Source organism: Chanodichthys erythropterus, chromosome 14 (assembly GCF_024489055.1).
Source record: "Chanodichthys erythropterus isolate Z2021 chromosome 14, ASM2448905v1, whole genome shotgun sequence".
Lineage (NCBI taxonomy): Eukaryota > Metazoa > Chordata > Actinopteri > Cypriniformes > Xenocyprididae > Chanodichthys > Chanodichthys erythropterus.
The window spans coordinates 7,217,292-7,289,380 of NC_090234.1; positions in this window are offsets into that span (position 1 = coordinate 7,217,292).

Consider the following 72,089-nt stretch of genomic DNA (forward strand, 5'->3'; position numbering starts at 1 on the left):
GACGGCACGCGGCGGGCGAGCAGCTCGCTGCATTAGCATGGTTGGGAGTGTGGAATGGGGTCCTGGTGGGTTTGGGGTCCCTGTGCAGATGCTCCGGCCCACTTGTTCATTACAACTGCATTTCATCAGCTTGATGATGTCCACATGTCAATTGAGCGGGAGGATTTTACACACAAAAGAGCCTGTGGGAGCAGGACTACAGCAACTAATCAGCTGATTATCATAACTCAGACTCCTACTGAGACAAGGGAGAGAGAGAGAGAGAGATAGAGAGAGAGGAGATGAGGACAGTCAGATGGATACCCTCCGCCTTTTTATGAGTTAGGCAAAGCAGGAGCTGAAATTTACAGCACAAGTGCAGCACGACTCAAAAGCACAGCTTTTAAAAGTCCCGTACAGTAGATATCATTTGCATTTAGCACATTTTTGGTATGTGTTGTGACAGTGTAAAGTCATATACAATACAAATGTCAGATCAGCAGTGCTCAACTTTGCTTGCATGCATAGTTTTCTTACCTGTGCTGACACACTACTGTTCAAAAGTGATTTGATTAAAGAGACAGTAAAAACACACTAAAGTGAAAGTTATGGTGTTTTTTGTTTGTTTGTTTGTTTGTTTTTTATTGGTGTGGTTTAGATTTTTTTTTTTTTTTTTTTTGGTTAGATTTTGGTTTGGCTTGGTTTGGTTTTTTTGTTTGTTTTTTATTGGGGGGTTTTGTTTTGTTTTTTTGTTTTGTATATTGGTTGAGTTTTGTTTATTTTGTTGTTTTCTGTTTGCTTTCTATTGGTTTTGTTTTATTTTTTGTTTTGTATTGGGTTTGTTTAGGATTTTATTTTTATTTTTTTATTACTGATTTTTATTATTGTTTTTTTTTATTCAGTTTTTTTTTTTTTGAGGGGGGGGGGGGGGTATATTGTTTTGGTTTTAATTTTTATATTTATTTTTTTATTGATTTTGTTTTGTTTGTATTGTTTTTTTTTTTTTTTGATTGTTTTAATCATTTTTAACCAAATCTTAAATCTCTATTCATTCTCTGAATCACCCATTTGTTTTGCTAAGCCTTATTTATAGCATTTTATATGCCCTAAATATACACAATTAAATTATATTTCCACAGCTTCTGACCTACACTACTGTTCAAAAATAATTTGATTAAAGACACAGTAAAAATACCACTATTGTGGAATGTTATAGCCATTTAACAGTTTTCTATGTAAATACATTTTAAAATGTAATTCATTCCTGTGATCAAAGCTGAATTTTCAGCATCATTACTCCAGTCTTCAGTGTCACATGATCCTTCAGAAATCATTCTATGCTGATTTGATGATCAAGAAACAATGTTGAAAAAAGTTTCATATTGCTGTGGAAACCATGATACTTTTTTGTATCTTTGAATAATAAGTTCAGAAGAACCACATTGATTTTATTTATAAAGGTCTTTACTGTATCTATCCTTGCTGAATAGCATTAATTTTGCACAGTAGTGTATTAGTCAACTTGTGTCAGAACATATTGAAGGAAACAGAATTAATATTTTTATTAAATGAACCACAATTTGCTTCTTGCTAGTGGCCAGTTTTATCAGTGGGAGGGTCATTCTCATCATAGAGAGCATTTTATTGGACAAAATTAGCATACGCCATTGAATCCATGATGAATATTCACTTTCTTGAAAGAGAAAGACTGTATTGTTAGTTTTCTCAAATTTTAGGAGGACACGCGCATATAGGTGACATCAGAGCTAATGGACATTGACTAAAAGCAACAATACTGATTTCTTGGGACTTTAATTTTGATAATTTTTAAATTAAGAGCTTACATATATTTCAGTAGCTCAAACAGCAGAGCAACGCCAAGGTCATGGGTTCAATTCCCAAGGAATGTATTGTAGCTGCAATACAGCTGCAGTTTAACTGCTGTTGAACTTCAATGTACTGCAGCTGTACTGTGATTATACTTCATTATATTGCAGTATACTGCAATAATATACTACTTAATTATACTGCAGTTATACTACTTAATTTTACTGCAGTTGTACTTCAATATACTGCAGTTCTTTGTTGTAAGGGAAGGTCTTGGTTGTTCTGTACACTGTGCAATATTTTAGTAGTAAAAATTCTGATTGGACTGTATATTTAATTTGTTGTTACTCTAACAATTATGCAACTTAATAATCAAAGATACAAAAACATAATATTTTTGGAAGCGTTCACATCATTTGCAATGACATTTTTAAAATAAAATCAGAAGGGTTTGTAATACAGTCATAAGGGTGTATTAAAATGTTTATATATATATATATATATATATATATATATATATATATATATATATATATATATATATATATATATATATATATATATATATATATATATATATATATATATCACCAGAATTAGCTAAATGATTTGTCTTGGGACCCTGTTTGTAATTTATTATATACATTTATAATAATATCATATGAATCAATATGGTGTCCTCTGTCTCATGCCCTGACCAGAATACAAGACACTTAAAGAGAGATTTCCCCCTTAATTAGTATGTCATAAATGTTCAGACGGCCTTTCGGAAAATCAAATGTTTGACCTGGTATTTATATGCATTGTGTGTGTATGATTTAGTCAGTCTGGGATTCCTCATGGCATAATTCATGTAGAATCACCGCATTCCTCTTTCCAAGCAGGCAAAGGGCACGTCTGTCTGAACTCTATTCTGTCTCTCTCTCTCACACACACACACACACACACAAGCCAGAGATTCCTCTATACACTCTCACACGTGAACATAAGCCACACAACACCCCCACACATGCTACACAACACAAGCCAAGTCATCTGAGAGTCGCAGGGCCAATTATAAAATCTGCAATCTGCATTGTTCCTGGAGCCGCTGGATCAATGCACCGCAGGCATGTGCACATCACCGCTTCTAATGATGCCTTTCTGGGGCACAGACTCGCACACTGCATAGTAATCCACAGCTAATTAACTCTATAATGCTCAAGCAAGCTTTCTCAACTCTGCGGTCCCAGCGAGAGCACAACACTCATATTTGTTTCAGTGTTCAGGTCCATTCTTACCACTCACATAATTACACACAGATGATCAGCCAGGAAGACCATCACTATATTGGGATTTACAATATGAGGTCAATTAATTACTTGATCAGAAACTCACTATTATTGATTTGTGACTGTAGATTCAAGCTCATTACTGGAATGTGGAGAAACTTTTTTTCCCATCTGGCTTCTGAAGGCTTAAAATCACATGTAAAATGTTTTGTTTGCCACTTTTATTGATAATGACAGACTTTTGAAAAACTTTCCACTGATGCTAGTGTGTTGTGAGCAACTATGCAGTTGCTAGGGTGTATCTACCACATCAAAATTGCCCACCCAAGTCTTTATTCTGGTCATATTTTTTTTTTTTTTTTTTTTTTTTTTTCCACAAATTTTATGGTGAACAACACCTGGGAAGAGACGAAGCCAACCTATAGATATGTACAGGTGCTGCTCATATAATTAGAATATCATCAAAAAGTACATACAGACTGATATATTTCAAATGTTTATTTTTTAATTTTGATGATTATAACTGACAACTAAGGAAAATCCCAAATTCAGTATCTCAGAAAATTAGAATATTGTGAAAAGGTTCAATATTGAAGACACCTGGTGCCACACTCTAATCAGTTAATTAACTCAAAACACCTGCAAAGGCCTTTAAATGGTCTCTCAGTCTAGTTCTGTAGGCTTCACAATCATGGAGAAGACTGCTGACTTGACAGTTGTCCAAAAGACGACCATTGACACCTTGCACAAGGAGGGCAAGATACAAAAGGTCATTGCAAAAGAGGCTGGCTGTTCACAGAGCTCATTCATAGAGAGGCGATGTAGAAAAAATTGTATTAGCAATAGGGATAACCGCACCCTGGAGAAGATTGTGAAACAAAACCCATTCAAAAATGTGGGGGAGATTCACAAAGAGTGGACTGCAGCTGGAGTCAGTGCTTCAAGAACCACTACGCACAGACGTACGCAAGACATGGGTTTCAGCTGTCGCATTCCTTGTGTCAAGCCACTCTTGAACAACAGACAGCGTCAGAAGCGTCTAAAGACAAAAAGGACTGGACTGCTGCTGAGTGGTCCAAAGTTATGTTCTCTGATGAAAGTAAATTTTGCATTTTCTTTGGAAATCAGGGTCCCAGAGTCTGGAGGAAGAGAGGAGAGGCACACAATCCACGTTGCTTGAGGTCCAGTGTAAAGTTTCCACAGTCAGTGATGGTTTGGGGTGCCATGTCATCTGCTGGGATTGGTCCACTGTGTTTTCTGAGGTCCAAGGTCAATGCAGCCGTATACCAGGAATTTTTAGAGCACTTAATGCTTCCTGCTGCTGAACAACTTTATGGAGATGCAGATTTCATTTTGCAGCAGGACTTGGCACCTGCACACAGTGCCAAAGCTACCAGTACCTGGTTTAAGGACCATGGTATCCCTGTTCTTAATTGGCCAGAAAACTCACCTGACCTTAACCCCATAGAAAGTGGTGAAGTATTGTGAAGAGGAAGATGTGATATGCCAGACCCAACAATGCAGAAGAGCTGAAGGCCACTATCAGAGCAACCTGGCTCTCATAACACCTGAGCAGTGCCACAGACTGATCGACTCCATGCCACGCCACATTGCTGCAGTAATTCAGGCAAAAGGAGCCCCAACTAAGTATTGAGTGCTGTACATGCTCATTCTTTTCATGTTCATACTTTTCAGTTGGCCAAGATTTCTAAAAATCCTTTCTTTGTATTGGTCTTAAGTAATTTTCTGAGATACTGAATTTGGGATTTTCCTTAGTTGTCAGTTAAAATCATCAAAATTAAAAGAAATAAACATTTGAAATATATCAGTCTGTATGTAATGAATGAATATAATATACAAGTTTCACTTTTTGAATGGAATTAGTGAAATAAATCAACTTTTTGATGATATTCTAATTATATGACCAGCACCTGTATATGTACGCTGCAAAACCCGATAAGTTACGGTAACTCAAACCATTTGAGGAAACCGATTGCCTTAAACCATTTACGTTTTGAAACCGATAAGTATGAGTACTGTAAACTCAGATACATTAAGTTAAATTCACTTATATTTTAGTGTTGGATTAGTCAATCATTAGAGTAAACTTAAAGATTTTAAGTTTATTCCACTCATTCAGTTTGAATTCAGGTAACTAAGTCTTAACAACTAAATAGCTACTTAAATGTTTTAAGTTCATCAAACTCAAAGTAATAAAGTTACAGAAGAATAAGCAAAAACAAATTTTGGTACAAAGCAATGATGACAGAACAGGCATCAACCCATCCGCCATCTTGGAACAGTCAACACTTCAGATGCTGTCATCACTCAGTAAAAATCAACGAGTTTTCCAAGATGCCACAACATTGCACAGCCTCTGGTTGTATAAACCACAGATATTTAAATTCCCAAAGAAATGGAATAACCTTTCACAGGTAAGAATGTTGGTTTGTGATTTTTTGTGTATTAACTCAATATTACAGGTTTTAGAACTATGGTAACTTTTTTAATGTTGTGAATTGAATTGTCCACCTGATGATAACCAAGTCTAATCCACCAATGCCCACCAAGTCTAATGGCTTAGAAAAGTAACATGACAACTCTTCTTTAAAAGCAAAAAAATATTATGAAATAATTTACTCATTTACTTGTGTAGTTTCAAACCTGTATGGACAAAAAAGAAAATAATTTTTGTCCATCCATACAATGAAAGTTAGTGTGGTTCCATGTTATTTTATTTTGACCATATCAAAACAGTTCATTCTTCAAAGTAACTTATTTTATGAACTATCCCTTTTTCATCCAAAAATCTTAATTTACTTACCCTTGTGTTGTTCCAAACCCGGCAACATCTTTCATTCATCTTCAAAACATGAATGAAGATATTTTGAATATTCTCTGATCATAATTATCTATCTATTGAAAGTCCATCAAATCAAACAAACCTCGGTGGTTCTCACACTTCAAGAAAACACCTTTGAGCTTCCGTGTTTACTATATTTGATGTGCTCTATGCATGTGTGCTGATCAATGTTTATATCTGTATAAAGGACTAAATTAAATCTGTTCATCATATAAAGCAATCATGCCTCTTCAGAAGACTTGGATTAAACTGCTTGATTCATATGGATTACTTTTACAATGTGTTTATGAACTTTCAATGGATTAACAAAAATAATGAGAGAATATTAAAATATCTTCATGTGTTTAGAAGATAAATGAAAGTCTTATGGGCTTGGAATGATTTAATGATGACAGAAATTTTATTTTCTGGTGAACTGTCCCTTTAAAGGGATAGTTCACCCAAAAATGAAAATGTGATGTTTATCTGCTTACCCCCAGGACATCCAAGATGTAGGTGACTTTGTTTCTTCAGTAGAACACAAATGATGATTTTTAACTCCAACCGTTGCCGTCTGTCAGTCGTATAATGCATGTCTATGGGAACACAATCTATAAGAGTAAAAAAAAACATGCACAGACAAATCCAAATGAAACCCTGCGGCTCGTGACGACACATTGATGTCCTAAGACACGAAACGATCGGTTTGATTGAACAGTATTTATATAATTTTTTACCTCTAATACACCACTATGTCCAACTGCCTTGAGCATCTGGTGTGTGAGGTGTGAATGCACTCTGATGCCGAAAGTGATCTCTCAGCGTTTTCAGACCTCACCAACCGGATGCTCAAGGCAGTTGGACATAGTGGTGTATTAGAGGTAAAAAATTATAAATACTGTTCGGTTTCTCATACAAACAGATCATTTTGTGTCTTAGGACACCAATGTGTCGTCACGAGCTGCAGGGTTTAATTTGGATTTGTCTGTGCATGTTTGTTTTTTTTACTCTTATAGATGGAGTTCCCATTGACATGCATTATATGACTGACAGACGGCAACGGTTGGAGTTAAAAATCATCATTTGTGTTCTACTGAAGAAACAAAGTCACCTACATCTTGGATGCGCTGGGGGTAAGCAGATAAACATTTTTGGGTGAACTACTGTATCACTTTAAGACTCACTATGCCACACATAAAGCCAGATATTTTTTAACAGTACACAGTTGTTAAACATGTTGTGTATGTAACTGAGTCACAACATTCTGTACAAAGTTACAGTTGTTGTATATTTGAGTGTCCTGGTGTAACCGCACATTTGTTTCCTTGGATGTGCCTGAATCCATGGGGATTCACACACACTTCTTCTCACCTGGGAAGTATTAGACTAGTGTGAGTCTCACAGGTGCAGGAATGCTCACCTCTGCAAAGCCTAAATCATTATCTTACCCCCTTAAAGAAAAGGTTGGGGTTTTGAAACAATGGAGCCTTCAAACCCAGTCATAATCAGAGAGTTTGTGGCTTTTTTTGGTTCAGTGGGAATCATATGTCTTTTTTACCTTTTCTTTTTGATAATTCTCCTGTTCTGTGTGTTTCTGGAGATCTGCCATACCTCAGCAGCTGAATTTGGTAAGTGTGCCCTCCCAGCTAACGTCTCTCGTGTTTAACGTGCGTCCGATTGGTCTTTGTCTGGCTTTCGGAGAGGTTAATACCTGTCCGCTACCTGACAGCACATCTACCTGAGGCGAGCTCTCACATACTGGCCTGACAGAATGATGGACTGCCAAACAACACTTTCTCTTCTTCTCCTTTAGTTTCCTCGCTTCCTGCTGGCCATACATTCAGAGAGAGTGAGTGAATGATGTTTTTGCCTCTGTCAGTTCTTCTGTCTTTACGTTCTTTTATTCCTTCTTCTCACGAGAATATCTCCAGCTGGGAGAGCTGATAAAGGATCTTTCAAGAGTAATGGGCAGAGTGCAAATTAAAGTGGGGTTGGGGGCGTCTGACCCGCTATTAAGGTTTGAACTTCAAGGATCTCAAAAGAAAAGGTTTTAAAGGGATCTAATGGAGTAATTCTACATATTACATGAGCAGTGTTGGGGAAAGTTACTATTAAAATTAATGCATTACAATATTGCATTACTCCCTGAAAAAGTGACTAATTGCATTACTTAGTTACTTTTATGGAAAGCAATGTTATACGTTACTTTTGCGTTACTTTTTTTTTCATCTGGGCTGGGCTTGCTTGTTTGTTTTTTAATAACCAAAAAAAAAAAAAAAAAAACGTATATTTTTGGCAAATGTAAAGGCCCTTTCACAGCAAAAGTGAAATGATTAAGCCTCAGGCTGAAGGAAAAGCAAATAGAGGGCGCAGCTCAAACAAACCTTTCAGCTGTGCTGCCATTCTGGATTTAGGGCTGGGCGATATATCGAATGCTTTTGTCACGCGCATTTCGTCAGTAAAGCTGGTTCCCTGATTACCGCTAAATCGCCATCACCTGCTTTCAAATGGAGCGGCATTTAATAGACAGAATCGTAGTTCACTGACAAACTACGCAATATCACGTTCATTATCGAAGGCGATTCATCTGCGATTTAGCGGTAATCAGGGAACCGGCTTTACTGACAAAATGCATGTGACAATCTCATGCGATATATCGCCCAGCCCTATCTGGATTTAAGAATAGTTTTTGCTTTTTTAGTATGGTTGAATTGGATCATCAAAGGTCAGCAGCAAAGACATTGGTTAATAAAGTGAGGTTAAATACATAAAGTATATTTGTGTAATTATACATTTAATTATCGCAGGTTTTCGTAATATTTGCATTTCACTGTTTTTATTCATTTTGAGCAATACAGAAGTGAGATGAGTAAATGTTCACATTTAGTCTAGAACCATCATGTTCACACACAACTCCTCTGCACTTAATAATGAGCGTAAACAACTTTTTAAAAATGAATTAGATGCAGCAAATGGATATGTTGAACATTTCTAATGTGACAGCTGATGAAAAACTAGAAGCATTGAGCACAAAATAAACCACATCACTGTCTTTATAACCAGAAAGGTATAGCAAAAATACAATGTAAACATTGTCAGAATATCAAGCAGAGGAACAACAAAAAACTATCTTTCGTGCTAAGGACGGCATGCACAATACCTGCAGGGGCCCTCAGGGTATTTTCATTGAAGGAGGAAACAAGAAGTTTTACTCATTGTTTGTAGCAAGACTCAAAAACAAATGGTCTCGAAACATCTGGTGGTGGCGACCTACGAATCCATGAACCAAAGGTGTGGATGTTGTAGTTTGCTCGTGACTTAGAATCATAAAAAGAAATCGAATCATACCATGTACCTACCTGTCCAAAAGAAATACTGCAACCATGGCATCACTTTCAGACCCTTGGACTCGCGTAGTAGTCTCTAGAGTGGAAAAGCAATGCCGATATTAATTCGGTTTTAGCTCTTTTATGATACAGCCTCTTTTTGTTGTTGTAGCCCTTTTGGTTGATACTTTTCCTGTGTTGTCGGTTTAGAAGGAAAGTTAGGTTGTTGCTGTTCGCCTGTCATTCTTGCTCAGCGTACAAGAAACACGCTGATGACGACGTATATGTCTGCGTGAACAGGCTGCACAGTCAAACGCATGCTGACCGACAGGAAACAGATCGGACCTTTTGGACCGAACGCGATGATTGAATGAACATTTTATAGTCCTACGCCTTTCACAGTTGATATATATTTATAAAATACATTTAGACTGCTTAACATAGTGATTGCTATCAGGATACGAGGAGACTTTCAAGCAACATAAAAAATGAGCACATGCGTTTCCTGGGATCGAACCCACGATCACATGATCACATGATTGCATATTGTTGTGTATTGCAATGCTCTGCCAATTGAGCTACGCAAAACCCAAAACATGACGCAGATAAAAGGGTACAATGCATTAAAATGAAAGTGTCCTGTTGTTGATAGGGGCGCAACTTTAGTAAATGGTCCTATGGGTCGTATTTCAGGGAAGTGACAAACGACCTATATGGGTGTATTGGTTGGAGGACATGTTGATAGTATCTTAGTCTAAACCTAAAGTAATCTTGACAAACTATATATCGTTTGAAAGCTTTCAGACTCTAGTTTTCATATTTGGTGACTGATTTTCAAAAGAAATGACAGAGCAATAGATAAATTGCAATAGATTCTTCATTTGAGATGCGGTGCCAAACTATAACACACGCTCTCATTCTTTCCGTATGTTTTTTATATGTGTTTTAGGGATCGAATTCACATCAAATATTAACATTACTTCCCAAACTTCTTCTGAATAGGATGTCTACCTCATAAATATTTTAAAAAGTGTGGAAAAATATGGTTCAGATCACTCAAACCATATATGGAAATTGAAGAGTCTCCAGTGGAGTCATCTAGTGAAAAAGTTTGGTACTGCACAAAAAATCTTACTGAAAATTATTTTTTGAGATATCAACCTAAAATTGGGCACAGAACTTGTTCAGATATTTAACTTTCATTTTCTTGAAGTTTTAGAGTTGAACATGTTTTGTAAAATATATATTTTAGATTTTCATAAACTTCTATAACTTTTTTAAACTTTACTTTTACAACTTTTTTTTCTTCTACAATAATCTGTGAAGTGTTCCCTTTAAAAAGATAAGTCAAAGACAAAGTCTGTGCTCTAAAGTATTCAAGATTTTTAACAATTTAAGTTAGAAAAGTCATTTTTATATCTATGGTCAAAAGTGGGATAGATAATTAACAGGTAAAACAGCTTTATATTTTCACAACCTTTAAAAAATAAAAAGCTGTGAAACTCAGTAAGACATTGGCACTTCAGTACTAGAGTTGAGGTGTTCTGACATACAACACAGAAGTGTTTTGTATTTTGGGTATGTAGTTGATTTTGAATGGCTGTCTATACGGGTCAAATTGACCCACGAACAGCATGAACATCTAAAATTTCTGTATGCACATTTCACAACACATCAGCATATTGATTTTGCATGCATGTTCATGACCCTAAATGAGAAAAAGACACAAAATGTCAAAAAAAACTATGTAAGTTAGGCAGTATTTCAGATAGATTGAATAAAGAAATGATAGCTCATTTTTACCATATGTTGCTGACAAAATATATATATATATATATTTTTTTTGGATTGAAATAAATGAGGAAAAGCTCCTTTTTTAGCTTCATAGGGTAGTAAAATCTAAAATAATAAAATATAACCAAGACATGTTATTATTTTGGGTCTGTACAGTTGCCTTAGAGTATCAAATTGACCCGTGAACATCACCAAAGGAACCAAAATTTAGTGCGTATATGTCAAAACACATCAGGGTGTTGAAACTTTGCATGCATGTTCATGACCCTAAATGAGAAAAAGTCACAAAATTTCAAAAAAAAAAAAAACATAGGTTAACTGATGTTTCCGACAACTGAAAAATCAAAACGGGTCAAGTTGACCCGCAACAGGATTAAGGAATCCTGAAAAAAAAAAAATAGAACTTTTTTTTCAATATTGATAATAATAATAAATGATCATCAAATCATCATATTAGAATGATTTCTCAAGGATCATGTGACACTGAAGACTGGAGTAATGCTGAAAATCAGCTTTGATCACTAAATTATATTTTACAATACATTTAAATAGAAAACATTTATTTAAAATTGTAATCAATGTTCCCAGAGGAGTGCCCGGGGTGGTACTGGACCAAAATCAACATTAAATTGATTGGCCATTAAATTGATTATTTGCTTTGAAATATTAATAATTATTATTATTGCTATAGGCCAAAATGCCCATACTGGTGTGCTCTGTTTAAAAAGCTTTCAGAGTTCATGTTGTCAAAGAACAGATTGTGTCGACCTGAAAATTACCTACAGAAAATCTTCTAAAAAATAAATTCTGCAATTGAAAACTAGGTGGAAAAGGGAAGATTCAGAGGCCAAAAATAACTGCTATTCTTCTTAATATCTGCCATGAGTCATGTGAAAGGGCCTGTAATGTTTGACTGATTGTACGAGATGAAATACTGCATGAAGATCTTTAAACTGTAGTTTTATCTTTTCAGCCAGGCTTGAGCTGTGCTTTTGATAGCACTAGGTTTTGTGAATCCACTTAAGTAGTGCTGAGAGAGTGTAACAGATCAGAGAGACAGATAAACCCCTGACGTCCCGCGACCTGCCACTCACCGTGACCCTCCCTCCGCCTGTGACAGTGATGTCAAAGGAGCCAGACGGCTCGATATCCTCACACACGCCATAATTAGCCATTATAGTGTGTTTGTGCGAGGGACAGGTTCATGAGAGCCTCTCGAAATTGAGGAACCACTGGGATTATGAGAGGAGGAAAACAGCGGGGTACCATCAAAGATGGCTACCCAGGCAATTTAGGATGTGACTTATTTCCCACAAATCCCAGCTTCAATGAGCTGTGTGAGTGTGTTTGTGTGTGTGTGTGTGTGTGTGTGTGTCCTTTACTCAGAGTGTGATGCAACATACCCCTTAATAATATGCAGGGTGAGCGTAATGATTAGAGGATGTTGGGATAATGGTGCGCTCATGGACAACCACACACACTAAATACACACTTCCTCTCCTTTTATCAGTATTAATAATCTAAAATTGAGACAATGCCCTTTTCACATTTATTGGTTTCTCAGAAGCAGAAGACGTCATAGTTGGGTAAACTATATATATATATATATATATATATATAGTATAGTATAGTATAGTATAGTATAGTATAGTATAGTATAGTATAGTATAGTATAGTATAGTATAGTAAAGTGTGTGTGTGTTCCCATTTGCTCAAATCTCAAAAGACAAAAAACTCACAATAGTTTTTTCACAACTTTCAAAAGGAGGGAAAAAATTGCCAAAGTCACGCCCCCCAGTGGTGAACCATTGAAATTTCAAAACACTTAGGACATAACAAAGCCTTGCTTACTGAAATCACATGACTTTGGCAGTTTGATAAACGATCCGAACCACTGATTCGAAACAAAAGATTCGTAAAGCTTTGAAGCTTCATGAAGCAGTGTTTTGAAATCGCCCATCACTAGATATTGTTGAATAAAGTCGTTATTTCATTTTTTGGCGCACAAAAAGTATTTTCATCGCTTCATAACATTAATGTTGAACTCTGTAGTCACATGAACTGATTTAAATACATCTTTAGTAGCTTTCTGGGCATTGAAGTGTTAATTGTCTTGCTCCCTATGCAGGCCTCACTTAGCCATTGGATTTCATCAAAAAGATCTTAATTTGTGTTCTGAAGATGAACGAAGGTCTTTCGGGTGTGGAACAACATGAGGGTGAATAATAAATGATATAATTTTAATTTTTGGGTGAACTAACCCTTTAAACCTACCCACCCCACCAAACATGTCCTAACTTTACCTGTATCCACCTCAATAGCGGCACAAGTGTTTCACAATACAACATCAACACAAGAAGTACATTGTACCTAACAATTAATTTTGATGTAAGTACATAGAGTCGTAGTTTAAGACACCTAACATAAAGTATGATCAGGACGTGGTTGAGAGGCACTCATCTCTTCTCTCAGAAGTGGAACAAGCAGCAGCCGGGTTTGAGACGGTGTGGCCGATCCACCGGTCCCAATGTTCCTAAACTCAACTATAAATATGTGCAACACCTCCTTGAAGGAGAAAACCAAGATTCTCCTGGAAAAGCGCTCTCTCTCTCTCTCTCTTTTTCTTTCTCTCTGTCAGCAGTATTTCCGTGTGGGGAGAGGGGCTGTTCTGCTAGTACTGTCCCGTCCTCTGTAAATAAGGCGTCCTCATTCTGTCGTGAGGAGGAAAAGGAGCGTTTGACTACAATGGGCTATTATTGGCCATCATAGAGATGAGACAGACTCTCAGGGGAGCACAGCGCACTTTTATGAACTGGAAACGTCGGCTGCGTCTCACTCTGTCTCTCTCCCTGCGGCTGCTGTGTTTTTCTTCACAGGGCTCGAAGAGGTACGCCGATGTCTGGAAGCAGAAAGGGTTCGCCCCTCAAAGACTAAGATTTCAGACTACAGATATTCCCTCTACTTTGCCATAACAAACTGTGGAAACTTTGGAGACATTTGTTATTGTGTTAGAATACATTGGTCATCAGTAATATCAAGAAAAAATGATAAATGTTATTCAATCCTATTTCCAAAACACACATAAACAATAATTAAAAAAAAAAAGATTACGTGTTTATTTTTTTAATATTATTTAATTTTAGTAGATAGATAGATAGATAGATAGATAGATAGATAGATAGATAGATAGATAGATAGATAGATAGATAGATAGATAGATAGATAGATAGATAGATAGATAGATAGATAGATAGATAGATAGATAGATAGATAGATAGACAGACAGATAGATAGCAAAACATATAACAGTATTCTAAATGTAAGTATTACATATTATTTAGGTTGTAGCTATAATAGAAACCAGAATTGAAGCCGGAGCATTCCTAAATCACTAATGCAGTAAGAGCTGTAACAGGAAGAGACAAACAGTGATCCACTAATGATGGAAGTCTATGTTGAGAGTCGGTCCAGAGAATTTAAAAGCCGAATAGAGCTTGTCATTTTAACACTGTTCTCCATAAATTAACCTTGATGCGTTACACCCACAACTCTTGTAGGTGAAAATACACATCCTCATTCAAGTATTTTTTGTGTATCAAGTAAAATATTACCAGCATTATGGTGAAAATGGTGAAAAATTTGAAAATTTTTCCAGTGTAATGTCCGTCTTAGACTTCTACTCTAAGTGCATTACTTTGTATTTATAGTCTGTCAAGTCCTCGTGTGTGTGTGTGTGTGTGTGTGTGTGTGTGTGTGTGTGTGTTGTCCTCTAGGTTGTCAGGGTTCCTGATAACTGGTCATGCCTGAAACAGAACAGACTCTCCAACACCGTCCTGAATCAACAATGTGTTCTTAAACACACACACATATACATTCTTGTGTGTAATATATATATATAAACCAACGCTATCTCACGACCAATTCGTACTTATTCTACGAGGTGGCTATTTCGTATAAATTCATACGACCTCACTCGTGCGAATTCGTACGATTTGTCTAAACCCCACTGACGGTTAGGTTTAGGGGCGGGGTTTGGGGTAGGTCATTCGTATGAATTCATACGAATTTGTCAACTCGTAAAATACATACGATTTAGCAAAAAACGTATGAATTAGTACGAGTGAGGTCGTATGAATTCATACGATTTAGCCACCTCGTAAAATACGTACGAATTGCCGTGAGATCGGGTTGTGCTACAGTATTTCAAAGCAGCTCATAAGGTGAGAATCACAAATCACATTATTGACTTTAGCTTAAGTGTACAGCGTCTCAGATTTTAACCTGAGAAAATGTCTGTAATAATATCACATGTGTCTTCTGAATATCCGTCTTCATTTTATAACTCTTAAAGCATGATGTACTAGTAATGTTACAGATATTACACATTCATATATTTAATTACTATATTAATAACAAGAACTAATAACAAGAAGCTTAAAAAAAAAGACACACCAAGTGCATGTTGTTATAATTAGAATTATTCTGTAATTATTTATGTAAATTCATGGGTAACACTTTCTATGCTTGCATTTGTTACGCATTATAAGGATATTTTTAATGCATTATAATGCATGCATAATAGGAACTATAAATTATAATGGATATATCATGTTGTTCATTGTGTGTTATAAATCATAATACTCTTAAAAGTTATATATAACCACAAATAGGTCAGCATTATAGTGTATACGATTATATTATAGATGATAAAACATTGGGGGGGGGTAATTTTTGTTAACATTTGTTAACTGCTGATTCAACACACTGATTCATAACGCTCCGAATCTTCCTGAAGCAGTGTTTTGAAATCCGCCATCACTATATAAGTCGTTATTTTGTGTTTTTTGCCGCACCAAAAATATTCTCTTCTCTTTATAATATTAATATTGAACCACTGTACTCACATGAACTGATTTAAATATGTTTTTAGTACATTAATGGATCTTGAGAGAGGAAATGTCATTGCTGGCTATGCAGGCCTCGCTGAGCCACAGGATGTCATCAAAAATATCTCAATTTGTGTTCTGAAGATCAACAAAGGTCTTACGGGTGTGGAACGACATGATAAATGAGTAATAAATTACATTATTTTCATTTTTGGGTGAACTAACCCTTTAACGATGACAATAAACAAACTAACAATGAACAATACTTCTGAAGCATTTAGTATTCTTAGTTAATGTTAATTTCATCATGTACTAATACATGATTACAATTGTATCTGTTAATATTATTTAATGGACCTAACTAATATGAACTAACAATAAACAGCTTGATTTTTATGATCTATAATTAACCAAGTGTAATAAGTACTGTAACAAACGTGATGCTCAGTAATGGGACCTTAATGTAAAAAAAAAAAGGCATTATGCATGCATTAAAATGTCTTATAATCAATACCATTATAATGTATTACAAATACAGGCTTCATAGAAAGTGTGACTGAGCTGTGAAAAGGCAACATATTATTTTCAGGCATTTAGATTGAAATAGTTGTAATAAACAGAAGATAGGGTTAATTTCTCCATTAATGACCAGAATCAAGTATTCCAGATAGCAGAAATATCCCAGAACGACACGACACATTAAAGACTAAACTCCTCTTCATGCCGTGTATGACTGAACAGCAGTGTTTGGAGTGGGTAATTAGCATAGTATTAGTGGATCAGTGGAAGATAGTCAGAGAAGGAGGGGTAAATCTGTCCATCATGTCCCTCTCTCGCTCTCTCTGTCACTCCTCTGGGGTCTTCCCTCTGTTCTGAATGTTTGAAAGTTTTGCGGTTATTCCCAGGAGCTGAGCTGCTATCAAATCAAAGACTGGCATTGCAGCAGTGACCAGCCAACCTCCCTCTCTCTCTCTCTCTCTCTACCCTATGCTTCCATCAGAAGAAAGTCAGTCTCACAGATGCACTGGTTAACAATGCCATCTCGCACACACGCGCACACACACATCTCTCCCGTCAGAAGCGGGGGGAGGGTTCAGAACGGCGGCCTGACGAATGAGGGGAGCAGGTCCCCTGTGATTGGCGCGCTCTGAACATTGATGCCAGTTTCCATCTGTCATGATAGCCCCAGTGCTGAACCTTCAATCTGTCAGCGACTGCAGCAGCCCAGCGCTCACACTGATCTGGCCTGCTAAACACAGCTGACAACAGGCATTATCACAGCCAGAGAGAGAGAGAGAGAGAGAGGGAGAGAGAGAGGAGGGAGGGAGAGATGTGTTAATTGTGGGCGGAGATGTAAACTGTCACCTCTCATCGGATTGAACAGCACGTCCTCTGATTTTTTTCGACCCCTCGATGGGTTTCTGAGCGGCTGTTTTGATAAGCAGATGGAAATGTTTAGGTTCTTGGCCTTGTTATTTGGGAACAGAGAGACGCTAATGCTGGTGTATGTTAGAATGTGTGAAGAAGAACCCATAAACCCAAGACCAACAAGTTTAAGAGAGGGCTTGTCCATAATTGGATTAAAACAAGTATTGACATGGAAATAGAACTTGTAAAATGATTGGAGCATTATGATAATAAATAATAATAAAGTATGGAAAATGCCTTTACAGTGCGGGCTGTTGTTTATCTAACAGTATTATTGTTAGAGCTGTTTTGTTTGTAGAGCACATGGCCAAAAAAATCAATACTCAACAAATGAAACTCTAATTTGCAGAAAAAAAAAAAAAAAAAAAAACAACTTTAATATACTCTTCAATTTAAATGGTTGGGGTTGGTAAGGTTTTTTTTTTTTTTTTAGTTTTTGAAAAAAAGTCTTTTATACCCACTAAGACTGCATTTATTTGATCAAAACATCAGTAAATATTAAAATAACTGGTTTCTAAAATGTAATTTATTCCTGTGATCAGAGTTGAATTTTCAGCATCATTACTCCAGTCTTCAGTGTCACATGATCCTTCAGAAATCATTCAGTCTGCTCAGATTTGCCAAGAATGCAGTTTTCAAACAAAAGGTTTTAATGTCAAATCAAACATTTTATAACTCATTTTCCAAAGACTAAATTATCTGAATATCCACCTTCTTTTTACAGCTTTATACTCTTATAGCATGACACTTAGTGTAGTTTTATCTTATAAGTTTCATAAGATTTTTAAATGTTTTTTTTTTTTTTTAGTCTCTTAAGCTTACCAAGGCATTTATTTGTTTAAAAATGAATAATAATTAATATTAGAAAATATTTAAAATATGGTGAAATATTTAATAAATCAATCTAAAATAATAATTCTATATTTTATATTCTATTTAAATATGCCACGACATGAAAGTTTGCAATTATAATTAATTAAAAAATGTAATTTATTCATGTATGGAAATATGCACAAAATCGCTGCTGAAAATTCAGCTTTGCCAACGAAGGAATAAATACAATTTTTAAATTAGAATTAGAAACTTTGGTATCTTGAAATTTTAAAAATAGAAAAAAGTTAAAAAATAGAAAAACATTTTTTGTTAAAATCGTGATACTTTTTCCCCCCACTGATTCTTTAAATATAAAGCTCAAAGGAACAGAATTGATTTGAAATAGAATCTTTTGTAACATTGTAAATGTCTTTACTGTCACTTTTGGCGGCCAGTCGGCTGGTAACTTTGAATTCAAATTTAAGTGCCAAGCGCATTACAATAAAGGTGATCTTTGTTTGTTTTTATAAACAGAAGGAAAATTATTTGACAGCATATCACAGGCGCTGTTGCAAGACTTTTGGCTAGAGTTTTAAACTCAACTCAAGAATATTGTACAAAATAACATTTTCACATTTTTCACATATTGCCAATTTCTTATTGTCATCTGTGGTTAAAGCTGTAATAATCCATTGCTATGCATGTGTGTGTGTGTGTGTGTGTGTGTGTGTGTGTGTGTGTGTGTGTGTGTGTGTGTGTGTGTGTGTGTGTGTGTGTGCAGACACAAAAGTGTGTGTTGTGGTCGTCCTTGTCAAAGCTTTCACTGACTCTCAGTAATTAGTGCAATCATGACACATCCGAGGAGCTGTTTCTGTGACAGCACTCAACAGAGACAAGTGTCCCTGCAGACAGAGTTCAGCCCCCAAACACACACACACACGTGCACACACACACACACCCTCTCTCTCTCTTTCTCTTCTAATAGGACTGCATCTTTGGACAGCACATGTACACAATATACACATCATCAGTGACCAAAAATCACACACAAACTCCCTCTCTCTCATACACACATACACATGCACATCAACATTCAGTGTTTTTATAACAATGTCATTTAATTTGCTCAGATTTTTCATAATTTAACAATTATTTATAATTACTCTAATTTATATATAAATACAGACATGTTTCATCAAATCATCATATTAGAATGATTTCTGAAGGATCGTGTGACACTGAAGACTGGAGGAATAATTTAGTTTACAAATATTTACATAAAAAAAAAAATCGCTTGCCATTTCTGTGAAATATTCCTTTGACAGTTTATGAACCATGTCATCTGAGACTACAGATAGTCTTTAGTAAATATGTAGTTTAATTTAAAGTAAGTAAATGGGAGGTCACATGGGTGTCAGTTTTGGAACATATAATGCAACACAACTAAAGGCTGGAACACATTAAAGGACTTTTGCCCAGAGTTTGAGGAGATCAAACATATTTGATACTTTGAGATAATTTAAAAACATCTGTCACACACATTCTACACTCTAAAAAATGCTGGGTATAAAACAACCCAAGTTGGGTTGAAAATGGACTGGGTGATTGGGTTGTTTTGACCCAGCGGTTGGGTTAAATGTTTGCCCAACCTGCTGGGTTGTTTTATTTAACCCAAATATTGTTCAAAATTACTGTATTGCTCACTTAAAATGAACCCAAATTATGTTGGAAATTATTAATGTTTAATAAATTAACATTTATTAATAAGTTGAGATTGAATAATAATCAAACAATAAACATTTATTAAATTGCTTATCAATAAATGTTCACCTTTTGATTATTATTGTTGCCTCTAGTAATTATGTGTCTGATTTTTAATTTCCAACATATTTTGGGTTCATTTTAAGTCAGCCATATAGTGATTTTTAAACAATAGTTGAGTTAAATAAAACTATTTGTCCATTTTCAACCCAACATGGGTTGTTTTTAACCCAGCATTTTTTAGAGTGTAGCTACAAGGTGCATGTTTCTGCATGATAATCATGTATTGTGAGATCTTGAGTTGTTTACTGTCGCTCAGTCGGCATGTGTGTGATCGTGTTTTAAAACCTGTTCAGATTTTGAATGTTGTGTATATATTTCAGCCCAGTGGCGGAGCAAGATATTTTCATAGGGATGGCCAGGCAGGGTCCAGCAAGCAGTCTGTTGGACTGAAATGTGAATTTTTAAACATAAAAATGAGTTTGACTATAAAGTCCTGGACTGTTTTGGTGCTAACAACACAACTGAACCCAATTAACGGTACTTTATTGTAATTGATATAGTAGTGGAATAGATCGAGTCTACTGAATGAATGTGACATTTTTTGTCTTATTCCTCACCTCCAGACATGTTAAGAGAAAAGAAGCTCACACTACAGCACATCTGAAGTTCAGCTTGCTTTCTCAGCTCAGTTCTGGTACTCGACACCCCCATCCTCATGGATGAGACATACAGATAATTACACAGTCAAAGATTAGTTGAGTTATATCCACCTTTTTCTGAACGCGGAAGTCTCGCCCGACTCGTAGTGAAATGATGCTTTATATTTCCGGTCTCTGGTGTTTCTAGTCAAATTAGTGCATTTTCCGAACTCATAATGTAATGATAAACCTAATGGTTTATAATGGTTTACAGTGCCATCATGTAATGACTGTCTTTTATCAGTGCCTCACTCATCAGAGATTAATAAGTGCGTACATGAAGCTGTCCAAAGTTAGCTGCACTGAAAACATATGAGCGCTCATATCCTACATTCAACTCCCGATCGGGATGAAGTTTGTGGGATTTTGTCATCAAAGTGATTAGAGCACACATATACCCTCTTTGGGGAATATTTAAACTTAAGTGCTGCAAACCATACTCAATTTCTCTTGCCAGTTTAGCATAAAATGCAAGGCATACGACACTGTATATATTCTCTTCAGATTTGCTGGTGCTCAAAACATTTATTGCTGTTATGTAGCAGCCAAAAACAGCACAGATTAACCCTGCGCACATTTTTATTTTTAGTAATGTTCAAAAAGTTTCTGTTCAGTGAAATCAGATGCTCTTTTTACCCCGTTTGGACAATGTGTTCCTATGGAGACCGGAACAGGACAGCATCCAAACGGAAGTTGTAATTCCTCGTTTACTCAGGAAAAAGGTGGATATAGTCAATGTTCTCTTCAGTAATTGCTTGTTCTCTTCAACAAAATGCTGGATGCTGTGCTTTATTATAACAAAATATTTTAGTTAAATGCTGCTGTTCATCACATTGAATTATATAAATGCATTTAATTTAGATTGTTTTCTCTGTTTTCATGTACTGTTCAATAAATTAGATACCTAATTCAGATTCATTCATTCAAAAACCCTCTTTTTGTGCCAGAAAAAGCTCAGATTAAATGATAAAATATATCATTGGATAGTCATGTCAGTGTTCTCTTATTAGTAATTCTAGGTTAGATTGTAAGGTCTGTTTCAAAAGCTTACAAATAAATTATGCATTAAATGTTCAACATTTCTATTAGTTGTCAAAATTCCTTAATTGCACATTTAAATGCAATCCATTTCCCTTTGTACACTAAACTATGTTACAAAACTGCTCTGAGACACAAGGTTGAGGATCCAAATGCAGCATTTATAAAGGGTAATCCAAAAATGTAATCCAATAAACAGGCAAGAGGTCATAAACATGTGCAAACAACCCAAAACAAGCACCAGGCAGGAAACTCAGGCAAACAGAGTAATCCAGAAACAGTCTTGCCAATTGCTTTCAGCTGAAAGTAGCTAAAACTGGTCGCTAAATGTCGTCATACTACTGAGTCAATATTGATCAGTGGGCGAGTCACGGAATCTAGATAAGGTTTGTCCAAGAAGTTGCTAGATTTGTCACTAGGCTTTTGAAAAAAAGTCCCAAAAGGGGCAGGGAAATCGTTAAATCTAACGAGGGAAAAAAGTACTAAATTGGCAGCACTGTCCAGAAAACAGGCAAAGGGTCCAGAAAAAAAAGAAGAAGAAACGGAACAAGAATCCAGAGGAGCGCTCAGAAATGCAGCAGTAACACATACAAGACTTCGCAATGAGTGACAGATTAAACAGGGCTTAAATAGACAGAGTTAACCAGATAATGAGACACAGCTGAAAGGAATGACACATAATGAGTCCAGGCAATGGATTATGGGAAATGCAGTTCATGATGATATGGCAATGGACTAGGGAGGAGTGCCCTCTGGTGGATATCAGGGGCACTTCAACTGGTGATCGTGACAATATACTGTATGTCAAAGTTGTCAATATAACAAATATTATTTGTTTTAAAAGAAAATTCTTTCTTTCTATGTAATGTCACATTTAATTAAATGTGTTACTTGTCGATTCTTTGTAATTATTTGCAGTGGTGGCACGTGAATTTTAAAATAGAGCATGCACACTAATTGTACTTTTAGGTGCAAATACCAGTAAATTGACTATTGCAAACCTTAGTACATCACCTTGCATGATTCATTTATATACTCTCCTCCCTAAATTTTGCGTCTGAAAGCGAAACTTCTACAAATGCATATGAAATAAGGTCAGCCACAAAAATAACCCTTTCCAGCGTTAATTTTTCACTGTGTGTCTTTCGTAAATCATGACGGTAGTTTTTTAATGCCAAAAAGAGGGTTTGCGTTGGTGTTAGTAAATCTGGCCTATAATGTAAAAAAGAAAATGACACATACAGCAAGAAAATATAAATATAGTTTCACTCTCCTAGCCTATTACTTCTGTCGTTTTAAAAGAGCACAGATGCAGGATTTTGCTGCATTAGGTAAGGCAGTTGTTATTATTATTTGTATTGGCTGCCATACTAAATCACGCATACAGTATGCTTGCATTTCTGTTAAAATTAACAGTGGTTGGTGAACTTAGACGCTTTAATAACAAATAATTTATCTGGAGCATTTATGCTGGGATGAGTAGGTTGTTGCAAACGACACATAAACTGAAACTATTTCATGGAAATCTATAACATGCTGGCACTGGGTCTGGAAATGTATTAACATTAAATCGTCCTTCTCCCATTTTCATCTTCAAAATTTTGGGTAGGCTGTGCCGCCCCTGATGAGCCGCTACTGATTATTTGCTAGCAATTTTTGAGTGAAAAATGTAATTGTTTTCATTGTACCAACTAATGCAAAATGGCATCTATTTTCAAATTCAAATGCATAGAACAAATGCAAATTTGTGCCTTGTATTGTGACCTTACATAGTATAGCAGTAGGTTTAATCGTATGTTTGACATGTTCATAAATGTGCCGCATATATAACAAATATGTGCATGTGAAAATTTGACGCTGGAAGATGACGAAGCACCTTCAGCACCCATGCTTTTTGTGCACACAATTGACTTAAAAGTTAGTCAGTGTGTGTGCCTTAATAGTCTCCCATGTGCTATTTAATTTAGATTTACCTGTGTACTGCTCATTAAATTAGATATCCTAATTCAGATTCATTCATTCAAAAACCCTCTTTTTGTGCCAGAAAATACAGCTCCGATTAAATGATAAAAAATATCATTGGATAGTCTTAAAGAGATAATTGTCCCCTCAATATAACAAGATTGTTCTTGTTAGAAGGCATAAAATGTAGCTAACCATTTTTTAAAGGGCATCTTTAAAGTAGCTTAACTACTGTAAGTTATGAGAAGCTTGAAGGCAAGAGTAAAGTGTTTTCCCCAGCACTGCTGTGTGCTGGTACAGGGCAGAGGTGGCACTGCGTTTTCTTGTGTCTGTAATTAGTGCTGGAGTGCTGCTAATGGCAGGCCAGGACAGACTGTGGCGAATGCCTGGCTGTTCTTTTGTGTGAGGAGGCTGCTCCTTCACTCTCTGCCTCTTTTTCTCTCTCTCTGCGCTTTGTCCATCCTCTCGGGATCTCATCATCTTCCCTAACAGTCAGAGTGGGATTTAGTACCCTCTATTCCCTCACCTTCTTCCTCTCCCTCTTTCCCTCTCTCTGTGTGTCTCTTTCTGATGATTTGGAGCCGTTTTACTTTTTAAGTTGTGTCTTTTTCTGACAGTCATCTGTCCTGTGCATTCGAGAGAATTTATGAATGCTTAGAAAGTTTGGATTTATTTTCTTGACTAGTAGAGATTTTATTTTTCACATCTGTGAAAACTGCAAAATAGTGAGAGACACTGATCCTATAACTGAAAATGTTACAGTGGTCAGAAGAAATGTAATGACAAATGTTTATGAAATAAAAAGGTTTGCTGAATTGCACTAATTGAAAAAAAATAAATAAATAATAAAAAAAAATAAAAATAAATAATAATAAAAAAAAAATATATATATATATATATATATATATATATATATATATATATATATATATATATATATATATATATATATATATATATATATGTTGCATTAACCATGCTTGCATTTTAATACATGTATTATTAGGGCTTGCATTTTTATGGGCTGAAATTCAACATGGTTATATATTTAAGCTATAAATATATCACTTCAAAACATTTCACACACATTTTCATTATTAAAAATTCAATTATTTATATCTCACCTTTCAGATTTCACTTCCAAAATATTTGGTCTGTTTAAAAATACATTTATATTGTAATGATATTGCTAATTAAAATGCAAGCCTTAAAAATACAATGCATTAAAATGCAAGGATGGTTAATGCAACACATATTTATCTCAATTCAACAACATTTTTATTTCAAAAACATTTGTCATTAATTTACTTTCATAGTCAGAAGTCATTGTTGGGACATTGTAACTGAGCTCTTGACATCTACACGACAGACAAATAGAAAACAATCATTTATATGTTTGACTTGTTAGTAGATGTGAAGGAGTTAATAGGTCACTTGAGTCACCGAGCAACACTCTTTATAATCAGCGTAAAAACTGGTCAACAGTGTTGCTCTTTATTTCATGACATTTCAGGGTGATTAAATCTGAAACTGATGTTACCAACAGACTGGTGTGCAATAAATTGGTCGGTGATGCTAATAATGCCACAAATGGTCGTACAAGGATTAACTGCATATAAGAGTGTCTACGATAAAGAAAATGAAAAATCCTTATATACAGTGAAAAACTGTAGTAAATCTAACAGCACATTTGTAGTTGTTTTTTTGTTTTGTTTTTTTTTTACAGTAAAATAACATTAAATTTACAGTAAATGGAAGTGAAAAAGAAAAAGTCATCTTATAATTTACAATGAAAACTGTAAATTGACATTTCCAGAATTTCCTGTGTGAAAGCTGTAAATTTAAGTTCAATCCTTAAGACATAAAATGTTGCTACGATATTTTTACAGTAAAGTTCTGGCAACCACAGCTTCCATTTATGTAAGTTTCACAGATTTTTTTTTGTTGTTGTTTGTTTTTTTTTTACACAGTGTTGTAGATAAGAACATACAATACATGCATAATTAATAAATGTAATTATTAATTTAATTATTCTAATTATATTATAAGAAATAATAATAAAAGTTTGTGCCAAAGTATTAAAAGGTTTTCCTTCAAGAATTTCAATTTGATGAATAGCCTTTTAAATGTATTTTTTATAAATAAATAAATAAATAAATAAATCTAGAAACAAAAAAAAATTGTCAAACATCTGGTCACTGACCCACAGACTGAGGTAAATATCACACAAAATATAGTACATATTAAATCTGTTAATACGGAGCCCAGATACGGAGATGAAGGAAAAAAATATGAGATAGGAGGAAAAATTATTTGTGAATGTTTTTGCATTTTCTCGCAAATTATTGCGTTCAACCAAGAAACTTTGCGTTCACTGGTAAAGAACACAAAAAATTTGCGAGCGAATGCAAAAGCATTGAAATATATATTTTTTTTCCATCATGTCCCTTTAGGCGCTCCGTATGTTAAGTTTAAAGTAAATATTAAAAATATTTGATTTTTTTTAAAAAGATGAAAAATACACAAAAAACTATACATATTAGTTTGTAGTTGCAGAATTAGGCAGAATTAGTGTCCAAAATAAGTACTGCTTATTTCACTGACTCTGATGTGTATTATTAGGCATTAAAGGTATTATAAACATTAACATTATACAATTCTATACATTTTTCCACAAATTTGGGACAGAGCCATGACTTTGTTGTATGTATGACTACTAGAAGCCACAGCCAGCTAATCTGATTGAAACCTATGATTTTCTGTACAATATGCATCAGATGGTTAGTGTCGAGCTCATTTAAATATCACAGGATAATGAACTATTGAATACTGTCTGTTTTTCTTTGCATCCTTTCTCTTCTCTTTCTGTACATTCAAGCTTTATTTCCTGACTCTGAGAACAGAAACTCGCTCACTCGCTCTGTTTCTGTTGGGGTTTGAAAGTACCCAAAGCATCCTGGGTAATTAGCCATTACGTTGCTGTCACAGAGGGTTGTGCAGTCAATACAGAGATAATTTGGGCAATGGTGAATGACAGCGCTGTCCAGGCTACAGGGCCGATCAAGGACAGAGCCAGCTGCACCCGGCATCTGTCAGGCCCATGAATCACACACACGCACACACACACAAACGGCCTGCCGCTTACAGGCGGACAGAGGCTGGCTGAGCCACAGAAAATGCAAATATACATCCTCCTCAGTTTCCTTTTGTGGTGGCCTCTCCTTATTTTAGCTTCTCGATCATCTCCCTTCCTCCTCTCGATTTCTCTCTCCCTTCTCCTCAATCTCTCCTCCCTTCACGAGAGGAAATGGCTGCTTATACGGTCTGTCTCTAAACTGTTAGAGGCTTGTTACTGCTGGTGGCAAATGAATGACATTGGGATAGAGGCCTCTCAAGCCCAAGGAGAGCCCTTAAGTAATGGCAACAGAAACAGAGAGAGGGAGAGGGAGAGATCACAGCATAATGAAAAAGCTATTTATTTCAGTAATAAAGACAAATGTGCCACATTGATTTCAGTTTGGCTAATATGAAATAGAGATGTCGGAGCTTGTTTATTGTGTTTGTGTGGTTGCAAAGAAAGTGTCGGGTAAGCAAAGGTTATTTTACTGTCCTGACATAAGTGACAAACACCATCGCATACCTTTTGTTTTAAGATTTTAGTTGGTGGATATAATATAATGTAATGTAATGTAATGTAATAAATATAATATAATATAATATAATATAATATAATATAATATAATATAATATAATATAATATAATATAATATAATATAATATAATATAATATAATATAATATAAATCAATTGTCTGACCAACATTTAAATACAAATTTCTGTCATGAAACTCTAGATGTCGCAGGCTGATAGGTCCTTAACTCAATCTGCTTGCAACCACATCATTCTCTATAGGGAACAGCTGATTGGTTCCTGCTGTATCAGGAGCCAATGAGCTTGCTGCTCAACCTTCAAATCTTGCTCAGCTTTTGCTGTAGCAGTTGCATCACACTTTCAGAAACCCTACACCTTCCCCAAATGGTAATTCATGCATGTTGTATTATACAGCAGCAGGATGTCTTACTTGCTCACAGCAGCATCTCATGTATGTATTGGCAGTAGCAACTCTCGTACTTGCTCTGCAGCAACAGCAGCATCAATAACAACAGCAGAAACAATAACAACAGCAGCAGCAGCAATAACAACAGCAATAATAACAACAGCAACAACAACAATAACAACAACAGGAGCAGCAATAACAGTAGCAACAATAACCATCAGCAGCAGCAATAACCAACAGTAGCAGCAGAAGCAGCAATAACAGCAGCAACAATAACCAAAAGTGGCAGCAATAACCAACAGTAGCAGCAGCAATAATAACAACAGCAGCAACAATAACAAACAGTGGCAGCAATAACCAACAGCAGCAGCAATAACAGCAGCAGCAGCAATAATAACAGCAATAATAACAGCATCAGCAGCAGCAGCAATAACAACAGCAACAATAACCAACAGCAGCAGCAGCAGCAATAACAGCAGCAACAATAACCAACAGCAGCAACAATAACCAACAGCAGCAGCAGCAATAACAGCAGCAACAATAACCAACAGTGGCAACAATAACCAACAGCATCAGCAATAATCAACAGCAGCAACAATAACCAACAGTAGCAGCAACAACAACAGCAGCAGCAGCAGCAATAACAGCAGTAAAAATAACCAACAGAAGCAACAATAACCAACAACATCAACAATAACCAACAGTGGCAACAATAACCAACAGCATCAGCAATAATCAACAGCAGCAACAATAACCAACAGTAGCAGCAACAACAACAGCAGCAGCAGCAGCAGCAGCAGCAGGAATAACAGCAGTAACAATAACCAACAGCAACAGCAATAACAGCAGTAATAATAACTAACAGTAGCAGCAACAGCAGCAGCAGCAGCAGCAGCAATAACAGCAGTAACAATAACCAACAGCAGCAGCAATAACAGTAGCAACAATAACAGCAGTAACAATAACCAACAGAAGCAACAATAACCAACAACATCAACAATAACCAACAGTAGCAACAATAACAGCAGTAACAATAACCAACAGCAACAATGACCAACAGCAACAGCAATAACAGCAGTAATAATAACCAACAGTAGCAGCAACAGCAGCAGCAGCAGCAATAACAGCAGTAACAATAACCAACAGCAGCAGCAGCAGCAGCAATAACAGCAGTAACAATAACCAACAGCAGCAGCAGCAGCAATAACAGCAGCAACAATAACCAACAGCAACAGCAATAACAGCAGTAACAATAACCAACAGCAGCAGCAATAACAGCAGTAACAATAACCAACAGCAGCAGCAATAACAGCAGTAACAATAACCAACAGCAGCAGCAGCAGCAGCAGCAGCAATAACAGCAGTAACAATAACCAACAGCAGCAGCAATAACAGCAGCAACAATAACAGCAGTAACAATAACCAACAGAAGCAACAATAACCAACAACATCAACAATAACCAACAGAAGCAACAATAACCAACAACATCAACAATAACCAACAGTAGCAACAATAACAGCAGTAACAATAACCAACAGCAACAATGACCAACAGCAACAGCAATAACAGCAGTAATAATAACCAACAGCAACAGCAGCAGTAGCAATAACAGCAGTAACAACAGCAACAGCAACAACAGCAGCAGCAACAACAGCAGCAGAAGCAGCAGTAACAATAACCAGCAACAGCAATAACAGCAGTAATAATAACCAACAGAGGCAGCAATAACCAACAGCATCAGCAATAATCAACAGCAGCAACAATAACCAACAGTAGCAGCAACAACAACAGCAGCAGCAGCAGCAATAACAGCAGTAACAACAATAACCAACAGCAGCAGCAATAACCAACAGCAACAATAACAAACAGCAGCAGCAGCAATAACAGCACTAACAACACCAACAGCAGCAGCAATAACAGCACTAACAACACCAACAGCAGCAGCAATAACAGCAGTAATAATAACCAACAGCAGCAGCAGCAGCAGCAATAACAGCAGTAACAACAATAACCAACAGCAGCAGCAATAACCAACAGCAACAATAACAAACAGCAGCAGCAGCAATAACAGCACTAACAACACCAACAGCAGCAGCAATAACGAACAGCAGCAGCAATAACCAACAGCAGCAACAATAACCAACAGCAACAATAACCAACAGCAGCAGCAATAACAGCAGCAACAATAACCAACAGTGGCAGCAATAACAGCAGTAATAATAACCAACAGTGGCAGCAATAACAGCAGTAACAATAACCAACAGCAGGAGCAGCAATAACAGCAGTAACAATAACCAACAGTGGCAGCAATAACAGCAGCGGCAATAACCAACAGCAGCAGCAATAACCAACAGCAGCAACAATAACCAACAGCAACAGCAGCAATAAAAGCAGCAACAATAACCAAGAGTGGCAGCAATAACAGCAGTAACAATAACCAACAGCAGCAACAATAACCAACAGCAGCAGCAATAAACAACAGCAGCAACAACAACCATAAGCAACAATAACCAACAGCAGCAGCAGCAATAACAGCAGCAACAATAACCAACATCAGCAGCAATAACTAACAGCAGCAGCAATAACCAACAGCAGCAGCAGCAATAACAGCAGCAGCAACAATAACCAACAGCAACAGCAATAACAGCAGCAACAATAACCAACAGAGGCAGCAATAACCAACAGCATCAGCAATAACAGCAGCAACAATAACCAACAGAGGCAGCAATAACCAACAGCATCAGCAATAATCAACAGCAGCAACAATAACCAACAGTAGCAGCAACAACAACAACAGCAGCAGCAGCAGCAATAACAGCAGTAAAAATAACCAACATCAGCAGCAATAACAGCAGCAACAATATCCAACAGTAGCAGCAACAACAACAACAGCAGCAGCAGCAGGAATAACAGCAGTAACAATAACCAACAGCAACAGCAATAACAGCAGCAACAATAACCAACAGCAACAGCAATAACAGCAGTAATAATAACCAACAGTAGCAGCAACAGCAGCAGCAGCAATAACAGCAGTAACAATAACCAACAGCAGCAGCAATAACCAACATCAACAATAACCAGCAGCAGCAATAACAGCAGTAACAATAACCAACAGCAGCAACAATAACCAACAACATCAACAATAACCAACAGTAGCAACAATAACCAACAACATCAACAATAACCAACAGCAACAATAACCAACAGCAACAGCAATAACAGCAGTAATAATAACCAACAGTGGCAGCAATAACAGCAGTAACAATAACCAACAGCAGCAGCAATAACCAACAGCAGCAGCAATAACCAACAGCAGCAGCAATAACCAACAGCAACAAGAATAACCAACAGCAACAGCAGCAATAACAGCAGTAACAATAACCAACAGCAGTAATAATAACCAACAGCAGCAGCAGCAATAACAGCAGTAACAACAATAACCAACAGCAGCAGCAATAACCAACAGCAACAATAACAAACAGCAGCAGCAGCAATAACAGCACTAACAACACCAACAGCAGCAACAATAACCAACAGCAGCAGCAATAACAGCAGCAACAATAGCCAACAGTGGCAGCAATAACAGCAGTAATAATAACCAACAGTGGCAGCAATAACGAACAGCAGCAACAATAACCAACAGCAGCAACAATAACCAACAGCAGCAGCAGCAATAACAGCAGCAACAATAACCAACAGTGGCAGCAATAACAGCAGTAACAATAACCAACAGCAGCAGCAATAACGAACAGCAGCAACAATAACCAACAGCAGCAATAACCAACAGCAGCAACAATAACCAACAGCAGCAGCAGCAATAACAGCAGCAACAATAACCAACAGTGGCAGCAATAACAGCAGCAGCAATAACCAACAGCAGCAGCAATAACCAACAGCAGCAACAATAACCAACAGCAACAGCAGCAATAACAGCAGCAGCAATAACCAACAGCAGCAACAATAACCAACAGCAACAGCAGCAATAACAGCAGTAACAATAACCAACAGCAGCAACAATAACCAACAGCAGCAGCAATAACAGCAGTAATAATAACCAACAGCAGCAGCAGCAGCAATAACAGCAGTAACAACAATAACCAACAGCAGCAGCAATAACCAACAGCAACAATAACAAACAGCAGCAGCAGCAATAACAGCAGTAACAATAACCAACAGCAGCAGCAATAACCAACAGCAACAATAACCAACAGCAGCAGCAGCAATAACAGCAGTAACAATAACCAACAGCAGCAGCAATAACCAACAGCAGCAGCAATAACCAACAGCAGCAACAATAACCAACAGCAGTAACAATAACCAACAGCAGCAGCAATAACGAACAGCAGCAACAATAACAGCAGTAAAAACAATAACCAACAGCAGCAGCAATAACCAACAGCAACCATAACCAACAGCAGCGGCAGCAATAACAGCAGTAACAATAACCAACAGCAGCAACAATAACCAACAGCAGTAACTATAACCAATAGCAGCAGCAACAATAACCAACAGCAGCAGCAATAACAGCAGCAACAATAACCAACAGTGGCAGCAATAACAGCAGTAATAATAACCAACAGCAGCAGCAAAAACGAACAGCAGCAACAATAACCAACAGCAGCAACAATAACCAACAGCAGCAACAATAACCAACAGCAGCAGCAAAAACGAACAGCAGCAACAATAACCAACAGCAGCAACAATAACCAACAGCAGCAACAATAACCAACAGCAGCAACAGCAATAACAGCAGCAACAATAACCAACAGCAGCAGCAATAACGAACAGCAGCAACAATAACAGCAGTAACAACAATAACCAACAGCAGCAGCAATAACCAACAGCAACCATAACCAACAGCAGCGGCAGCAATAACAGCAGTAACAATAACCAACAGCAGCAACAATAACCAACAGCAGTAACTATAACCAATAGCAGCAGCAACAATAACCAACAGCAGCAGCAATAACAGCAGCAACAATAACCAACAGTGGCAGCAATAACAGCAGTAATAATAACCAACAGCAGCAGCAAAAACGAACAGCAGCAACAGCAATAACAGCAGCAACAATAACCAACAGCAGCAATAACAGCAGTAATAATAACCAACAGCAGCAGCAATAACGAACAGCAGCAACAATAACCAACAGCAGCAACAATAACCAACAGCAGCAACAGCAATAACAGCAGCAACAATAACCAACAGCAGCAGCAATAACCAACAGCAGCAACAATAACCAACAGCAGCAATAACAGCAGCAACAATAACCAACATCGGCAGCAATAACCAACAGCAGCAACAATAACCAACAGTGGCAGCAATAACCAACAGCAGCAACAATAACCAACAGCAGCAGCAATAACCAACAGCAGCAACAATAACCAACAGCAGCAATAACAGCAGCAACAATAACCAACATCGGCAACAATAACCAACAGCAGCAGCAATAACCAACAGCAGCAACAATAACCAACAGTGGCAGCAATAACAGCAGTAACAATAACCAACAGCGGCAGCAATAACCAACAGCAGCAACAATAACCAACAGTGGCAGCAATAACAGCAGTAACAATAACCAACAGCAGCAGCAATAACCAACAGCAGCAACAATAACCAACAGTGGCAGCAATAACAGCAGTAACAATAACCAACAGCGGCAGCAATAACCAACAGCAGCAACAATAACCAACAGTGGCAGCAATAACAGCAGTAACAATAACCAACAGCGGCAGCAATAACCAACAGCAGCAACGATAACCAACAGTGGCAGCAATAACAGCAGTAACAATAACCAACAGCAGCAGCAATAACCAACAGCAGCAACGATAACCAACAGTGGCAGCAATAACAGCAGTAACAATAACCAACAGCGGCAGCAATAACCAACAGCAGCAACGATAACCAACAGTGGCAGCAATAACAGCAGTAACAATAACCAACAGCAACAACAATAACCAACAGCAGCAACGATAACCAACAGTGGCAGCAATAACAGCAGTAACAATAACCAACAGCAACAACAATAACCAACAGCAGCAACGATAACCAACAGTGGCAGCAATAACAGCAGTAACAATAACCAACAGCGGCAGCAATAACCAACAGCAGCAACGATAACCAACAGTGGCAGCAATAACCAACAGCAGCAACAATAACCAACAGCAGCAATAACAGCAGCAACAATAACCAACAGCAACAACAATAACCAACAGCAGCAACGATAACCAACAGTGGCAGCAATAACAGCAGTAACAATAACCAACAGCGGCAGCAATAACCAACAGCAGCAACGATAACCAACAGCAGCAGCAATAACCAACAGCAGCAACAATAACCAACAGCAGCAATAACAGCAGCAACAATAACCAACATCGGCAACAATAACCAACAGCAGCAGCAATAACCAACAGCAGCAACAATAACCAACAGTGGCAGCAATAACAGCAGTAACAATAACCAACAGCGGCAGCAATAACCAACAGCAGCAACGATAACCAACAGTGGCAGCAATAACAGCAGTAACAATAACCAACAGCAGCAGCAATAACCAACAGCAGCAACGATAACCAACAGTGGCAGCAATAACAGCAGTAACAATAACCAACAGCGGCAGCAATAACCAACAGCAGCAACAATAACCAACAGTGGCAGCAATAACAGCAGTAACAATAACCAACAGCGGCAGCAATAACCAACAGCAGCAACGATAACCAACAGTGGCAGCAATAACAGCAGTAACAATAACCAACAGCAGCAGCAATAACCAACAGCAGCAACGATAACCAACAGTGGCAGCAATAACAGCAGTAACAATAACCAACAGCGGCAGCAATAACCAACAGCAGCAACGATAACCAACAGTGGCAGCAATAACAGCAGTAACAATAACCAACAGCAACAACAATAACCAACAGCAGCAGCAGCAGCAGCAGCAGCAATAACAGCAGTAACAACAATAACCAACAGCAGCAGCAATAACCAACAGCAACAATAACCAACAGCAGCAGCAATAACCAACAGCAGCAACAATAACCAACAGCAACAATAACCAACAGCAGCAGCAATAACCAACAGCAGCAGCAATAACCAACAGCAACAATAACCAACAGCAGCAGCAATAACCAACAGCAACAATAACCAACAGCAGCAGCAATAACCAACAGCAACAATAACCAACAGCAGCAACAATAACCAACAGCAGCAGCAATAACAGCAGCAACAATAACCAACAGTAGCAGCAATAACAGCAGCAACAATAACCAATAGTGACAGCAATAACCAACAGCTGCAGCAATAACCAACAGCAGCAACAATAACCAACAGCAGCAACAATAACCAACAGCAGCAACAATAACCAACAGCAGCAGCAATAACCAACAGCAGCAGCAGCAATAAAAGCAGCGGCAGCGTAGCAGATCTTTTTCGCCAAGACCAAACATATCAACATCGTCATATTCATTACCATGCCAAACACTCCGAGAGTTGTCATGACAGAAATACTATATTGTATTGTAATTTAATTCTTACTGATATGCCACATACTAGTAGGGTATAAGGTGGCGTAAAATGACCCCCCACTTTTAATTATTCATTTTTATTAATATGATGGCACAAAATCTCAACACAGTTGATGAGTGTCTATGATATTCTTAATTTTGTCATTTCGACTGAATATCAACGTTTGTAAGATTTAGTCAGTCAACACACTTTTGGGGTTAATTTATCTAATTGTGTGTTTCTGGAAAATAGTGATCTTTGACATTACTGTATATAATGCTGAATATCAAAGTTTTTGTGTCTGTTAATGAGGGATTTGTGGACACAATGTTTTAGATTTGTGGAGTAAAATATACTGTTTTTATTTTTAAGTAATTGGGACAGAAGGACCCGAGTGTCAGGAAATACTACACTCAAAGACAGTGAGTAAGTTCAACCAAAACAGGTATTTATTGACAGAGAAGCAGAGCAGTTATGTGTGTGAGTAATGGAGTAAGCCAGAGTAATATTAAGAAGATGGATACTGAATAATAGAATCTCTTTCTCTTTACCAGGGTGAGAGAGTATTGTTGGTGGTAGGAGTGTGATGAATGGGGACAGCACACACTTCTTAGTGGAGTATAGTAAATAGTCAGGTAGGCTAGATAAAAGGAGATCGCTGGAGTATCACAGGAAGAGGGCTGGAGATTAACAGGGAGATCACTGGAGTTTCACAAGGAGATCACAGGAGATATAACAGGTGAGTAGAGCGGGTAAGTAGTCTAATATTCACATTAGAGACCAGACAAAGAGTGACTGTGTGTTGGTGAGGTGTGTGCTCTTTTACTGTTGGCATGATGATAAGGGACAGGTGCAGGTGATCGAGTGAGAGTGAGGGTATGTTTACATGACCATGATGCACTAAAAATGGAAAAGTTTTTCCTTTGCCTTTTCCACATACAGACAACAACACTGTCAAAATGATCTTTATTCACGCAGATCCGTGAAAACTATTAAAAATGCTATATTATTCATGCCAGGCCAGTAGTTGGCGATGTCACTTTGTCAAGAAACACTATACGTGCCTACAGATTGAACACGTAATAAGCATGTGCATGATGTCACCGTTTTCACAAATTCATTTTTGTAGTTTACACAGAGACAATAGACCTTTTTCACACTTCCGGGTTTTTGGCTTCCGGAATGAGCCACACAGTGTAAAAGATTTTCTGGTTACAGTGATAGATAGCCTCGATCAGAACCAGTTCGGGAATCAAAGTCGTTTTACGAATTAAATGTCTTGAAAATGTTTGAACGGTCTTGGTGAATTATTGGTGAGACTACAGAGCTCGCATTAAGAGCTAAATTTAATAAATAATTTGAAGTGATGGCGGTTAAACTGGTTATATTCTTCGTGTATGTTTGGCGCGGCTGTGCATTATCGCGCTCCATGTGCTGTAAAGACAGTGTCTGTGTCTAAACGTGCATACTATGTGACATTATTAATATTCAGTACTATTTAGGGTGGATAGTATGCACATAATGAGATGTATAGAGTGTTTTTAGCGACGTGCTGGGGAAATGATCGACTGGTAGATCCCTTATCACACAAGCCTGATCCTCTGATTCGTGAAGCAGGACTGCTCGCACCATGATATTTCTGGATATAAACACTTCAGTCATCTCTCACTCATTTTCCTGTCATCATCATCTTAAAGTGTGTATTATGCGCAGCATTGTTGTGCTATTGCAACATGCAAAGACTGATAGTTGTGTATAGTGTGGTTTTGGAAATTATGTCTTAGTTTAATCATTTTAATCAATCAGGATTAATTATAACATATGTTTGAATGTGGGATGTGATGCCATATGAGACATGCTATATATTTTTTAAAACGTAGCTATTAAACTTACGACAATATTATGTATCTCACGACTTTATATCCCACATTAAAGTATATATTGGGAGTTAATTTTTTTAATTAATAAATTATATAAATGTTCGTAGTACGTAATACGATCTGGGAAATTGCTGAATGCGTAGCTGCATAGCCTTTGCTGTATGACAGCTGGTGATATAAATCCATCTTCCGGTAAATTCGATCAACGGTCTGAGTGGCTGTATAAGCTACAAACAAGTAGAAAATAATTTATTTGTAGATTATACAAAAGCTATTTGGAAAACAGACAAAACAGAAAAGGTAAGAAGCGATATTTGAGAAAAGAGCATATCTGTCACAATCACAGTCAGTTCCTGTCACTTCCTGGACTACATTCCCCATAATCCTCTCTGCCAATCACCTGCACTCACTCCACCAATCACTACACTAATCACCACATCCAGCTGCCATGCATTACCTGGACTATAAAAGACTCACACACTCATCACCTGAGCGCGAAGTCTTGTTTTCACTCGTGTTACATTTCTGAGCATTACCTTGTATCCTGTTTGTCTGTCTGTGATTGATCTTGCCTGATTCCTGTTTTACGACCCATTGCTGCCTGCCTCGATCCTTGCCTGTACCCTGACTATGACTCTGCCTGTTCCTTATTGCTCCTGTTTGTTCCTGTTTGACCCTGCCTGTACGACCACGCTCACTTCTAATAAAACGCTGCATTTGGATCCCTACCTGAGTCCCGCCTTCGTTACAATATCAATGCAATAGCCATAGACGCATTGCGTCACGTGATTTCCGATTCTTGTGAAAAAGGTCTATAACAGTATAATTTTCAAAAACTTGCTCTTTGAACCTGTTTTAAAAAGTTTGCATTTTCAGGCCCCCACAACACTAGACTGGGTAAACCCAGTCTGATCTGCCGGCAATTTGATTTTGCCCGGCAACTCAGTCTGGAAACCTGTATATTCATTTCTACTGCTCCTGTTACACTTTTGTGGGAACAAATTACAGACTGGCTTTATCTACCTTGCTCGCTATTGGCGGGTAGAACACGATGACGATAGAGAAGCGACGGCAAGCACGACCGTCAATCCAATTCCTTTTAACCTCTCGACGATGCTGAATGACTTCTTCAAACAAATCGCTTGAGTGGGTGTAAATACCACTCACTTTCATGTTTTTTTTTTGCACAACCTGTAAAAATCGCTACAAACTAGGGCTTGGCAATATATCGCATGTGATTGTCACATGCATTTCGTCAGTAAAGCCGGTTCCCTGATTACCGCTAAATCGCCATCACCTGCTTTCAAATGGAGCGCCATTTAATAGACAGAGCCGTAGTTCACTGACAAGCTACGCAATATCGCGTTCATTATCGAAGGCGATTCATCTGCTAATCTGTCTATTAAATGCCGCTCCATTTGAAAGCAGGTGATGGCGATTTAGCTGTAATCAGGGAACCGGCTTTACTGACAAACTGCGCGTGACAATCGCATGCGATATATCGTCCAGCCCTACTACAAACCAATACAAACTAAACCTGTCTGGAGTTTTTGCGTCGCTCTGCAAAGTACGGCACCCGGATTGTTGATCTGATTGGTTGAAGGACTATCCAATTGCGTGAATAATGCTTGTTGATCACGCCTCTTGTGCAGTAGAAAATACATAGCAAACTTCCCAGACCAATGTTCAATTTTAAATTGAGCTTGGTCTGGTGATAGCCAGACAACCAAAACACTGTTGTGGTAAAACTGAATGGCCAAAATGCATAAAAAGTTTTGAGTTTTTAGTTGAAAATGGTGTTGTGTTTGGGTGTGTGAGATGTGTGAGATGTGGCATGTTGTTACTAATGTTATTTTTTATTTAATATTAACAGTAATTCATGGGGTTATTATTCAATAAGTGCATGAGTTACATGTACTTTTCAGACATTTTTGCTATTCATTACATCGGGTAAATGTAATTGAATGAAATGATTCAATTTGTATTCAAAGTGTTGCTATTTCAGCATATTCAATTAAAAATATGGGCAATTTAATATGTAAATATTTATGCCTGTATATACAGTAAGTCATGGAATTACAGAGCCCCTAAAGGTACATGATGGTAGAAGAAATATGGGATGGGAGAAAAAAAATATATTTTAATGCTTTTGTGTTGCCTCTAAAAAGTTCTGTGTTCTCCCGAGAAACTTTTCGTTCACTTGCAAAGAACTCAAAAGTTTCTTGGGGGAATGCAAAACATTTGCAAGAGAACACAAAAGTATTAAAATATCATTTTTTATTTTTCATCACCATATCCATTTAGTGTCTCCATATATGAACAATTTACCATTCAGATGAATCTCTTTTCTCCACACATTCCATAAATGGCTCCTTGCCCCAGGAAGAGGGCCATCTTACCCCAGCAATGGCAATATTTTAAAATAATTTAAATAATAATAATTTTACATTTTGTGCTATGACAACTCAATTTGCAAATGTTCTGTTTATTTACCCTTAATAACGCATTGGCTGATGCATTATCATCCTGCACATGCTAAAATTCTAAATATGATACAATTTTAAAAGTTCATGCACATTGTTGTTAAGGGGAGCATCTTCCCCTATATTACTTTGTATGCTGAATTATTTCAAGATAGCATACAAATGTTTGTTTTTGGTCTCTTTGGATTCTTTAACAGAACTAATACATTGTAATAATATTGTAATTACGTTGTAATTACTGTATGTATGTTAGCCCTGCACTGGATTTTACTACTGTCTTTTTAGAGTTGCTTTACAGCAGAATTAAACTCTGTTTGCATCACTGAATAACGTTCCTGTTTATCACTGAAACAATCTGTATATGGTATGAAGCACTATAAAAATAAATGTGACTTGACTTGACATGGATGGGCCTAAAGTCCTAGACACAGGACAACCAATTTGGAGAATGAATGGATGCACTGAGATTAGAGTGTGTTTGAGGCCATGACTGATGCCTTTAGTTGAACTATTCTACTTTTAACATTACGTACTCACTATATATACAATCACAGTCCTTTCCAATGCACATACAAAATTCTGTGCTGTTGTGATATGGATGTGTTATTATGAGGTATTTCAATATAACATGTTTAATAGTGTAATTAATTATTTTAAAAATGTGAGAAATAAATAAATAAAATTAAATATGCTTATGTTTCATGTCTGTAATCGCATGTATAACACCTTTACTTTGACTGAGAATTACCTGATGAGCTATTTATGAGCGCAGTCACATCACATCTGGATCAAAAAGAAATGTAGGACAAGGTTTTCCAGGGATTACATAGTGCCATCAGATTTTTCTTTTATTTCCTTTCATTGTCCAAAACATCATGAACTCTGTAATATTTAGGTGCCGTTAACCGTGAACCTGACAAGCATGTCCTCCCACTGCATTAGGAATTCCACAGGGATTCATTCCCACAAGCCCCTGTAGAGGGAGAGAGAGGGATGTGCTCCAAACAGCATTTAAATGATAAGTGTCTCTTCATTACTGCATCGGGATAAACATTTAAATGGCCTTTAATTAGCGTGTCCTTCCCGCTTGTCGATAGGCTTGTGCTAACCGCTCAGCACCTTAACGAGCCATAATTAAATTGGTTCAAGTCAGAGCTGGCAGGAAAGAGCCTGTCATTTGCAAACAGATAAACAGGGATAGATTTTGAGTTTGACCTCGGTAAAATGATTGTTGGTTCAATATTGGGTATTAGCTGAAACAACGTAATGATTCAGAGTCTTAAAGCCATAATAGGCAACAGGACAATGATTTAACTGACCAGAATAACTCTTCCTCATCAGTGAAGCTGTTTTTCTCTTGATGGTATACTTAACAATAACAGTGTCATTTTAATCAGAATATGAACCAGTGTTACAAACTGCAATGTAATATCCACCAGATAAACTGATTGTAGCTGTTTTAAAAGAATTGTTCGCCCAAAAATAAAAAATCTATCATAATTTAATGACCCTTGCACCATTTTGTGGAACACAAAAAAGGGATATTTTAAAGAATGTTCACACAGCTATTTTTCATACTAGTTAAAAAATTTGTCCACATAACTTGTGTCAGTGTTACTGACTGGTCAAACACAGCATGTGACCCATTTGCATTAAGGCTCCAGTTTTCTAGCATCCTCCTAATACACATTGCTGACTGTAATATCTGTATATATAAAAGTTTCAAAGTTCAAACTATACATGTAAGAATGAAACGGTCTCTTCTTCACTCCATCTGTTGCATTTTCCATCACTGTTTGACATCAAACACAGAAACGACTGTTTATATAGGCGACATCACGCAGTGTTTCCGTGTCTGCCCAAAGCACGTGAATATAAGGCATGTGATTGGTTGGCGGTTGCTAGGCATCTAGTTATAACACTGGGTTAACCTGCTCCAGAGCAGGGTTTCATAACCCGGGGTAAAAAGAGGTACTAACCCCGCATCTAAATTAAGTGTGAAACACTCTTTTACCCAGGGTTACAAGAGATGTTCAGAACGACAATAACCCGGGGTTAAGTGCAGTGTGAAAAGCCCTTCTTAGGGATTGGTTTAGGGGTGGACCTTCATGCTTCGTTTTTTGTTTTTACTAAAAATTGCACATTATTAATCATACATTATTTTGTACAAAGTCATACTAAGGGTGCGTTCACACTTGTCATGTTTGGATCGATTAAAACGAACCCTGGTGCGATTGCTCGATTAGTGCGGTTCATTTGAACATGTGTGAACGCTGCCATCCGAACCCTGGTGTGCACCAAACAAGCGGATCGAGACCGCTGAAAAGATGGGTCTCAGTCCGCTTCCAAACTAACTCTGGTGCGGTTCGAATGATATTTGAACGCTACACGGACCAAAGACATGTAAACGAACCAAAAACAGGAAGACGAGACCCTAAAAAGGACAGAATCATCGCGCATGTCGGTTTTTCTCGTCATAGTCGTGAGTTTGCCCATCACAGGCATCAGACGCGCGTCTCCATGCAGCAGATGGTTAAACTTAGAAATGTAAGTTCACCTGCTGCCTTAAAAATGTGAGTTAACTCAACTTGAAGATAAGCTTTGTTTCAACTCAAAAATAGTCAAGACAATGCATTATTTTAAGTTAAAATTTAAACTTAAAGTTATGCATTGTCTTGACTATTTGTGAGTTGAAACAAAGCTTATCTTCAAGTTGAGTTAACTCAGATTTTTAAGGCAGCAGGTGAACTTTCATTTCTAAGTTTAACCAGCTGAAAATGTTTTACAGTGTGTGTGTGTGTGTGTGTGTGTGTGTGTGTGTGTGTGTGTGTGTGTGTGTGTGTGTGTGTGTGTGTGTGTGTGTGTGTGTGTGTGTGTGTGTGTGTGTGTGACGGATGGATTCCCGCCGCTGTTTTGACTACTTTACACATTTTATAAGCTCTTCGCGAGTTCCCAGCTGGCCAAAATACCATCACATGCAGGCTACGCACACACAACGAGCGCATTTACCTCAGCAAACAGCATTGTTTTCGATGTTAGGTAAGTTCCGTCTCAAAATAGGCAATACGTCATAAAATCCGACCAATCAGGTTGTGAATGTATCCCTATGCCTTAAGGTTCGGTATCTGTTGGTTCGGTGATAAAATTGCTAATCTGAACGCTAACCGGACCAGGACTAAATGTTTTTTTTTTTTTCTTCTTTGGTCCGGACCAAATGAACCAAACGAACCGAACTACAAGTGTGAACACACCCTAAGTAATCAACTCATGAAATAGTTACAAACTGCCATGAGATCAGGTGGGCTTTGTATTTGACTTACTCCAGGAGTTTTGTCCATAAGTGGACTGTAAGATGCTTTGGTTACAAGCGCCTATTAAATGACTACTATTTTTAATATTTTAGGACCACCACTATGAATTAGTGCTATTGACCTTTCATGTACAGGAATAATACTGTTTTCTAAAGTGCCCCGAGAAAAGGACATACTCATAATGATAACTAATTTAAATAAGACTCCATATTAGAATACAACATAGCATTGTATATGTGGTTTATTCTGACTCATTGTGACATTTACGCAGCGCTGGAAGGCCAGAGTTCCATGTGCAGTTAAAGCAAGGTGTCAAGAGCTTAAATGTAAGCACTGTTTAAAAAGACCAAGAGCAATTAGGGGAAAAAAAAACTTTACAATGGAACTTAATGTCCTTGTTCCTTTGATCTGTGTCGCTAACTGCAGTGAAACTTTCTGTCCTAATTATCCATTTCTGCCAGTCAGTGTCTCTCTGTCCCTGTCTCTCTCTCTCTCTGTGTCCCCGTCTCTCTCTCTCTCTCTCTCATTATAGTCTCTCTACTTCTATTTCTACATTAGCACAGCAGTCTGATATGCACTTAACTGTGTAGACATGGAGAAAAGGGATGAAACAATAAGAGAACAAAGTGAGGGATGAAGTAACAGAGAATAGTAAAAGAGGAGGAGAGGTGAGGGACAGGGAAAGAGAGATGAATGAAGAAAGTAGTTTCTGGAACAAAGGGTAATAACATGGGGAAAAGGTTCTCGGCCCTGAAGGACTTCACTGTTGCCCTGATATGTTCATCACATTGACTATTTGTCTCTGCACTCACCTAAATAAGCCTGTCACAAAGTTCAGTGCATTGCCGCAGATCTGTCTGTTAGATATATCGAAAGTTAGCATCATAACCAACAGATTTTTTTTGAAGAAAATGTGAGTGCTAAAAAGTATATTTTAAGAAGACTGTACTTGCAGATAATATATTAATGAAATAAAAGGCTGCTTAAATGTACTTAACGAGACACTTTCATGACTGTTTCTTAACACACTTAAGTACTTTTAAAAAGTGCACTTTGTAATAATGTCAAATTAAATGTTTTCATTTAAATATTTTAATAATGCTTTAAAGAAGTACACTTATTATCATAATATAGCAACTTGAGTAAAGTACTTGATTAGAGTACTGTACTGTATTATTCAATAGTATTTGATCATTTAAAGTTAATCCATTTTAAATGTAATAAATTGCGAACCCCTCCGGTTCTACTCGCACCGCTCAGAGTGGGATTTGAACCAGCATTTCTGGAGATGGTCCTCCTCCAAAAAATGACCCTATAGGTTGTTTTTTCAAGCACCTTATTACGACCTATATTTATGTTTTAAAGTCATGCGCCCTCTAGCTGCCGTAAAAATAACGGCAGTGTCGTGTTATGACGTATGACCATCATTACCAATAAAAATGCGTGTTCATTTAAATGCAATGTGTGGACTTTTTACACGGTCCCTTACAGGCCATTTGTCCTAAACTCATTTCTTTATTAACGACTACATACACCCCACCCCTAAACCACAATCGCATGATCACATGATTGCATATTGTTACCAACTGAGTTACGCAAAACCCGAAATATGACACAGATAAAAGGGTACAATGTGTTAAAATTAAAGTGTCCTGTTGTCGATAGGGGCAAAACATAGTAAACGCTCCTATGGGTCGTATTTCAGGGAAGTGACAAATGACCTATATGGATGTATTGGTTGGAGAACATGTTGCGTTTCTGACATAGGAGGTGGACACTAAAGACCGCAGTCTGTAGTGTGTCATTAGTGTGCCTCTTGAGATCAGGGGAGTGAGGATTACCTGCACAGCTCTTTACTAGCTGGCCTAAATTCCACTCACCACTTCAAACCTCACTCCCATCCGGGTCACGGCACCAATGCAACCCCTCCAGTTCTACTCGCACCTCTCCGAATGGGACTCGAACCAGCGTCTCCGGCATTGGAGGCTGGCACGCTAACAAGGACGCTAAAGACCGCAGCCTCTAACATCAGTCGCTAGTGAACCTCTTGAGATCAGGGGAGTGAGGTTTACCTGCACAGCTCTCACTAGCTGGCCTCCGTTACACTCACCCCCCTAAAAACTCACTCACATCCAGGTCATGGCACCAATGTAACCCCTCCAGTTCTCCAGTCCTTGCGAAGAGCAGGATTCTAACTGGTGTTTCCAACATGGGAGGCGGACACGCTAACAAAGACGCTAAGAACGCACTTGAAGGTGCACAGCTCTGGCCTACATTACACAATATCATCATTACAAATGTGTAATTACAAATATATTTAAATACATTACTTATATGTTTCAATAGAAATTACATTAAAGTATATTTTAGTTTACCATTAATGCTTGTCAGTACATTAAGCAGTACACTTTAACCATATTTCAAATTTAAATTAATTTAAATGCAATTAAAATGCAATTAAGTGTCCAAAAACATTGCATTCAGTTCACACTTACGTACAGTATTTCTGTAATAAGTACAGTATGCTACTTCTTTTTCACAAGAGTCCTCAAGGTCTGTTAAAGGGTTAGTTCACCCAAAAATGAAAATTCTCACCCTCATGTCATTCCACACCCGTAAGACCTTCGTTCATCTTCAGAACACAAATTAAGATATTTTAGTTGAAATCCGATGGCTCCGTGAGGCCTCCATAGGGAGCAATGACATTTCCTCTCTCAAGATCCATTAATGTACTAAAAACATATTTAAATCAGTTCATGTGAGTACAGTGGCTCAATATTAATATTATAAAGTCACGAGAATATTTTTGGAGCGCCAAAAAAACTAAATAACGACTTATATAGTGATGGCCGATTTCAAAACACTGCTTCAGGAAGCTTCGGAGCGTTATGAATCAGTGTGTCGAATCAGTGGTTTGGAGCGCCAAAGTCACTTGATTTCAGCCGTTGGCAGTTTGACACGCGATCCGAATCATGATTCGATACACTGATTCATTTACAGTATGCTCCGAAGCTTCATGAAGAAGTGTTTTGAAATCGTCCGTCACTAAATAAGTCGTTATTTAGTTTTTTTGGCGCACCAAAAATATTCTCGACACTTTATAATATTAATATTGAACCACTGTACTCACATGAACTGACTTAAATATGTTTTTAGTACATTAATGGATCTTGAGAGAGGAAATGTCATTGCTGGCTATCGAGGCCTCACGGAGCCATCGGATTTTAACAAAATATCTTAATTGTGTTCCAAAGATTAAATAAGGTCTTATGGGTGTGGAACGACATGAGGGTGAGTAATAAATGACATTATTTTCATTTTTTGTGAACTAACCCTTTAAGTTAAATGCCAAAGTGTAGGGATTCATGCAATCAAATTTTTACCAAATGTTCTTGTTGGCACTTTTACTTACTTGCAATTGAAGCTGTAGTATGTTGGTGTATTATTATTTGGTGATTGTCAATAAGATGTCAACAGGCACAAATACAACAAAAAGGAGAGTTTCCAACATAAGAAATAAAACTATTTTAATTAAGCTTTTAGTTTGAGGAATGTGCAACAAACAAACATTCTTCATTGGTAATTGCATATATTTATTTTTCTAATGATATAAAACAACTGGTAGTGTAGATATTATAGATAAAGATATTCGGGATGCAGTAATGCACTTGAGTTTCAAATGGCAGCAAAAGCCATGTTCTTTTAATGAATTAGCAGCTTCTCTGCGAATACGAATCTTCCTGTCTTCCCTGAGTAAAATCCTGCAAGCACCAACCCACTCTGACATTACAGCACCTTATTAGAGTCCTGCAGGACCGGCCCCTACCTGACTACAACTCCACTCACTACTGACAGAAATAAGAGCCACCATCATGTTGGGTCAGTGTGTGTGTGTGTGTGTGTGTGTGCATGTGTGTAGATCTGCCTTAATTAAAGCCACAGTGTTCTGTTCCTGCTCTCAGTGTCTGTGCATATTGGGCGTAGGGGACACTGAAACTCATTATTCCCCAGCCCAAACACTGAGGCTGTGTCAAGCCAGCATCCATCACCACAGGCCTGCACACAGTCAGCACAAAAAAAAAACATATTCTCGCTCACTCAGCACATTCACCAATTTGCAATTTTCCAGTGAGGGGTCGGCTGACATGTTTTTATTGCTGAAGATCACTTTCAAACGCACAGATCATGAGAGCCAACGCTCGTTAGCCTAGCGCTGCTGACTCAGACGCTAACGAGGATAATTAACAGCGTTGCGTTACAGAAGGCATTGCAGAGGAGGAGGAAGCACTGCTACTCGATATGAAAGTGGGATGATACACACCTGCATTACTACTTGGAGTTGCATGCTGTGTTCTGCACTTAGAGTGAGCAGAGAGTGCCACCTTGTACTCAGTTTCACAAGGAATCACATTTTCCTCAGTTGCCATCAGAAAGATGGTATGTTCGAGCACATGTACTTATAGCCAACATCAACAATGACTATTCAATGTCAAGAAACTTTTCCCATCCAGTAACAATGAGGTAAAAAGGAGGAAGTCAGAGAGATTCCTAATCAGAAGTGTGAAGTGTGGTAATTAATCGGCCATGTAGCAGATCTTTTTAAACAACCTATGTTAGAAATTAGCATCTGAGTTTTTTTTTTTTTTTTTTTTTTTTTTTTAAGGTAATTAATCATTTCAGTCTGGTACTCTAGGTAACTTTTGGCCCTCTAGCAGTTAAAAAACAAAACTGCATGCATTTTGTGGAAGAACGTTGTTTTGACTGTGCTTCGGCTCTGCGTGACTGTGTGGATAAATGTGGTTATCTTACTGCACATAAAACATTCACTACTAGAGATATAACCAGTTTAGATGGAAAGGAGGATCTTAAGCTGACTAGCTTAAAACATTACTGTAGCTTTACCCATTAAAGGATTAGTTCACTTTCAAATAAAATATTCCTGATAATTTACTCACCCCCATGTTCATGTCCATCTTTCTTCAGTCGAAAAGAAATGAAGGTTTTTGATGAAAACATTCCTGGATTATTCTTCTTTTAATGGACTTCAATGGCCTCCAAACGGATGAAGGTCAAAATTACAGTTTCAATGTAGTTTGAAAGGGCTTTAAAAGATACCAGACGAGGAATAAGGGTCTTATCTAGAGAAACGATCGCTCATTTTTGAAAAAAAATTTAAATGTATATGCTTTATAAACAAATGATCACCATCCAATTGCTTCTGCCAAAACCGCACTTTCGTATTCTTCAAAAAGTTTACACTGTATGTCCTACGCTTTCCCTATTCTACTTACGGAACGAACACGGCGCCAGTTCCATTTTTTCCATAAGTAGAATAGGGAGGGCATAGGAAATACAGCGTAAGCTTTTTGAAGAATACGAAAGTGCGGTTTTGGCAGAAGCACTTGGAAGGCGATCATTTGTTTTAAGTAAACTAGCCAGAAAATATGATATATAAACATTCTTTACATAATTACACAGATATATATCTTATATCTCAAATTTATAGCTGTCTTTGTAAAGAAACGCTCATTTTATATGTAGCTTCGAACCGCTGCTATGACGCTGTACAAACGCTTCCACTATGAATACTGGCGCGTCTCTGCAGATGCAGTGATGATTTAGTTACACTCACGCACTGCTCAAGCTTTGCAGTGTGAAATGGGCGTTATTGTTACTGCTGCTGTTATTGCTGCAGAGCAAGTACGGGACAAACAACACACTGCTGTGAGCAAGTAAGACATGCTGCTGCTGTACAATATAGCATTCATGAATTACCCGCAGCAGCTCTATACAGGTGGAGCTGGGGAAGGTGGAGGGTTTCTGAAAGCGTGCTCCAACTGCTACAGCAAATGCTGACCAAGTATTTGAAGGTTGAGCAGCGAGCTCATTGGCTACTAATGCAGCACGAACCAATCACCTGTTCCCTATAGAGAATGATGTCATTGAAAGCAGACTGAGTTCAGGATCAGCCTGCACTATCCAGAGTTTCATGACAGATCTTTGGTATTTCTGAGAAGTAAGTAGATTTTTGACTGAAAGTAGATTTTTTTTTTTTTTTTTTTTAGTTTAAAAGAAGTATACTAAAAGCATACTTGAATACATTTCTTTTTTGTAAGTGATATCAGCAGGCACTTTCTGATTTTGCATTTACCAGCATTTTACCAAAGTCATTTTGCATCTGGTCATAAAAGAAAGTGACTCTTATGTCACAGCTGTTTAGTGCTGTCTAAGTGCTCTAGTACTGCTCATTCACAACAGCTAACAGATTGTGTGAGATGTAATGTTTGGGACAGCTGTTACCATTACACTTGCAGCAGCACTTAAGACGACGCCTGCTTTAACAAAGAAACCATTTCAAGCTCATTGTAAACTTGTATATTAAAGATGTCACAGAATCAAAATAGTCCCTGCAACCACTGGAATGGGCATCACATGGATTTGGGTTTAAACCAATAAGATTTTGTTTTTATAATATAAGTACTGCCTGGTCACCGATTGGTCCCTGATCAACCAATCACAATGAAAGTATGACCCAAAACTTAATCTGATTGAGCTTCAGGCATCACAAAAGACTAACCAGCTAAACAGGAGTAGGACCTCCCTTTTTACCTTTTATATGCAGAGTTATGTTCATGGTAGCATCGTCAACTTGCACCTATTTTAATCTTAATAGCATCAAGTGATAATATTCAAAGTTAATTTGAAGATCTTTCAGAGCTGTAGAACACAGTATTTATTTATTTTTTTTTTTATTTTTTTTTGAAGTTTGATGTCCATTGCAATGGACATTAGGTCTTATTTAACTGTTGATATTTTTATCCGATTTTATTGTTGTCATTGTTGTGACCATAAACTGACATTCAGTCTTTCATTAGTTTTAGTGAAAACAGAACCAGCAAATGTGAAATGAGTGCATACACAGCAACACACACACACACTGCCTTGATGCTATATGCACCACACAATCATATATTTATCAAAACCAGCAAGTACACACAAACACACACACAGACATACACACTCCCATTCACCCAGTGCAACCAACAAAAGGAATCAAACAAGTTTTTTGAGAATTCATCCTATCATTTTTTCTACATTCTTTTTGCATTGCTCATTGTTACAGTTTGTGTTCTTTACAAACTCTTCAATGCTAGTTCACATACTGTGTTTGAACTCTAGCTCATACTGTATGGTTAAAATATGAATTTTTTTTATGCTTCAGTCCAGGTGTCCATTGTAGTGGACATCATTTTTTTTTTTTAAATACATTTTATTTTTGTAATAAAATTTAGACTCATTTATACATTAAAGAAGAGTAAATATTAAATGGATAAAATAATTGCTTAATGGAAAAAAGAAATCAGGTCTGAAAGGGTTAAGAATGTTCAGTTATTTCAATTAAATAATAAAACATTAGAACGTTAATTTTTTTAATGGCATTTCTAGATGGTCTCCAATACTGTCTCACACTTTATCTGATTCTGATCATTACTGTCACTTTAAAGTAAACATAAAATCAGAATCCTCCTCAGGCGACCTGTTTAAGCTCACTGTATGAAATGCTTGATCGTGGACATTTTTAAAGGTAGGCTATACTATATGGTATATTTTATTATAATATATACTGCTACTGCATTATACCATATCCAGGAGGAAAGGATGCTGTAAAATAATTAAACATCCAACAATTAGTACTCAAGTAAAATGGAAAAGGACTAACTTAATTGGAATTTGCACTCAGAAACACACATCCAGTGAATTAAAGTAAGGCACGTTATGTAAGAGTTTTGGATTAAAATATCAAAAAATCACTAGAACAATGTTATATATTTTGTTGACTCGTGTACTCACATTATCCCAAATGTTTCCATCAATGTTTAAAGTTCCAGCAATTTTAACTGGTGTAACAGCCCATGTACCCGTCAATGACGTCTTATCTCCCTCGATTTCCAGTTTTACTTCCATATAAACCATGGAAACACCACTATTATGTGTTTTATTAGACAGGTAAGCAACTTTGGATACCTTAATTGACAGAAAACTAATCACTGATATATAGCTCAACATGTAACATGTTTGTACCTCAGAGAAAACATTATTTTGTCAAGTGGCTAACATAATCAGAGAGAGCTTTGTTTGTAGTAACAGTAATACAGCATTTTCTCCACCATACATTGTTTTAAAATGACCTGCAACATCCAGATTTCATTAATGTGATATTCTAATATAGAACTAGCTTACTGCAGTGTTCAGCAACGCACAGAGTTACGTTAACATAACTTTCAACATACTACATTGTTTTGAGTAAAACAGCTTCATACCACAGTAACATTAATAAAACTTTAATACATTAGTTTGTTAATGAACATGATTTCTGTCTGAGTCCCGTTGGATTGCTTTCCATTGGCTGTGGAGGTGAAGATGACAACTCCCATGATTCCACGCTCATTCATGGTGTCATCAAACCACGCCTTTGTTATTGTTAGAATAAGCAACCTCTAGTGGCCAAACTTACATACTCTGATTTTAAATAATTAATCTGTGTCCTACATTGATTACTACTTACATTACTTTGTCATGGCTTTATTTAGTGTATTTTAGAAGTAATTATCATAGATTTACTGAAATGCAAGCACCTTGTGACAATGGCACATTAAATAGCTGATAGTTATCGGACATTCAGCCTAAGATAAATGTGTCTAAATGTAGGAAATCCTTTAAAGTGCAGTTATCTGTTGATGTGGTGATGTGTTGTGAGTGTCTAGCGGTGTTGATTTGAGTGTGACTGGGCTGCTGGGCTCTATTCATTATGTGCTGAGACTGGGGCAGGTCTCTCCTCACAGCCAGGATGAGGGTATTAAAGCTGAGCGTCTGACACCTCTCTAATGAAAAATAGAATCCTCCTGAAGGTTATGTAGCGGCCCATGCTGAAAATCCTGCTTCATTTCACTCTCTCCCTCTGCTTAGGTCAATGTAATTCTTTCCTCCTGATAGATATTTTCTCTTAAAGTTTTTCGTAGGTAAGTGTGTGCCGGCCTCATCATAAGGAGATACTCTGTTCAGGTTTTTTCCTTAGCAGTATCAGTAAAAAATAGAGCAACATAATGACACAATAAAAAAAAATATAATAAACACAAAATACAGATTATAATTTTAACTGAAGCTTTTCTGTATGTATGTATGTAGTTAGTATCTGTGTAATAAAGTGAGATAATGTATAGTCAGCAGATTATTCTTGCAAAATAAACCCTTCAGGGTGATGCAATTTGTCAGGTGACTGTACATTATCCCTCATAAGTACATCATATATTAACATAAATTACAAACCCGATGCCAAAAAAGTTGGGACACTGTACAAATTGTGAATAAAAACAGAATGCAATGAAGTGGAAGTTTCAAATTTCAATATTTTATTCAGAATACAACATAGATGAGATATCAAATGTTTACACTGAGAAAATGTATCATTTTAAGGGAAAAATAAGTTGATTTTAAATTTCATGGCATCAACACATCTCAAAAAAGTTGGGACAAGGCCATGTTTACCACTGTGTGGCATCCCCTCTTCTTTTTATAACAGTCTGCAAACATCTGGGGAATGAGTTGCTCAAGTTTAGGAATAGGAATGTTGTCCCATTCTTGTCTAATACAGGCTTCTAGTTGCTCAACTGTCTTAGGTCTTCTTTGTCGCATCTTCCTCTTTATGATGCACCAAATGTTTTCTATGGGTGAAAGATCTGGACTGCAAACTGGCCATTTCAGTACCCGGATCCTTCTTCTACACAGCCATGATATTGTAATTGATGCAGTATGTGCTCTGGCATTGTCATGTTGGAAAATGCAAGGTCTTCCCTGAAAGAGACGACGTCTGGATGGGAGCATATGTTGTTCTAGAACTTGGATATACCTTTCAGCATTGATGGTGCCTTTCCAGATGTGTAAGCTGCCCATGCCACACGCACTCATGCAACTCCATACCATCAGAGATGCAGGCTTGTGAACTGAGCGCTGATAACAACTTGGGTTGTCCTTGTCCTCTTTAGTCCGGATGACATGGAGTCCCAGTTTTCCAAAAAGAACTTCAAATTTTGATTCGTCTGACCACAGAACAGTTTTCCACTTTGCCACAGTCCATTTTAAATGAGCCTTGGCCCAGAGAAAACGCCTGCGTTTTGGATCATGTTTAGATATGGCTTCTTTTTTGACCTATAGAGTTTTAGCCGGCAATGGCGAATGGCACAGTGGATTGTGTTCACCGACAATGTTTTCTGGAAGTATTCCTGAGCCCATGTTGTGATTTCAATTAGTAGCATTCCTGTATGTGATGCAGTGCCGTCTAAGGGGCCGAAGATCACGGGCATCCAGTATGGTTTTCCGGCCTTGACCCTTACGCACAGAGATTGTTCCAGATTCTCTGAATCTTTGGATGATATTATGCACTGTAGATGATGATAACTTCAAACTCTTTGCAATTTTTCTCTGAGAAACTCCTTTCTGATATTGCTCCACTATTTTTCGCTGCAGCATTGGGGGAATTGGTGATCCTCTGTCCATCTTGACTTCTGAGAGACACTGCCACTCTGAGAGGCTCTTTTTATACCCAATCATGTTGACAATTGACCTAATAAGTTGCAAATTGGTCCTCCAGCTGTTCCTTATATGTACATTTAACTTTTCCGGCCTCTTATTGCTACCTGTCCCAACTTTTTTGGAATGTGTAGCTCTCATTAAAATCCAAAATGAGCCAATATTTGGCATGACATTTCAAAATGTCTCACTTTCAACATTTGATATGATATCTATATTCTATTGTGAATAAAATATAAGTTTATGAGATTTGTAAATTATTGCATTCCTTTTTTATTCACAATTTGTACAGTGTCCCAACTTTTTTGGAATCAGGTTTGTAGATCATTCCTGTTAATTATTTTTTTCTCTCTCAAAGGCACACAAGGATGTGGTCGAACTATTTCAAGGCCGCATGTGAACGTGACAGAGAGAAGTTTGTCATTTTTTTGCGGTACTCAGCAGTTGGATGATGTGTGTGTCTTTTTTACAGTGCAGACAGAAGTAAGAGGTCACACTTTGTGTGACCCCGGACACTGACAAACTCATCCCGGAGAACCACACACACGCAGCAGACCCTGGTCACCCATCGCACGGCCTCATGGGACACCCTGTCATCCTCACATACATGTTTTTACTGTCTTTCTCTCTGTCTTTCTCAGTCTCGCTGTTTGTTGTAGGTTATTACTTAAGGTTCAAACACGAAATGCCAGAGCAGGTTAAGCTATGTTGTGCATAACAAAATGAACAAGTTATAATATTTCTAGAAAGACATCCTTAAAAATCAAATCAACAAGAATGAGATATGGTGAAGTGATGAGCTGGTGCGTATCCCATCTCATCCACTGTCAGATGTGTGACCTGCTCTACAGACGCTCTGCCCTTTGCACAGTATGTTACATGCAGAAAGACCCTCACAGCACCTATGTCACTTAAGCATAACTACAGCACTGCTGATGACACCATACCAGTGTCCCTGCCGAAACACTCGTGTATGTGTGTAAGAGGGTGTACGGCAAGATCTGATAAAGAAGAGGAGGATACGCTGGGTGAGGTGAGTGTGTGTGAGTGTGTACCTGCTGTTATGGGGACCAAATATCCCCACAAGAATAGTAATACCGGTAATACCTTGTGGGGACATTTTTGGCTGTTGTATTTTTTTTTTTTATGTTTTTTGAAAATGTAAAAATGCAGAAAGTTTTCTGTGATGGGTAGGTTTAGGGGAAGGGGAGTGAATGTACAGTTTGTACAGTATAAATATTCATGTTGGTTTCTAGAAAAAAGGTTAATTTTATTTAAAAAATGTCAAGTGGTGTAATCGTTACAAAAAAAAAAAAAAAATGTAGTAACATAATTCTGGTCCCATATTGTGTTTTTAATTACTATGTAGTAACATTTAAATAACTTGTGTACAAACAAGTTTATACATTGTACTTATAATTAAACAATACCTGCATGTAATTATAGCTGTAATTAATTTCTTTAATTTTCTCTAAATATAATGACACTGTTGACCTTCTCTTACCCCTTAACCACCCTTAAACCAACTCACCCCACCAAACCTCTCCTAACCTTACCTGTATCCACCTCAATAGCAGCAGAAGGGTTTCACAATACAACATCAACACAAGAAGTACACTGTTCCTAATAATTCATTTTGTATATAAAGTGTGACCATAATTCCTTACACCTACAATACATGTGTAGCCTACACTATAAAAAAATGCTGGGTTAAAAACAACCCAAGTTGGGTTGAAAATGGACAAACCCAGCAATTGGGATGTTTTAACCCAGCGGTTGGGTTAAATGTTTGCCCAACCTGCTGGGTAGTTTTATTTAACTCAACTATTGTTTAAAAATTACTGTATTGCTTAATTAAAATTAACCCAAAATATGTTGGAAATGAACATTTATAAAACAATAAACATTTATTAAATTGTTTATTAATAAATGTATATTAATAAACTATTAAATTTATATTAATAAAATATTAAAGCTTATTAATGTTTATTAATTAATTATTTATTCACCTTTTGTCTATTATTGTTGTCTCTAATTGCATCTGGTTTTTAAATTCCCAACTATTTTGGGTTCATTTTAAGCTAGCCATATAGCAATTTTTAAATAATAGTTGAGTTAAATAAAACTACCAATCAGGTTGGGCAAACATTTAACCCAACTGCTGGGTTAAAACAACCCAATCGCTGGGTTTGTCCATTTTCAACCCAACTTGGGTTGTTTTTAACCCAGCATTTTTGTGTATGTAAACATCTAAATATTTTCCAAACATGTATTTTTATTTATTTATTTATTTTAATTCTGAATATTATGACATTTACTTATTCCACTTGACAACCTGAATTAACCTTGCCACGTAATACTCAAATTATATATGAAACTTCCTGAGCTTGACAAATAGTCTTGAAAGACTAAGGTCCTTTCTGTTTTCTGTGATATAATTTCCTTGCACTGAATTCCACTGTAAAGTTTTTTTCTGAATAAATTAAAATAAATATTAAAGGCGCAATATGTCATTTTTTGCCACTAGAGGTCGCTTATTCAAAAACAAAGGCATAGCTTGATGATGCATTGATTTTGCGGAATCATGGGAGGTGTCGTCTTCACGACTTGGGCAGAAATCATGTTCATGGATGATATTATTAACATTACTGTAGTATGAAGCAGAGCAGGGCCGAGTGATGTGCGAGCAGAAATGATTCCACTGAAGCGATTGCTAATAAGAGACGAGCGCGACACACGCCTCGAGAGCAGTGGAGCTTTTATTATGCCGCAGACGAGCGCTTCCGCTTCTTCCAGTCATGAATATGCGTTGTTTTATCATATTAAACACATTTGTGAGTTGAAAGTTGTTATGGTGCTACTCTGTGTTCACTCGGCAGCTGCTATAAGACACTTATTGCACACTGCAGTAAACTAGATCAATATTAGGCATGGTAAAACATGCTACTTGTGGTAAAACGAGATTTAAACAATAAGACTTACTGTGTTGAGCGATATAACAGTTTTCTGTTGATGAATTTATCCATCCAAACAGTTGCTCACCTGTCTAATAAAACAAATAGTATATTAAAGCATCTTTGGTGTTTCCATGGTTTCTACAAAATAAAAACAGAAATCGAGGGTAACGCAGGTATGATGTCATTGATAGGCAACGGTTAAAATTGCTTATTTCTCTGGATTTACACATTCTTGGAAACATTTGGGAGAATGTCAACAAAATATATAGCACTATTTTAATCCAAAAATCTTACATATTTAAATATATTAAAATATTAAATTGGAAACATTAATAGATCAGTACTTGTTTTGTGGAAGTAGAGAAGATCCAAATAAGAAGTGGTGTCCCGATGGTACTGAGAGGAGGTTCTGTCCTGTAATTAGTGAAAGTATGGTAAGACTGTTGGCTCTTAAGTATCTCAGCAGGGTGTTAAACTGTGTTGATGATACAGCTGCACTATGATGAAGAAAATAAAGACCAAATCTCTCCTTTTGTCTCTTCTACGTCTCCTCCTACATGGGATCCAGATAAATAGGCTACTAAACACATGATTAATTAAACCATCTGAGGGTCTTGTGTGTGAGTATATTTATTTATTAATTATTTTATATTCTTGACTGGAGCACCTGAAAAGTTAAATTACACACACCCTGTGGCACAACTAACAGTTTTGATCTGTGCATGCGGGTGTGTTTGTACCTGTGTGTGTGTGTGTGTGTGTGTGTGTGTGTGTGTGTGTGTGTGTGTGTGTGTGTGTGTGTGTGTGTGTGTGTGTGTGTGGATTGTTAGTGCTGTTTTTGAAGCACAGACTCCACTTGTCAGATTATGCCACATTTCCATTTGACTTTCATAAGCTGTTTACGGCTCACAGGCTGTGCAAAGAAATGGGCTCCTGAATGTGTGTGTGTAGTTTGGATCCCGTCAGGGTCTTTTACATGCTGTATTTTGTATGTCAGAATTGCTGGTTGGAGGGATCACTGTAAAAACAGCCCCACTGTTTTCTTTCGTAACATTTTGTTTCTTTGATTTTTTTTTTTTTTTTTTTGTTCTTCAGTTGTTTTTGTCCCGAGGTAAAAAGGGATAAAGTGATGTTGAATCATAAACCCGTACACTTTGCATGTGCAGTGAAAGGATTTTTTTTTTTTTTTTTCGTATTATAATGAAAACATCATATTGGATGATAATTACTGAAGTATTTTACTACATGCTCAAGTGTAAACACATTCACAACAGGTCTCCTTCATAACGCTTCACTATTATAAACAGTGCTGGGTATCCAATTACTGCAATTTATTGACTTTTCTCTTGAAAAAGTAAAGTACGGGATTATTCTTAATTTATTTCTGTCATTTAATTTCAGTTGCTTCTGATGTAATTGCATTAAATACTGTATAGAAGAATTCAATATAAAAGATTTAACATCAAAATTAAATGTTAAAAGTATATTTTTAATGTAACCTTCTCCCTTTACACACTTTGGTCAGTTCAAGAATAATTTATGCAATTTTATATTGTTAATTTGATAGAATCAAAAGTGCAGTTTCGTATCCTTCACTCTAAAAAATGTTGGGTTAAAAATGGCCAAACCCAGCAGCTGGGTTAAATGTCTGACCCAACCTGCCGAGTAGCTTTATTTAACTCAACTATTATTTAAATATTACTATATTTCTCTCTTAAGATGCACCCAAAATAAGTTGGACATTAACATTTATTAATATGTGTAATAAACAAACATTTACTAATAAGTTAATAAATACCACTTAAATAATAAACATTTATTATATTGCTTATTAATAAATGTTAACCTTTTGATTATTATTGTTGCCTCTATGCGTCTGATTTTTAATTTCCAACCTATTTTAGGTTCATTTTAAGCCAGACATATAGTAATTGTTAAACAAAAGTTGAGTTAAATAAAATACCCAGCAGGTTGTGCAAGCATTTAACCCAACTGCTGGGTCAAAACAACCCCAACTTGGGTTGTTTTTAACCCAGCTTTTTTTTTGTTTTTTTGTTTTTTTTTTGAGTGTCCTATTGTTCAAGGTTGGTTTGGGATATTTAGAAAATATGCTAATTAGTAATAAGTACACTTTTAAGAGTAGTTGTACAGTAATCTTATGTTGAAGATGTAATTAGTAGCTATTGATTACTTTTTAAGAGTAACTTACCCAACACTGATTATAATGGAGCAATGTATTTGTATATATATATATATATATATATATATATATATATATATATATATATATATATATATGTGTGTGTGTGTGTGTGTGTGTATGTGTATGTGTATGTGTATGTGTGTGTGTGTGTTGGACGGTCGTGTCTGTTCTCTGTTGAAAGGCCAACACGGGGCAGCGAGATCAAAGCCGCTTCTGGGGGGAAAAAGCCGGCGTGAGTCCTGTTCAAACGCGCGGATCTCTCCTCACTGGATTAACATTTATCGAGCGGCTAAACTGGCTTCACTCACTCCAGGACAAAGACACAAACGTAATTGCCGTGGCTGTTTCGCGAGCTGATCACCAATGTTCCCAGCAAAGCCCGGCTAATAGACATTTCATTACGGATTAGAAAGTCTCTATTACAATACAAATTAAACACGCTCTGATCTTAACCTATAGGTCGAACGGCATTACGGCTAAAGTTTAAGCAGTTAGGAGTGTGTGAGAGAGGCGTGGAGTGCGTCGGCGCTGAGGTTGCAGTTTGGTATTGATTTTACGATGGGCTTATATGATGATTTATGGAGAGCTTGTGTCAGTATAACAGGCTGAAGGACACACAATATCATCTTCAACATCATTAAAATTCAGATGCTTCTCTGGCCTACTCATCAGACGCTCGCACCGCCAGCCACACACACACGCGCGCGCTTACAAAAATAAACGCATAGGCCTATAGTCATAAATTGTCGCGCACTGTAGCATATGCACACGAACTCCACAGATATATGCTACTGCAGAGAATATCAGATCTTATTTACAGGTGATTTTAAACTCACCCACCTCTCAAACACATGTGTTGTGTTAGTTTATCTGGGCTGTTTTCGTGTGATTGGAGGCGCATCTTAAGGCCGCCGCTGACAGACGCGGTGAAAGGGTTTCAGAGGCCGTCGTGTGTCTTTCATCTGCCGCTGGGTGGCTTCTGTGGTACACTAGAGCCCCCTGTAGGCCGACAGAGGAACTGCAGTCAGGAGAGGACGAGTACTTGAGCCGTGAATGTCTTTCATGAAAACATCAGGTATGCTGCAGTTAGCGGCGATGATTTAGACCACTATAAAAGTCTAAATTAAGGACCTGAATTATATCATTATTTTTATATGTGCAAATGTTAACAGATAGCTAAAGGAATGTGTTGAAGTGACGCACTGATGAAATCTCAACATCAGAAATATAAATAAAATGCATAATTGTAAATAGTTGTATAATTATAAATATGGGAATCATGTCAAATAATGCATACATTTATGAAGTTATACTGTTGCTCTCTCCGCGATAAAATAATAGACCTATCTGTTCCCACATTAAATATTGTGCATTTATTACAGTTGTTTTTGTTTTCAGAAATATTGTTGATAATATTATCAAGCATTATTATTAATAATAATAATTTTTATTTATTTATAAATATCATTCAAATACCCAAAGCATAAAAACGGGATCAAATATATAGAATAAACTACACACACACACACACACACACACACACACACACACACATAGTGCAGAATACTAATGCATGTATTTTAAAGCTGAAAACTGAAAGCAATATTGACATTCAGGTGTGTGTAATGAGAAGTGTTAACATGCAGATGAATAATTTGATGAGTACTCTCCTCAGCCTAATTACTTCAGTAGCTATTAATTTCACTCTTGTACCATCATTATTAATCACATTAGTGCGCCCACAGTCTTCTTCAGAGGGGAAAATCAGGCAGAACACAGTTCTGTCACAAGGGAATGTGGCGAAGCACAGAGCTCAGTGCCATAAAATGCTTACAATTAAAACATTTACATACTTATTGTTAAATTATATTTATTTCAGTTCATTAAAAGCATCACTGAACTTGAAAATAATAACGCAGAGCACAATATCAAAAGGATGAGATGAAATTTCCTGGAATTGCAGATACAGTGTTGTGTTAAAGGGTTAGTTCACCCAAAAATGAATATAATGTAATTTATTATTCACCCTCATGCCTTTCCACACCTGTAAGACCTTCGTTCATCTTCGGAACACAAATTAAGATATTTTTGTTGAAATCCGATGGCTCTGTGAGGCCTGCATAGCCAGCAATGACATTTCCTCTCTCAAGATCCATTAATGTACTAAAAACATATTTAAATCAGTTCATGTGAGTACAGTGGTTCAATATTAATATTATAAAGTATATTTTTGGTGTGCCAAAACAAACAAAATAATGACTTATATAGTGATGGCCGATTTCAAAACACTGCTTCAGGAAGCATCGGATCGTTATGAATCAGTGTATCGAATCTGCTGTTCAGAGAGCCAAAGTCACGTGATTTCAGCAGTTTGACACGCGATCCGAATCATGATTCGACACAAAAGATTCATAACGCTCCGAATCTACCTGAAGAAGTGTTTTGAAATCAGCCGTCACTAAATAAGTTGTTATTTTGGGTTTTTGGCGCACCAAAAATATTCTCGTCGCTTTATAATATTAATATTGAACCACTGTACTCACATGAACTGATTTAAATATGTTTTTAGTACATTAATGGATCTTGAGAGAGGAAATGTCATTGCTGGCTATGGAGGCCTCACTGAGCCATCGGATTTCAACAAAAATATCTTAATTTGTGTTCTGAAGATTAGCGAAGGTCTTGCGGGTGTGGAACGGCATGAGGGTGAATAATTAATGACATTATTTTCATTTTTGGGTGAACTAACCCTTTAATACCTTGTATCCAAAGACGTATTTTGACAAAATAAAATACAGACATTGAGATGGCACTGGAAATACTAATGGATAACTTTTCTAAGTATTACAATGCAATTCGTAACACCTCACAAGTTCGCATTGGCAAACATTCATGTAGCCAATGTATTTGCAATTTTGCGTTCCTGCCTTACAGTGCATTCAAACTAAAATTCAGTTGGAACCTGTGACCTTGATATTGCATAAGCCCTTTAACATTAGAGCTGTAGAGGAACATTGTAGAATTGTTTGTTACAATAAGCCTACAACTAGATATATCCACAAATGTGCATCTGTTTTTCTGTCTTTATTCTTCATGTCTCACAGCATTTACGCTGTGACATGACAAAACTAAAACGATCCGGTTATAATCAACACTCTCCTGGAATCTCCTGGATCCCACATTCTCATGATCATCATGAGGTTCGCAGACGAGGTCTGATCAGCAGGGCAGAGGGCAGCGTCCACACGCTGAGGTCTGGCCATTTCTGCATCTGAATGAGAAAAGGTGATAGAGACCGGAGAGTGAGAGAGAACAAGTAGAGGTACACGGTAAGGCAGTTCACCTTCTGCGACTTGGCGCACCCCACTGGACAGCTGGAGACTGTGGGAGAGAAGAGCCTGCCAAACTCTGACAGAGAGCGTTTAGCAAGTTTCAACAATACTTTGTTAAATCATTACTGACCCAGTTTACATATACCATTCAAAAGTTTGTGGTCAGTAAGATTTTTATTCATTACTTTATTTATATTTTCATATATTTCATTCAAGGACATTAAATTGATCAAAAGTGACAGTAAAGACACACGTAATGTTATAAAAGATTTGTTTCAAATAAATGCTGTTCTTTTGAACTCTCTGTTCAACAGAATCCTGAAACAAATGAATCCCGGTTTCCACACAAATATGAACAACATTGATCAATAATAATCAGAAATGTTTCTTGATCATCAAATCAGCATATCAGAATGATTACTGAAGGATCATGAGACACTGAAGACTGGAGTAATGATGCTGAAAATTCAGCTTTACAGGAATAAATCTTTAACCAATTATAGCATATGATCATAAGTCAATCAAAATCTTCAACATTTTTCATTGGTTTGAAATCCCTCTTTTTTTTCCTCCTTGTCAAATATATATATTTTTTTATTATTATTATTTTATATATAAATATTGTTTATTAGATAAACAATAAATAAAACCAACTTTAGGTTATTTAAAATAAATGTTTTTTTTTTTGTTTTTGTTTTTTTATATTTCATTTGGTCACAGTTTGTAAAACAAAAAATCATTGCTTTTTATATTGTGTCACGCATATACTTCAATGAGAGCGAGACATCACTGCCGCTGTCAGAGCGCAATCAGACATTACTAACGAGTGCTGCACGTGGTTGGACATAGGGGTGTATTAGAGGTAAAAAATTATATAAATACTTTTTCGGTTTCTCGCTCAAACCGATCGTTTCGTGTCTTAGGACATCAATGTGTCGTCACGAGCCACAGGGTTTAATTTGGACCTGTCTATGCAAGTTTTATTTACTCTTATAGTAGAAGTTCCCATCCACTAGCATTATTTGACTGACAGACGGCAACGGTTGGAGTTTAAAATCATCATTTGTGTTCTACTAAAGAAACAAAGTCACCTACATCTTAGATGCGCTGGGGGTAAGCAGATAAACATAAAATTTTCATTTTTGTGTGAACTATCCCTTTAATTACCACTTTTAGTGTGTAAGCAATTAAAAAAAAAAAAAACAACTGTAATATCTGCTTATATATATACCCGAATTCCGGAAAAGTTGGGACATTTGAATGAAAACTAAAAGACTTTCAAATCACATGAGCCAATATTTTATTTACAATAGAACAGATAACATAAATGTTTAAACTGGGAAATTTTACAATTTTATGCACAAAATGAGGTCATTTCTTATTTGATGCCTGCTACAGATCTCAAAATAGTTGGGACGGGGGCATGTTTTTCATGGTGTAGCATCTCCTCTTCTTTTCAAAACAGTCTGAAGACGTCTGGGCATCGAGGTAATGAGTTTCTGGAGTTTTGGTGTTGGTATTTGCTCCCATTCTTGCCTGATATAGGTTTTCAGCTGCTGAAGAGTTTGTGGTCGTCTGACATATTTTTCGTTTAATGTTGCTCTAAAACCATTATATACCTTTCAGCATTCATAGTGCCTTCCAAAACATGCAAGTTGCTCATACCGTATGCACTTATGCACCTCCATACCATCAGAGATGCTGGCTTTTGAACCGAACGCTGATAACATGCTGGAAGGTCTCCCTCCTCTTTAGCCCGGAGGACATGGCGTCCATGATTTCCAACAAGAATATCAAATTTGGACTCGTCTGAGAACACTTTTCCACTTTGAAACAGTCCATTTGAAATGAGCAATGGCCCACAGGACACGATGCCGCTTCTGGACCATGTTCACATATGATTTCCTTTTTGCATGATAGAGCTTTAGTTGGCATCTGCAGATGGCACGGCGGATTGTGTTCACCGACAGTGGTTTCTGGAAGTATTCCTGGGCCCATTTAGTAAAGTCATTGACACAATCATGCTGATGTGTGATGCAGTGTCGTCTGAGGGCCCGAAGACCACGGGCATCCAATAAAGGTCTTCAGCCTTGTCCCTTACGCACAGATTTCTCCAGTTTCTGAATCTTTTGATGATTTTATGCACTGTAGTTGATGGGATTTCCAAAGCCTTTGCAATTTGACATTAAGGAACATTGTTTTTAAAGTATTTCACAATCGTTTTACGCACTCTTTCACAGTCATCTTTACTTCTGAGAGACTCTGCCTCACTAAGACATCCTTTTTATAGCTAATCATGTTACAGACCTGATATCAGTTAATTTAATTAGTTGCTAGATGTTCTCCCAGCTGAATCTTTTCAAAATGTCTTGCTTTTTCAGCCATTTGTTGCCCCCGTGCCAACTTTTTTGAGACCTTTAGCAGGCATCGAATTTGAAATGATCTCAATTAGTGGATATCTATCTTCTATTGTGAATAAAATATTGGCTCATGTTATTTGAAAGTCTTTTATCTTTCATTTTATTCACATTTAAAAAAAACGTCCCAACTTTTCCGGAATTGGGGTTGTAAACACACACACACACACACACACACACACACACACACACACACACACACACACACACACACACACACACACACACACACACACACACACACACACACACATGTAGTAGGCTAAGTATAATCTATAATCCATAAAACTTTTCTCCAACAACAGATCACATTTCCACCTGTTCTACTCTTGCAGACTCACTCAGAGAGAAAAGAGAAAATATAGGGATGGAGAGAAGGCAGTAGATAACTAAAACCATATGTAATTATTTAACCTTAAACCCACACAGCAAATCACAGTGAAATACTAACACATGCATGCACTAATGCACAACTAATGCACATCTCATTGCATATAAATCTGTTTGTGCAGTACACTAAAGCCATCCACCCTCCCATGTTAGCTTATAATGATGCATAATGCACCTTAAACTCTGGGTGTGCTGTGCACTGTGTGATTTGCTGATTGCAAATTAATATTTATATATTTGAGTCCAGTTATGGCAAACATGAGTATGATTAGTCTGCAGCATTCTAGTTCTTACTGAAGCCACCGAATATGGAGGATACAGTGAGACAACAGTAAATGTCTGTGCATGCTGTATGAATTATGAGCAGAAAAGTGTGGATAAAATGGGTCAGTATGAGTGAGGAAACGGTCTAAAACACTGAAATATAGTGAAATTATCATATAAATTATGCATAAGCTTCTCAGATAGAGGAAAATGTTTACTCACATGAATTATTCATTGTTTATGTTTCATTAGCATTTTTTTTTTTTCTTGAAAACAAGAAAAGTTCATAAGAGCGAGAAAAGACTGATGCTGTTTTATTCCTCTTCACATCCAAGAGTAAATGTTGTTGGGCTAAAACTCTAGTGATATGTGTGTGATTGCTGTCAGTTTGCATCCATCTTCAGGTCATTGACCCAGACTTAATGGCGGGTGAATGGTTTGAATATGACATCAGATGTATGATCCTGCTGTGTTCTCTGTTGTTTGGAGTGATATCTAGGTTCATCAGCTGCTGGACTTCATTACAGCACACTGACAGCCAGTCTGCGCTCTGATAAATGAATCTGGCTCGTGCCGGACTTAACATGCAAGTCTCAGTGCTGGTAATGTCAGGCTGAGGTGCATCAGAAGCCATGTTAAATATCTGAATAAGTAATGTGTCTGGATTGATAACCATGAACCTGCGAGGAGAATCGCGGTTGAGTTACAAAACATGTTAAAAAATCGAACTTAACAACTGGGTGATACTGTGATTACACAAACACTAAAATGTATTATGTGCACACTATTGTGTGCAATACAGACAAAAAGAAAGTTACAGTGTTACACTGAAGTCATCTGGAGCAGTTCAGCTCACAGTCAGCATCTGTTTTGTAAATGTTTTAGATCTTATTGTGAACGATTCATGCATGTAAAAATTCTGACCTCATAATGTTTAATCAAAATGTCATAACCGGATCTTGTCATAACAGCTTCTCTCTAGTGTCTTATGCAGGACTTCTTTAATCATTTAGTGCGATTAAACCCGCCCCTCCACAATCAAGCGCAAGCTCGCATTAAAAGTGCAGTGTTTACATTTTAGTGGCATCTAGCAGTGAGATTGTGAATTGCAATATAGAGAGGCTACGATGGCCGACACAGGACAAAGATGTCGTCATCTGAGTCAGCAGAGAGTAGCCAGTCAAGTAAACACACTCTGTAGAGCAGTTTGTCCATTTAGGGCTACTGTAGAAACATGCCGGCACAAAATGGCAACTCCGATGTAAGGGAACCTGAGGTGTATGTAAATATAAATGACTCATTCTAAGGTAAAAAAGACATATTTGTTCATTATGTAAGGTCTTTATTCACCACTGAAAACATAGTTATATTCAAACCCGATTCCAAAAAAGTTGGGACACTGTACAAATTGTGAATAAAAAATGAATGCAATAATTTTCAAATCTCATAAACTTATATTTTATTCACAATAGAATATAGATAACATATCAAATGTTGAAAGTGAGACATTTTGAAATGTCATGCCAAATATTGGCTCATTTTGGATTTCATGAGAGCTACACATTCCAAAAAAGTTGGGACAGGTAGCAATAAGAGGCCGGAAAAGTTAAATGTACATATAAGGAACAGCTGGAGGACCAATTTGCAACTTATTAGGTCAATTGGCAACATGATTGGGTATAAAAAGAGCCTCTCAGAGTGGCAGTGTCTCTCAGAAGTCAGGATGGGCAGAGGATCACCAATTCCCCCAATGCTGTGGCCAAAAATAGTGGAGCAATATCAGAAAGGAATTTCTCAGAGAAAAATTGCAAAGAGTTTGAAGTTATCATCATCTACAGTGCATAATATCATCCAAAGATTCAGAGAATCTGGAACAATCTCTGTGCGTAAGGGTCAAGGCCGGAAAACCATACTGGATGCCCGTGATCTTCGGGCCCTTAGACGGCACTGCATCACATACAGGAATGCTACTGTAATGGAAATCACAACATGGGCTCAGGAAAACTTCCAGAAAACATTGTCGGTGAACACAATCCACCGTGCCATTCGCCGTTGCCGGCTAAAACTCTATAGGTCAAAAAAGAAGCCATATCTAAACATGATCCAGAACGCAGGCGTTTTCTCTGGGCCAAGGCTCATTTAAAATGGACTGCGGCAAAGTGGAAAACTGTTCTGTGGTCAGACGAATCAAAATTTGAAGTTCTTTTTGGAAAACTGGGACACCATGTCATCCGGACTGAAGAGGACAAGGACAACCCAAGTTGTTATCAGTGCTCAGTTCAGAAGCCTGCATCTCTGATGGTATGGGGTTGCATGAGTGCGTGTGGCATGGGCAGCTTACACATCTGGAAAGGCACCATCAATGCTGAAAGGTATATCCAAGTTCTAGAACAACATATGCTCCCATCCAGACGTCGTCTCTTTCAGGGAAGACCTTGCATTTGACAATGCCAGACCACATACTGCATCAATTACAACATCATGGCTGCGTAGAAGAAGGATCCGGGTACTGAAATGGCCAGCCTGCAGTCCAGATCTTTCACCCATAGAAAAAATTTGGCGCATCATAAAGAGGAAGATGTGACAAAGAAGACCAAAGACAGTTGAGCAACTAGAAGCCTGTATTAGACAAGAATGGGACAACATTCCTATTCCTAAACTTGAGCAACTTGTCTCCTCAGTCCCCAGATGTTTGCAGACTGTTATAAAAAGAAGAGGGGATGCCACACAGTGGTAAACATGGCCTTGTCCCAACTTTTTTGAGATGTGTTGATGCCATGAAATTTAAAATTAACTTATTTTTCCCTTAAAATTATACATTTTCTCAGTTTAAACATTTGATATATCATCTATGTTGTATTCTGAATAAAATATTGAAATTTGAAACTTCCACATCATTGCATTCTGTTTTTATTCACAATTTGTACAGCGTCCCAACTTTTTTGGAATCCGGTTTGTATATTATATTGCATTTCTGTCAACAGATCCTCCTAAAATTTACACATTGCACCTTTAATGTTTGTGTGCCACACCCACATCTCATAATCCAATCAACAACCTCGCCCTATTTTTCTGTTACTTCCATTTCATCACAACTATATTTACATTCTGCTGTCATTTTAGCCAAAGCAAAACATTTAGTTGTCAATATATTTGTTTTTTGTTTTTTACTGGATGGTCTATAAATATCTAGTGACTGCAGTGTTGTTATTAATTTAATCTGTTTATTTAAAATGCAGGCAGTGCCTGAAACCTCTTATGGTTCATCTGGTCTCAGTTTAATAAACACTTTGTGCTTGCAGTGGGACAGTGCGAAGATGTGTGTCCACATGTGTGGAAAAGTGTGAAAGTGTCAACACAGTCCTGTGGGCCGTCTGTGACAATCATAGAGCACACACACACACACACACACACACACACACACACACACACACATATGTGCTTGCAAAAAATGAGCATGTGTATAACACACACTTACAACCACTGCTTCAGTCAAAGTTCACACTTGACCCTTATTCTCTGGGATATTTTTACTGTCACCACCACAGATAATGTGTGGAACATCTATGCCTGTCTGGATAGCCTTCCCTGACTGGAGAAAAAATGATTCTTTGATTTAATGCATTTAACTCAGAGAGAGAGAGAGAGAGAGAGAGAGAGAGAGAGAGAGAGAGAGAGTCTGTCGGAGGAAATAAAAGCTTTTTTATGTTCATGTAGGGAGGGTCATTAGCATAATATCCTCTTCTGTAAGGTGAACGCAGAATAGTAATTGGCTTGGCCTTTTCTCTCAGTGTGTTGTAAAACAGTTAGGCATTAATTTGAGGATAACTATGCAATTATTTTTGAATGCTGAAAGGTTGGAGAAAAAGAGCTCATGAAAGAGGAGAGGAGAGGAGAGAGAACGATGAGAGGTCTATTCAGGAAAATTAAGACTAGAGAGGTAGAGGGTGAACAAGTCCAGATCTGAATACCGTTAATTAATATATTTCAGTATACAGTGACTGTTTTTGTTTTCAGTCTGTAGACCAATGGACCAAGAGTCTTCTTCAACTGATCAGCTTAGTCCAAATACAGTATTAGGGCATTTGAAGTTTATAAGCAGAAAAAAACAGCAGTTGACCTAGCAGACCTAGCAGACAGGGGGCGCCAAACAGGAGGAGCATATATGTTGTGATATAAGTGTAAAGCGATTTCAACTCATAAGTTGTTTTTGAGTATAAAACATGTTCAAAAAGAAAGTTATTGAGATTAATTAAGAAAGGTCATGAAACTGTGTAGCAACTTTATTCTATTAAGAACTATTGTCCAACAGGAACAACTTCCTGTGTTTAGAGTCATCCATTTTTGTATGTTGTAACCTCAGATGTCAAGCCCAAAGATCTCACACACTAAACTGGAAGCACTTCCAAAAAGTCTAATTCTGATTGGCTAACTTCTAAAGGCTTTCCGGAAGCCTAGTGTGTGGCGATCTATAACAGTCCACCAGAAAACAAAAGCTGTGTTTACAAGACTTAGAGAAGGAACTAAACACCACATTATTTAAAAGGTTGTCAAGCTCATGGCTTAAAAAACTTCAAAATGCTTTCAAGCGTTTTGTTTGAGGAACTTGTTTGGATTTAAAAGAGATGTGTTCACGTTTACTCATGGGGTAGAGGAAACTTATACTCTTCTAGATTGGCCAACTCTGGATTCCTGAGCGATTTCATTTCATCACTTGTGTGTTTTCTCACATCTATAATGGAAGATCAGGTGAAGCATGAAAGCTTGTTTCCACCACAGAATATATATTAAAGGGTTAGTTCACCCAAAAAATGAAAATTCTGTCATTAATTACTCACCCTCATGTCGTTCCACACCTGTAGAACACAAATTAAGATATTTTTGATCAAATCTGATGGCTCAGTGAGGCCTGCATTGACAGCAAGACAATTTACACTTTCAGATGCCCAGAAAGATACTAAAGACATATTTAACAGTTCATGTGACTACAGTGGTTCAACCTTAATGTTATGAAGCGACAAGAATACTTTTTGTGCGACAAAAATAACAAAATAATGACTATCTAGTGATTTCAAAACACTGCTTCATGAAGCTTCGAAGCTTTACAAATCTTTTTTGTTTTAAATCAGTGGTTCGGAGTGCGTATTAAACTGCCAAAGTCACATCCCCCAATGGTGAACCATTGAAATTTATGATGTAACAAAGCCTTGTTTACTGAAATCATGTGACTTTGGCAGTTTGATACACGATCCGAACCACTGATTCGAAACAAAAGATTTGTAAAGCTTCGAAGCTTCATGAAGCAGTGTTTTGAAATCACCCATCACCAGATATTGTTGAATAATGTTGTTATTTTGTTTTTTTGCCGCACAAAAAGTATTCTCGTCCCTTCATAACATTAAGGTTGAACCACTGTAGTCACATGAACTGTTAAATATGTCTTTAGTAGCTTTCTGGGCATTGAAAGTGTTAATTATCTTGCTGTCAATGCGGGCCTCACTGAGCCATCGAATTTCATCAAAAATACGGTCTTAAATAAGGTCTTGCGGGTGTGGAACAACATGAGGGTGAGTAAGTAATGACATACATTTCATTTTTGGGTGAATTAACCCTTTAAAAAAAAGGTAATTGTGACTTTTTATCTCACAATTCTGAATTAATGACTCACCATTGCGAAAGAAATGTTCAGAATTACTTTTTTCTTACAATTCTCAGTTTGTATCTCAATTCTAGAGACTGCGAGTTTGTAAACTTTCAATTGCAAGATTATAAAGTTGATATTACCTTTATTTTTTTTAATTCCATGGCAGAAGCTTCCATGCTTGAAGTACCTCACAGAAAGGGGAATATTTGCAGCAAATGCAGGTGAAATATTGGTTATTAGTGAAACATTTACCCACCTTTAAACATGCTATGACTGTTTTTCTTCACTGATTTGTCACTTAACATATATCAGTCAGACAGCCTCTTCTTGACTAAGTGGGTGGCCCTTGGCCAGCGGTTACAGACCACACAAATAATGTCGTCAGGCAAAGGTCTGGCTATGTGAGAGACTGATATGTGACAGCTGTTTGTTGTTCACAGATGTGTGTTTTTGTGTGTAGGAACTACACTTGGCAGTGGAAGTGTTGTCAGCTGTTTCTTGTAAGTGTAAGGTTAGTGATGTGCATTTCAAAAACACCTATTAAATATTATAGCTTCCACCGACAGCTGTCAATAACTGTCTCCTCTACACCTGACTGCCAAAACACACACACACACAGAGAGAGCGAGAGAGAGAGATATGTCGTCAGAGAGAGAGAGAGAGATCCATGGAGTCTTTCAGATGTCTGATCATCTCATTTTTAAATCTTCATAAGATATTCCTTAAAATACAGAATAATGTTAATGGGTTAAATGCGTTTGTGTTTACTGAATGCATTTAGCTGATTATCAGCATTAATGCTCACTAACACCACTGAGCCACTAACATTCTGATAGTACAACAAATCCTTTAGGGGGACTTTTAAAATTATTTCCTGTAGGGCAAGCTATCAATGCATGTATTACTGGAATGTTCAGAACATTCATTATTTGTATGTTTATGGTCCAGTCCCAATATCCACGCTTGTTGTCTTTCCACTTGACCACTTGTCTGTTTATATGATGTATTCTCTGTATTTGACCCAACTTTGATTACCTGATGGGACACTTTTATTACCAAATTATATATACCATCTAATCAATCCACCGATTGGGTGTACAAAACTCCAAACATTCAGAAGTCCACTCATAATGTCCTATCCTGTGATGTTCTTGACTGGGCGCATGTAAGAATGTTTTTGTCTAAATTCAGACTTTTAGGACAGAAGCAGTTGAACAGGAAACTAAAATTTGTGCAGTGTTACTAATGCTTCTAGATCCGGTTTCTCCCAAAACACTGTGAAAATTAACACACACACACAGTTGTTTTTAACAGCAGGAAGAGGGGTATAAACGCAGCAATTTGGCATATTGTCTTGTACAGGCATTTCCTGCTCTGACGTGAATTAGCCGAGAAACGGGATGGAAACTGATAGACTTACAGATCTGAATCACGTCG